General features: G+C 41.3%; 1 protein-coding gene across 1 annotated transcript; it reads left to right on the forward strand.

The window, feature by feature from the left end:
* The first annotated feature begins 1,716 nt into the window (after nt 1-1,716).
* On the forward strand, nt 1,717-45,623 carry lrp12 (low density lipoprotein receptor-related protein 12). The gene is made up of 10 exons (XM_020505737.2): nt 1,717-3,232; nt 16,332-16,388; nt 26,719-26,854; nt 33,673-33,875; nt 36,450-36,628; nt 40,434-40,664; nt 40,887-41,108; nt 41,800-42,269; nt 42,607-42,739; nt 43,621-45,623. Exons 1-10 carry the CDS (start codon nt 3,151-3,153, stop codon nt 44,566-44,568), a joined length of 2,661 nt encoding a protein of 886 aa, XP_020361326.2. The 5' UTR covers nt 1,717-3,150; the 3' UTR covers nt 44,569-45,623.
* Nucleotides 45,624-70,295: the final 24,672 nt, after the last annotated feature.

The following is a 70,295-nucleotide window of genomic DNA, read 5'->3' on the forward strand; positions in this document are numbered from 1 at the left end:
TATTCACTGGCTTAATAAGTCTACCTAGTCTAGTCCGAACACCCTCATCCAAAAACCAAGCAGGAATGTCACAGACAGCACTAACCGTGCTCAGAGGTCTAATTTCAGGATGGGGAGTACTTCAGATTGGCATATCCGGAGCCAGCACTTGGTGCATAATCTAGGGGAACAATGCTACATGTGCAGAACTGAAAAGGCATGTGCAAGCACGGAGGCCAACAAACCTGACTCAGTTACACCAGCTCTGTCAGGAGGAAAGGGCAAAAGTTCACCCAAAATATTGTAGGAAGGAAGCTTGTGGAAGGCTACCCAAAACATGTGACCCAAGTTAAACAATTTAAAGGCAATGCTACCAAATACTAATTGAGTGTATGTAAACTTCTGACCCACTGGGAATGTGATGAAAGAAATAAAAGTTGAAATAAGTCATTCTCTTTACTATTATCCTGACATTTCACATTCTTAAAATAAAGTGGTGATCCTAACTGACCTAAAACAGGGATTTTGTACTCGGATTAAACGTTTGTTACATAATAATTAATATAATTGTGAAAAACTGAGTTTAAATGTATTTGGCTAAGGTGTATGTCAACTTCCGACTTCCAACTGTATGTGACCAACAAGATTTGATTTAGATATTTCGAGTATTTTACTGTTTGATCCGATCCAAAGCGCAGTTTACTGGTAGAACGGACGGTTTACCTTTTCCATTGACGTTTGTAGGCTACTGCGGCTGAATACGGTAATGTCCAATTTCTCGAGGAGACATTATTTCATATATAAACATAATACACTATTATAACCATTGCAGAATAAATTCCTCACCTTTTCTGGCCATTTTTAATTAATATTCCTGTAGCAGCCATACAACAAATTACCATGTTTATCTATCATTGTGCTCTTTAGATATTATAATTTCAATGTTGCTTTTTTTAAGCGAATAAACAGTTTAAGTGTGTAGGCTACCACTGTAAGTAGGCCTACTGTAAATCAGTTTTCTTTTCGTTCCGAGTGTACAATGTTTCAGAATTCACAGGCAGTGCAGCATATTGGCACGACCCTGGGTTTATAAACTCTGATATCGATTCTGCCGCACGAGCATGCTTTTGCGACACAGTCGATCGCGCGCTCGACTGGCTAGACGGTCGAGGGTTCGAGACCTGCTTCCTCCCTGTTTCATTACAATATTTATGTTCGGAAAAAGTAAAAATAAAACACAAATATAAAACATTCAACAATATGCAATTGTTTTTGTCTTTCAGATACAGCAAATGTCACAAAAGCTAAATTCTGCCAACCGCTCCAAAGACACTTGACCAGCTTCGTCATATATTGAGATTTCCTTAGATACAATCTTGGCCTAATTCCAATACTTCCAAAGTATACGGAGTGTTATTGCCAGCATGAAAGGTGATTGATGGTCGCTTTTCAGGCGTAGAGCGCGACCGCACTGTTTCACGACAGGTCTGATTATAATGGAAAACATGCGTATGTATGGCGTGCACCAAATTCATAAATCTCAATATTTGTGTACATGCGCAATCGTTTCAGAAATGACGCATGCAGATATTTTGTATTACATTTACGCAACGGTTATAATTGGTAGTGAAAGGAGGGATGGGGTTCTGTCCATGAGGTTGAGGTTGGGTCATTGGGTAGTGGGGAAACACCGATGGGAAATGTGAGGATTGTGGGGAGGTAGAGACTGTGAAGCATGTCCTGTTATATTGCAGTTGGTATGCTGAGCATAGGAAGACATTTTCTGTGAGCTGGCTGAGTCGGGTGTAACCACATTTAAGCTTGTAACAATTGTTGACTCAAAACGACATGCAGAGAAAAATGGCAAGGAAGCTGTAGTCGTTTCCCTAATCCACCGGCCTGCACCTACGGGTGACGTTTTTTAAAATATATATTTAAATGTGTAATTCGCACTCCGACCTGAGAAAGGCAGCAATACAGCACAAGAAGACGAAGCAGAAGGGGACGATGATGATACTGATACCACCGATACCCCGGCTGTAACAACATTCAGCCGATTCATAGCTAGTTGTGGCTACAACGGGGTGCACTGTTACACACAGTTTAGGGCCCGGAGTTTTAGGGGGCTTGTGCTTTATAACATTTTCAATGATGGTGAAACTCTAAATAAACATTTTAGACACCACTAGAAGAAGACAGTGAAGTGACATTTCAAGGATACCTCTCAGAAATATTTTCGTTCCGTTCTGCCATTGCTTTGGAAACTAGCTTACGTTAGCGTGCTAGCTTGTAGCTAGCATTTGTGAGGTTGTGGAGGCGTAAACGAGAGAAGGGGGATTGCAACGCTCTTTTGTTTTTTAGTTCACAGTTATCTTTCGGTTATATTGTACTTATTTTTCTAGTTTACATTCAGTGACATATTTATGTGCGATTTCAATGTTGGTAATGAAACGTCGTTGTGCTAACCCAGCTAGCTATCTTTGTTAACGATAGCTAACGTTTGCGTTGAACACTAACATTAGCTAGCTAGCTAACACAAAGGGGAATTCTAGTAGCTAACGTGAGCTAGTTAACGGTGGAGTTGACTGTATTGCTAGCAATGCCTTTGTATTTTCCTCTGTTCTGGAACAATGCATAACACAAAGGTTAATATCATACTAGGATATGGGGTGGCACGTATATCTACACATGTAATGTGACGATGGATTAATATTGGCTAGGAATAGATAGATAGTTTACATTAGAGTAATCGTTAGCTAGCAATTAGCTAAAAATTCAATGTCGCTATTTTGTTGTTATGCTAGCTAACTAACTAGCCAGCCAGTTACAACGCACTGTTGCGTTCAACGGTTTGATTGCAGTATTTTGTCAAGACGGCTATATTATTGTTTCTTCATTGTCATCTAGCTAGCAAGATAACTTTATAAGATCTGTATTGGCTGTATAATTGATTGTCAATCACTGTCGGTTGTCTGGCCAGACAGGAATTGGCAAACGTTAGTTAAAATAACTTTAAATCCGTAGCAATCTCATTGGTTGCTTTTGTTTTTGTCACTGCCTAAATGTTTTTGGGACACCAAAGAAGAGAGCTTGCCTAGTTACATTTTTGAGAACATTGTAACAAGTAATAAAATAGTAACAAATATAATTAGGCCTAGTTCATTAGCTATAATGGCCTACTACACTTTGAGCTCAAATGGGATTTCATCTTCATCATGGATCTCTCTATACATGGTCCTCCTCATATTCACTGGTAAGTATTTAATAACTAAATATTTGTTACCACTCTCATACAATCTATACCACAGCAACTCAAGCACACAGCAGGATATGGTCATTTCCATCTAAAAGGACCCATGAGCACTGACGTAGGCCTGTGTATCTCAGTTGGTAGAGATAAGCCAGGGTTGTGGGTTTGATTCCCACGGTGAACCAGAATGAAAATGTATGCTCTAAGCCGCGTGTGCTAAATGACTAAAATGTAACATGAAGTTTTTAGGAGCATATAACATTTGGTGTCAAATAGAATCTAAGAGTCTATAATTTTGGGAGATTCTCACAATGCTATATGTATTTTGATTCGATACTGGGATTTTCTTGTGATTTGATGTTCCAATCATATTGCTCACTACAGTGCATTTGGAAAGTATTCAGACCCCTTGACTTTTTCCACAATTTTTAACTTTACAGCCTTATTCTAAAATTGATTAAATATTTTTTCCCATCACCAATCTTCACAGAATACCACATAATGACAAAGCAAAAACAGGTTTTTAGACATTTTTGCAAATGTATGAAAATTAATAACAGAAATGTCATATTTGCATAAGTATTCAGACCCTTTGCTATGAGACTCAAAATTGAGCTCAGGTGCATCATGTTTCCATTGATCATCCTTGAGATGTTTCTACAACTTGATTGGATTCCCCCTGTGGTAAATTCAATTCGTTGGACATGATTTGGAAAGGCACACACCTGTCTATATACGGTCCCACAGTTGACAGTGCATGTCAGAGCAAAAACCAACCCATGGGTTCGAAGGAATTGTCCGTAGAGCTCAGAGACAGAATTGTATCAATGCACAAATCTGGGGAAGGGTACCAAAACATGTCTGCAGCATTGACGGTCCCCAAGAACACAGTGGCCTCCATCATTCTTGAATGGAAGAAGTTAGGAACCACCAAGACTCTTCCTAGAGCTGGCTGCCTGGCCAAACTGAGCAATCGGTGGAGAAGGGCCTTAGTAAGGGAGGTGACCAAGAACCAGATAGTCACTCTGACAGAGCTCCAGCGTTCCTCTGTGGAGATGGGAGAAGCTCCCAGAAGGACGCAGCACTCCATCAATCAGGCATTTGTTGTAGAGTGCCCAGACAGAAGCCACTCCTCAGTAAAAGGCACATGACAGCCCGCTTGGAGTTTGCTGAAAGGGCACCTAAAGGATTCAGACAGTGTTAAACAAGATTCTCTATTCTGATGAAACCAAGATTGAACTCTTTGACATGAATGGTAATCGTCATGTCTGGAGGAAACCTGGCACCATCCCTACGGTGAAGCATGGTGGAGGCAGCATCATGCTGTCGGGATGTTTTTCAGCGGCTGGAACTGAGAGACTAGTCAGGATCGAGACAAAGATGAACAGAGCAAAGTTCAGAGAGATCCTTGATGAAAACCTGCTCCAGAGCGCTCAGGACCTCAGACTGGGGCAAAGGTTCACCTTCCAACAGGACAACAACCCTAAGAACACAGCCAAGACAACACAGGTGTGGCTTTGGGACAAGTCTCTGAATGTCCTTGAGTGGCTCAACCAGAGCCTGGACTTGAATCCGATCAAACATCTCTGGAGAGACCTGAAAGTAGCTGTGCACCAATTCTCCCCATCCAACCTGACAGAGCTTGAGAGAATCTGCAGAGAAGAATGGGAGAAACTCCCCAAATACAGGTGTGCCAAGATTGTAGTGTCATATCCAATAAGACTCAAGGCTGTAATCACTGCAAAAGGTACTGAGTAAAGGGTCTGAATACTTATGTAAATGTGATATTTCAGTTTTTTTTATAGATTTGCAAAAATGTCTAAACCTGTTTTTGCTTTGTCGTTATGGGGTATTGTGTGTAGATTAATGGAAAAAATAACATTTAATACATTTTAGAATAAGGCTGTAACGTAACAAAATGTGGAAAGTCAAGGGGTCTGAATAATTTCCGAATGCACTGTATATGTCTGCTGCAGAGACACAAGAAAATGAGTTTTGATCAGTCATGGAAATAAGTGCTGAAAACATGTTGGCACACTATTTAAAAAAACTGTAGAATAAGTTATAGGATGAAAAATACCTGAATTTCGGCGCAGGTACAGTCGACTAGTGCTACCTGGCATTTTCTTTTTTTACAAATCGATATTTGAGTCTTGGTATCGGTAAAATCTTGTCCAAATTATATCGCCGTTTGTAACTGCCGATTTCCCCCCACCACCATCACTTTCCAAATCCCCACATATCTTTATGACATTTTCTTATTTCACTCCGGCATGAGGGAGAATTATGAAAGTTCACAGAAGTAATAAGTATAGGTAGACCTACTGGTTAGTTTGTGTTTTTACTGATAACAATGTTGTCTATGAATCGGTAACAGTGACTGAAAAATCTGCAACAAAATTATTGCAATTGAATTGGCCACAATGGGGAAATCATAGTAATCCCAAACCACAGTTGCAGTAGAGTATGGCACAGTAGAGCACAAATAAGTAGGATACAGTATAATGTAATATACTGTACTGAACTCTACTTTTCTGTACTCTACTGTAACAGGGGTCGCATTAACACAGAATTCTGCGTATTTAAAATTAAAGATACAGATAAAACACTAAATAAATATCTTTCTGTGTTGTGTAAGCACAAATCTAAAATGCTTCTTATTGTAATATCTGCTCGACTTTAAAGAAATGTTCTGCTTCAGTTGCACTTTTCCGCTCGGATGAGAAATCTGTGCTCTCGTTGTCAGACTAAGCAAATTCACGTATTCACGAACTGACATTCTATCAGCAGACAGCACTCCGATGTGCTAATTTTCTCTGTGTACTTTTATCCGGTAAAATGCAAGATTAACTTCAAGCAAAGCATGAGGATATGTAGATGGTTACAATCATTCTATGATAAACATTATAAATGTGATGCACATGCTTCGTTTTGCAAAAAATACCTTGCTTTTTCATTGTAAGCTCATTTATTTGTGTGGCTCCTAGCCAAATAGCATTACACTTCTAACTGATGAAAATGAAGCTATTTTCTGCCAAATGTTTGGCATAAATTTATTTTGTGTGATGAAAATCCTTAGTTGCATGCCCATGATCACGGTTGACTTTTAATATAAAACACAGATTTATTTTGATGGTCTGCTATGCTAATGAGGTCGGCCCCCAAACAAGATCAAATTTGGTTGGTTCAGAACGGACTTAATATCTACCAATCTTAGACATGACTATGTTCAACAAGTTTGGACATCACAGTAGGGCACATTAGAATACAGCAGCCTATGGACATCACAGTATAGCACAGTAGAATACAGCAGACTATGGACATCACAGTATAGCACAGTAGAATACAGCAGTATTCTACTGTGATGTCCAAACGTGTTTAACATAGTCACGTCTAAGATTGGTAGATATTAAGTCCGTTCTGAACCAACCAGATTTGATTCTGTTTGGGGTCCGACCTCATTAGAATAATAGCCTGTGTGTAGAATAATACCCAAACATGCAATGGAGGATATTACATTTTTCTACCTTTGTACATCACCATGAAGAGAATGACATTCATGGGTCTTTCTATAAATAATAGGGCCAATGTGTCACATTGGGATCAACATTTTAAATGGGGGGAAAAAAAGATTTTCATGCAGTTCCACATGTGTACTTAGAAGAATAAAAGTGAATATGCAAATTGTCCCATAAGTCCACCTATATAACAACATAGGGCTAGGATTTCAATGTTATACAATGGTATAATTCATATAATTGTACACATAGGGCCTAATATAGAACTCCCCCATCTCTCCCAGCATACAAAAAAGTAGCCATTACCAGAATAATGCATTTTTTAGGCCTTACGAATGCATTGATAGACTGGTTGACGCAGGGACACATCATAAAGTCATGAATAGCGGTAGCATTAATCGCACCATTGCTGTTTTTATGATGAGAAAGTTAACAAAAAACAGGTTCCTTTTTTAATGGAACGATTTGTATTGAAATCCAAGTTGAAGGCAATAGATATTTTTGTCCTCATAATAACTGCATTTGGTTTTACCGCAACACCCTTCAATTGAAGCGTGGGAAACAAACAAAAGTGGTCACATCTCTCACAAAAACGTATCAAAAATGAAATCACAGATAATTGTAAGGGAGTAGGAGAACTTAAAATTGGCAAAAAAATAATAATTATAAGGACTTTTCAAGAACTAAATTGAGGAAATGGCAGATTTTCAAGATCTGCCTATTCAGGGTAACGAATGAGACACCAAAATGATCTTGACATTCCTTGCAAATGCCTTTTTTCCAGTACTTAGTGCCTGCGATGCAACAACAGCCCATCACAACAGCTGTGTGTCACTTGTGTCATTCTGAAAATTCCTTCCTGGATCAGATGATGTGTGAAAATGTCACGGTGTAACTATTTTGCATAATTAAGAAAGAACCACCTTAATGAAAATATAGATTTAAGTTTTAAGTATCAAGGTAAGGTGACTCGGTTAGAAGCATTACATTTTGCAATTTCATACATCATTTGGAATTTGTGTGCCCATGAAAACTTTTTCACCTGTAACAACACAAGAGACACAAAATGTTACGTAGTTACACTGCATTTATGGGATCTCTATACAAAAAAACTGTCCACCAGCTGTATCCAGGATTCTTACAGGGTTCAACTTCAATGTCAAATTGAACTGCTTAAAATGTATGACAACAATTTACACTGTCATAAATGCAAGGACAGAAAAATAATGTTTTATGTCACATGATTTTGGACAATCCGTCAAGACAACCATGATAAAGGGTTAAACAGGTTTTAAATCAACTCTTGAACTTGGTTGAATATAGCTATGATCCCCCTTATATCTTCATGTAATGACGTGGGGGAAAAAACGGCACATTGACTTGTCAACAGCTGCAACAAGTTGTCCAGTGTAGGAAATCCTCACTGGTACCCTAGTTTATAGAAAGGCCCTCATAATTATGCATATCTGTATAGTACAGATCAAGGACCCATGATGTCATTATTTTACCGTAAATATGTTACCGGATGTTGATCCACTTCACTTTACTGAAGTTCAATAGCCAAAAATGTCCTAAACAAAATATAAACGCAAAATGAAACAATTTAAAAGATTTCACTTGAGTTACTGTTCATATAAGGAAATCAGTCAATTGAAATAAATAAATTAGGCCCTAATCTATGTATTTCACCTAACTGGGAATACAGATATGCATCTTTTGATGCGGATATAAAAAAAGTAAGGTCATGATTTAAAAAAAACTGTATCTGGTGTGACCACCATTTGTCTAATGCAGCGCGACACATCTCCTTCGCATAAAGTTGATCAGGCTGTTGATTGTGGCCTGTGGAATGTTGTCCCACTCCTCTTCAATGGCTCTGTGAAATTGCTGGATATTGTCGGGAACACAACTGTACACGTCAATCCAGAGCATCCCAAACATGCTCAGTGGGTGACGTCTGCAGAGTATGCCGGCCATAATAGAACTGGGAAATGTTCAGCTTCCAGAAATAGTGTACATTATCATACTGAAACAAGAGTTGATGGTAGTGGATAAATGGCACGACAATGAGCCTAAGGATCTCGTGTTTGTTGCCCGTAGCTTATGCCGGCCCATACCATAACCAAACAGCCACCATGGGGCTCTCTGTTCACAACGTTGGCATCAGCAAACCGCTCACCCACGCAACGCCATACACGTGGTCAGCAATTGTGTGGCCGGTTGGACGTACTGCCACATTCTCTAAAACGACATTGGATGCCGCGTACGGTAAATAAATGAACATTACATTCTCTGGGAACAGCTCTGGTGGACTTTCCTGTAGTCAGCTTGCCAATTGCACGCTCCCTCAACTTCAAATCAAATCAAATTTTATTTGTCACATACACATGGTTAGCAGATGTTAATGCGAGTGTAGCAAAATGCTTGTGCTTCTAGTTCCGACAATGCAGTAATAACCAACAAGTAATCTAACTAACAATTCCAAAACTACTGTCTTATACACAGTGTAAGGGGATAAAGAATATGTACATAAGGATATATGAATGAGTGATGGTACAGAGCAGCATAGGCAAGATACAGTAGATGGTATCGAGTACAGTATATACATATGAGATGAGTATGTAAACAAAGTGGCTAGTTATACATGTATTACATAAGGATGCAGTCGATGATATAGAGTACAGTATATACGTATGCATATGAGATGAATAATTTAGGGTAAGTAACATTATATAAGGTAGCATTGTTTAAAGTGGCTAGTGATATATTTACATCATTTCCCATCAATTCACATTATTAAAGTGGCTGGAGTTGAGTCAGTGTCAGTGTGTTGGCAGCAGCCACTCAATGTTAGTGGTGGCTGTTTAACAGTCTGGTGGCCTTGAGATAGAAGCTGTTTTTCAGTCTCTCGGTCCCAGCTTTGATGCACCTGTACGGACCTCGCCTTCTGGATGATAGCAGGGTGAACAGGCAGTGGCTCGGGTGGTTGATGTCCTTGATGATCTTTATGGCCTTCCTGTAACATCGGGTGGTGTAGGTGTCCTGGAGGGCAGGTAGTTTGCCCCCGGTGATGCGTTGTGCAGACCTCACTACTACTTTTGGTGACAAGCTGAATTTCTTCAGCCTCCTGAAGTTGAAGAGGCGCTGCTGCGCCTTCTTCACGATGCTGTCTGTGTGAGTGGACCAATTCAGTTTGTCTGTGATGTGTATGCCGAGGAACTTAAAACTTGCTACCCTCTCCACTACTGTTCCATCGATGTGGATAGGGGGGTGTTCCCTCTGCTGTTTCCTGAAGTCCACAATCATCTCCTTAGTTTTGTTGACGTTGAGTGTGAGGTTATTTTCCTGACACCACACTCCGAGGGCCCTCACCTCCTCCCTGTAGGCCGTCTCGTCGTTGTTGGTAATCAAGCCTACCACTGTTGTGTCGTCCGCAAACTTGATGATTGAGTTGGAGGCGTGCGTGGCCACGCAGTCGTGGGTGAACAGGGAGTACAGGAGAGGGCTCAGAACGCACCCTTGTGGGGCCCCAGTGTTGAGGATCAGCGGGGTGGAGATGTTGTTGCCTACCCTCACCACCTGGGGTCGGCCCGTCAGGAAGTCAAGTACCCAGTTGCACAGGGCGGGGTCGAGACCCAGGGTATAGGGTATTCCTCTTGTCCAGATGGGTTAGGGCAGTGTGCAGTGTGGTTGAGATTGCATCGTCTGTGGACCTATTTGGGCGGTAAGCAAATTGGAGTGGGTCTAAGGTGTCAGGTAGGGTGGAGGTGATATGGTCCTTGACTAGTCTCTCAAAGCACTTCATGATGACGGAAGTGAGTGCTACGGGGCGGTAGTCGTTTAGCTCCGTTACCTTAGCTTTCTTGGGAACAGGAACAATGGTGGCCCTCTTGAAGCATGTGGGAACAGCAGACTGGTATAGGGATTGATTGAATATGTCCGTAAACACACCGGCCAGCTGGTCTGCGCATGCTCTGAGGGCGCGGCTGGGGATGCCGTCTGGGCCTGCAGCCTTGCGAGGGTTAACACGTTTAAATGTCTTACTCACCTCGGCTGCAGTGAAGGAGAGTCCGCATGTTTTCGTTGCAGGCCGTGTCAGTGGCACTGTATTGTCCTCAAAGCGGGCAAAAAAGTTATTTAGTCTGCCTGGGAGCAGGACATCCTTGTCCGTGACTGGGCTGGATTTCTTCTTGTAGTCCGTGATTGACTGTAGACCCTGCCACATGCCTCTTGTGTCTGAGCCGTTGAATTGAGATTCTACTTTGTCTCTGTACTGACGCTTAGCTTGTTTGATAGCCTTGCGGAGGGAATAGCTGCACTGTTTGTATTCGGTCATGTTACCAGTCACCTTGCCCTGATTAAAAGCAGTAGTTCGCGCTTTCAGTTTCACGCGAATGCTGCTATCAATCCACGGTTTCTGGTTAGGGAATGTTTTAATCGTTGCTATGGGAACGACATCTTCAACGCACGTTCTAATGAACTCGCACACCGAATCAGCGTATTCGTCAATATTGTTATCTGACCCAATACGAAACATATCCCAGTCCACGTGATGGAAGCAGTCTTGGAGTGTGGAGTCAGCTTGGTCGGACCAGCGTTGGACAGACCTCAGCGTTGGAGCCTCTTGTTTTAGTTTCTGTCTGTAGGCAGGGATCAACAAAATGGAGTCGTGGTCAGCTTTTCCGAAAGGAGGGCGGGGCAGGGCCTTATATGCGTCGCGGAAGTTAGAGTAACAATTGTTTTCAGATTAGCCTTGTTAAAATCCCCAGCTACAATGAATGCAGCCTCCGGATAAATGGATTCCAGTTTGCAAAGAGTCAAATAAAGTTCGTTCAGAGCCATCGATGTGTCTGCTTGGGGGGGGGGATATATACGGCTGTGATTATAATCGAAGAGAATTCTCTTGGTAGATAATGCGGTCTACATTTGATTGTGAGGAATTCTAAATCAGGTGAACAGAAGGATTTGAGTTCCTGTATGTTTCTTTCATCACACCACCACCAACTTGAGACATTGTGTGACAAAACTGCACATTTTAGTGGTCTTTTATTGTCCCCAGCACAATGTGCACCTGTGTAAGGATCATGCGGTTTAATCAGCTTCTTGATATGCCACACCTGTCAGGTGATGGTGCTCACAAACAGGGATGTAAACAAATTTGTGCACAATATTTGAAAGAAATAAGCATTTTGTGCATATAGAACATTTCTAGGATCTTTTATTTGAGCTTATGAAACATGGGACCAACACTTAACATGTTTGCGTTTTATATTTGTGTTCAGTATACCGTCAATAAGCTACAATAAAATAACAAAGGCCAATTCGTTTATTTTTTATTTACATCCCTGTTAGTGTGCATTTAATCCGTCCATCTGACAGATGTGTCATATCAAGAAGCTGATTAAACAGCATGATTTCCCTGAACAACAAAAGAAAGGGAATATGATCCATCACATCTTCCAAAAACATTTTCAACATGCATCTGTAAAATGATGGTGGTTGTCTGTAACACCTCCCTCTGCAACTGGATCCTGGACTTCCTGACGGGCCACCCCCAGGTGGTAAGGGTAGGCAACAACACATCTGCCACACTGATCCTCAACACTGGGGCCCCTCAGGGGTGTGTACTTAGTCCCGTCCCATGTAGTCCCTGTTCACCCACGACTGCATGGCCAAATACGACTCCAACATCATCATTAAGTTTGCTGACAAGACAACAATGGTAGGCCTGATCACCGACAACGATGAGACAGCATATAGGGAGGAGGTCAGAGAACTGGAAGTGTGGTGCCAGGACAACAACCTCTCCCTCAATGTGAGCAAGATAAAGGAGCTGATTGTGGACTACAGGAAAAGGCAGGCTGAACAGGCCCCAATTAACATCAACGGGGCTGTAGTGGAGCTGGTCGAGAGTTCCTTGGTGTCCACATCACCAACTAAATATCATGGTCCAAACACAACAAGACAGTCGTGAAGAGGGCACTACAACACCTTTTCCCCTTCAGGAGACTGAAAAGATTTGGCATGGGTCCCCAGATTCTCAATTTTTTACAGCTGCATCATCGAGAGCATCCTGACCGGTTGCATCACCACCTGGTATGGCAATTGCTCGGCATCTGACCATAAGGCTCTACAGAGGGTAGTGTGTATGGCCCAGTACATGACTGGTGCTAAGCGTCCTGCCATCCAGGACCTATATAATAGGCTGTGTCAGAGGAAAGCCCATCAAATTGTCAAGACTCCAGTCACCCAAGTCGTAGACTATTTTCTCTGCTACCACACGGCAGGCAGCACTGGAGCACCAAGTCTAGGACCAAAAGACTCCTTAACAACTTCTACCCCCAAGCCTTAGGACTGCTGAACAATTAATCAAAACTTGCTGTTTATCTATGCATTCACTTCACCCCTACCTACATGAACAAATTACCTTAACTAACCTGTACCCCCGCACACTGACTCGGTACCGGTACCCCCTGCATATAGCCTTGTTATTGTTATGTTATTGTGTCACTTTTTATTATTTTTTACTTTAGTTAATTTGGTAAATATTTTCTTACCTCTTCTTGAACTGCACTGTTTATTAAGGGGCTTGTAAGTAAGCATTTCATGGTAAGGTCTACACTTGTATTCGGCGCATGTGACAAAGTTTTGGATTTGATTTGAAGGCACTTGATTCTATGTATCATGCAACTCTTAGGTTTATTACCAACCAAAAGCATCTGACACATCACTGTGATCTCTGTAGTTCTGTTGGCTGGTCTTTGTAGACTCTACACTTAAACATTGGTATACTATGGTCTATAACCTTTTTGGGAAAACAGATGCTTTATCCCTCTTAATAGATAAGGCCAGAAAAACAATAGCAGTTACGGTCTTACTTAGTTTTAATGGTTCCTAAGATCAGAACGGATCATGTCAAAAATTGTTTTAGTTACTCCGCTCCTTGGGCTTGCAGTTCCCTCCAGACCTGCTTGAAACTCCAGGATCTTGGTTCTTTGGAGGAGGTTAAATGTCTGGTTCACTCACGTGACTGAGAAATGTGATTGTCATTAGGATGTTTATCTATGATGCTTCTATGTTTCTGTCATTTTAATGTACTGTATATGTTTATTTATACATTTTATAGTGTGTCTGTCTTTAAGTTATGTCTGATCTTAGTCTTAAACATTGTTCCACCCTGTTGCTGTCTTGGTTGGACCAGGTCTATCTTGAAAAATTGATTTTTATCTTAATGAGACTAACCTGGGTAACAAAAAAAACACTGCATCGTTTGGAAGGGCCCCTAAGCAAGCATTTCACGGTAAAGTCTGCACACGTTGTATTTGGGCGCATGTGACAACATTTGATTTGATTGTCATTGGATGGGTTAGCTTTAAATATTAATCAGCAGCACCAGGGCTCTGTGGGGGTTGTCACCTTTCTAATTCTGTTATTTCAGCCCATGTGAAAGGCAGCTATTACATTTAAATCCAAATTTGATAACTGGGCCGTTCCATGTCATTTCAGCAAGCCGTAACACCTGTCATCTCAGATTGTTCTGGAATCATTTCCGAATTTAGAAACATAAGATAAACATTCCAGAAACATTATTTTGTTGAAATATCATTTGATCTTATGCTGATTGATAGCACCAAAATTGGCCATTTTAATTCATAGGATTCATATAATATTCAATAATTATAGTACCTAACATCCAATTTGGACCGAACTTTTGTTTCTAACAATGAGTTAGACATGAGGAATCCAAAGGAGTGTTGAAAAGCCATCCACGGACTCCCCCACATCCCACCCCAGCAACAAGTGTATATGGTATCAGTTCTCTATGGCTGAAAAGTAGTATGAAGATACGGCTCGGAATATTGCTTCTTCATCCTATGAAATGTAATGTTTCTTCCCCCCCTGTTCAGAGAAATTAGTCATTTAAGTTGTTGGTTTTCTGCCCCATTTAAAGAATCTCCCCCATTGTTAAAGGGATAGTTCACCCAAATTACATAGCATGTGCTGCTGTCATACCAGGTCAATGGACTCTTTACAGGGTAAGAAAACCAATATGTAATTTGGGTGAATTATCACTTTTGACAAAAAGGGGGTGGGTTCTTTAATGAATCACCTAATAGGAGGAACAGCACCATTATAGTGGTCAGAACCTGGTAATATCAGGATGTAGGATGGGACATAAACCCAACATCTTAATTTACTAATTTCTCTGAACTGGGGGAAAACAACATCACCAAATTTACTGAGAACACATTACATAGGATGAAGAACCGATACTCAGAGCCGCAGCTCCATACTACTTGTGAAACATAAAGAACTGATACTATATACTTGTTGTTGGGGTGGGGATTGATGTGGAGGGTCCGTGGGTGGCTTTTGACCATTCAAATCAGATGTTAGGTACTATTATATCTGAATCCTATAAAATTGCCAAATTGGGTGCAATCAATTAGCTTAATTTCTCTGAGCCAAAATTATATTTTAACAAAATGATGTTGCAGGAATGCTAATCTTAACGGTTTCTAACAACAGAAGCGATTTCATAACAATCTGAGATGGTGGGTGTCAACCCTCTTTCTTGTGCTTTTTGAGGTGGAACTACCACACTAACAAACAAATGCAATATGCCTACTGAGGTGTCCCCCCCCCCCCCACACTACCATCCATAATGGGCATGTAGGCGTAGCGGCTAGCCTTAGTTCAAAGAGTTGATTGAGGCATGAGCGATGAAGTTTTCAGAATAATATGTCATAGGTTAGTACTTCTAAGTAGTTTGTGTAGTCAAATGATTCAGTCCTACAAAAACCTTGTCTTATTTACGTTTAGTCAGTTCCTAGGCTACCCCAGGGAAGGAGCAGTGGTTCTGTAGTCAAACTAGTCATTTAACAACATTGTTTCCTTTGTTAGGACATGTTGGAGGGTTTGTCTGAAGATTATTGATGCTCTGTTCTATTGCTCACTCACAGCACCACACACCCGACATTGCCTAAATGCCCTCAGCTCACAGCTTGGCTAATAACATAGCATAAGCCTAGGGCCAGGCAGCCAAGTACTTCAAGTCTTCCATTAGCCAAGTCTTCCATGAGCCTATATATTTCTATAGGCATGTAGAATTAATTCTTTCAGTCATATATTTTTTCTTCATTTTCTATGATACTCATAACCTGCAAGATTGTTAAGCCTAGTTAGTTTTTCACTTTCCACTATTTTCCACTCAGTTGTTGACCAATGTTTACGTGTGACACTTTGGGCAAGTGTAATCGTCCTCTCTAACTGCCAGTTGTTCCCATACACATTAGCCTACACACTGTCTCAAAGCTTATCAAATTCTCCTGCTGCAAGACTACAGATGTCATTTCAGTTGCCTGTTAATCGACGTGTTGTTTGTAGCCTATGTCTAAAGTCAGTCTTGGGTTTCATTGATTCAATAGGTCAATATTTGCATTTGCCCTAGAACCAGTGGACTTGCCTCAGAAGGGCCAGAGTTATGAATAAGCCCTGTTTACACAAAAGATGAGTCCAAAGCTTGTGATCACACAATCATTCATTAGAAAATAACCTTCTTTTTTTTTTTTCATCTTTTCTAGGAATTGCAGTTTGCTCCCAGCACAACGAGAACGTTTACGTATCGGGGATTTCTAATGGTAAGTTCATTTAGCCTAGATCACATGATTTATGATTATCTCTGAGCTTGTAGGCTGTAGGCAGTAACTTACAACTCAGCCTTTGTATTTGTCTGCGAAGAACCAAACACTACAATTGTTGCCCACAGCAGACTTTCAGAATAGCCTTTTTGCATGAACAGAACAGAACAACCAGAGTTGGACTGCAGATTGATGGAAAAGCTGCCAACAAGTCAAGTGCTCAGCATATTTGGGAATTCCTTGGACTTGGAAAAGCATTCCTCGTGAAGCTGGTTAAGAGAATGCAAAGCTCTCAAGGCAAAGGGTGGCTACTTTGAAGAATCTAAAATATATTTTGATTTGTTTAACACCTTTTTTGGTTACTTTAGGATTCCATATGTGTTATTTCATAGTTTTGATGTCTTCACTATTATTATATAAAAAATAAAGAAAAAGCCTTGAGTAGGTGTGTCCAAACTTTTGACTTGTACTGTATAGGCCCTCAGAAGCAAACTGCTTTTTCACTCACTATAAATAAGAATGTGGCCTACTTTCCTGATTCCATAGTGATATTTTGGTCTTGACAAACTCACAACGGGTATTCCAGTGATGGTAGTCTACAGTATGGCTAATCTATAATCTATTGGCTACATGACTTGCAAAGGAGTAGGTTATTTGATGCAGACATAAGTATAACATTTCCATTGTACAAAATTACATTCACTTACTGGCTCGAGGAAGTTTTGCCCTGGCTTGGAAACATCTCTTGCAAACTATTAGTAATTTAAAGTTAGGACTTTTTCTGTAGCCCAACAAAATTATATTACCCAACAAAAAATGTAACAGTGATCATAAATTGTATTTCCATAGCTGCACGCATCGATATCTATTTGGAATTAGGAATTGGAATTATTTTGATGGTGTTTAAATTGTTTTGCCCTGTCAGAAGCTCTCTGGCAGTTGAAGCATCTAGCCTAATGAAAAACGAGGTTAATACATTTTTTGAATAAATAATTTATTTTAGCTTATTTTAGCCTTTCGAAAGTATTCACACCCCTTTTTCCACATTTTGTTGTTCCAGCCTGAATTTAAAATGTATTAAATTGAGATTTTGTGTCACACAACACCCCATAATGTCAAAGTCGAATTTTGTTTCTAGAAATTAATTTTAAAAATAAAAAGCTGAAATGTCTTGAGTCCATAAGTATTCAACCTCTTTTGTTATGGCAAGCATAAGTAAGTTCAGGATTAAAACTGTGCTTAATAAATCACTGAAGTTGCTCATTATTGAACTCATTCTGTGTTCAATAATATGTGGTTAATATGATTTTTGAATTAGTACCCCATTGCTTTACCCCACACTAGAGGTCGACCGATTATGATTTTTCAACGCGATACCGATTATTGGAGGACCAAAAAAGCCGATACCGATTTAATCAGCCAATTTTTATTTATTTATTTATTTGTAATAATGACTATTACAACAATACTGAATGAACACTTATTTTAACTTAATATAATACATCAATAAAATCAATTTGGCCTCAAATAAATAATGAAACATGTTCAATTTGGTTTAAATAATGCAAAAACAAAGTTTTGGGAGAAGAAAGTAAAAGTGAAATATGTGCCATGTAAAAAAAGCTACCGTTTAAGTTCCTTGCTCAGAACATGAGAACATATGAAAGTTGGTGGTTCCTTTTAACATGAGACTTCAATATAAAGGTAAGAGGTTTTAGGTTGTAGTTAATATAGTATTTTTATGACTATTTCTCTATACCATTTGTATTTCATATACCTTTGACTATTGGATGTTCTTATAGGCACTATAGTATTGCCAGTGTAACAGTATAGCTTCCGTCCCTCTCCTCGCCCCTACCTGGGCTCGAACCAGGAACACATCTACAACAGCCACACTCGAAGCAGCGTTACCCATCGCTCCACAAAAGCCGCGGCCCTTGCAGCGCAAGGGGAATAACTACTCCAAATCTAAAAGCGAGTGACGTTTGAAACGATATTAGCGCACTCCCAGCTAACTAGCTAGCCATTTCACATTGGTTACACCAGGCATTAGGCTGATAGGCTTGATGTAATAAACAGCGCTGTGCTTGTGAAGAGCTGCTGGCAAAAAGTGCTGTTTGAATGAATGATTATGGGCCTGCTGCTGCTCAGTCAGACTGCTCTATCAAATCAGACTTAATTATAACATAATAACACACAGAAATACGAGCCGTTGGTCATTAATATGGTCGAATCCGGAAACTAACATTTCGAAAACAAAACGTTTGATTCTTTCAGTGAATTACGGAACCGTTCGGTATCTAACGGGTGGCATCCCTAAGTCTAAATATTGTTGTTACATTGCACAAACTTCAATGTTATGTCATACTTACGTAAAATTCTGGGAAATTAGTTCACAATGAGCCAGGCAGCCCAAACTGTTTGCAGTTTACAAGGGGCACCTTTTCATCCAAGCTTTTCATCCAAGCTACTAAATACTGCCCCTGCAGCCATAAGAAGTTAAACTACTAGCTCAGACACCCATCCATACCCCACAAGACATGTCACCAGAGGTCTGTTTAAACTACTAGCACACAGCTCAGACACCCATCCATACCCCACAAGACATGCCACCAGAGGTCTCTTCATGGCCCCCTAGTCCAGAACAGACTATGGGAGGCGCACAGTACTACATAGAGCCGTGACTACATGGAACTCTATTCCACATCAGGTAACTGATGAAAGCAGTAGAATCAAATTTAAAAAGCAGGTAAAAATGCACCTTAGAACAGCGGGGAACAGCGGGGACTGTGAAGTAGCACACACATGATAACGCACTATACACACACATGGATTTTGTGTTGTAGATATGTGGTTGTGGAGTATGCGCCTGAGGGCACGCACTTAGTGTGTTGTGAATTCTGTAATGTTTTTAAATGTGTATAACTGCATTAATTCTGCCGGACCCCAGGAAGAGTAGCTTCTGCCTTTACATCAGCTAATGGGGATCCATAGTAAATACAAATCACTCGGAGTTCCATTGTGGCAATTGTTTGCTTGCCGGGGATTATAGGATTGAAGTGGTTTCCTTGATCAAAGAAATTCCAAACCTACGTAAGAAACTGGGGGAAACGCAGATTGGAATGTTTACCTTTTCTACGCCGGTGGCTGGACGGTGTTCGCACTTTTTGGATGCATCTCTGCCTTGCTGTTTGTTGTTGTCCGACTGACCGGTGTTGCCCAGAGTTCGCTCTCCAGGGGAGCCATCTTCTTCCTCTCCTCCCCCATCTGATAGTGGAGTCGAAGGAGCACAGCAAGAGGAGCATGCAAATCCAATGATGGTCGCATGTTACGATCCATGGAAGCTGAAGACAGCGGCCTGCCGCAAAGCAGGCTACACTCCCTACGACAGGCCTGGAGCAGATCCAAACAACTGATAGTTTAGCCGACCTAGAGCCTGATCTTCCTGCACCTTCGTCACTGGGGGTACCTGTGTCTCTCGGCTGCCGTGCCTACTCCTACCCCTATGATTTCGATGTCGCCGTCAGCAACCTTCCATCCCTGCTCTGGATCGAGCGGGCCTGCACCAGGCACCGGGAGCAACTGACTTAAGTTATCCTGCCTCTCGCCCATCCTTAAAGGGTTCTCCGAATCCTGTGAAGCGTTGGAGTGGGAGAATTTCCTCGTCCTTCTCGCCAGCCATGGTTTTGGCAGCTCCATAAGAAATATGACTGTTCTTGGTGCAAAAAAATGTCCTATCCCGGAGCTCGAGTAAACGACATTACTAAGCTGCTCCCGAATGTACTACGTCAGGACATGGACATCGATTCTACTGTAGTCCATGTGGGTTTTAATGACATTATGAAGTCAGCTCTGAACAGTTGAAACTGGATGTCAAAGAGCTGATGGATTCTCTGCTAGACACTAATAAAATACCCATCATATCTGGCCCTGTGTCCTCTTTGAATCGTGTCATTGAATGCTTTAGCCGGATTCTTTCTCTTCACAACTGGCTACGTGATTGTTGCAGCTCATTATTGCAGCTTTTTTGTAAACAAAACACGTTTTATAAGGAAGATGGATAATAGATCATACCTTTTGATACAGTGGTAGCAATACATACATTTGACATTTTAGTCATTTAGCAGATGCTCTTATCCAGAGCCACTTACAGTAGTGAGTTCATGCATTTTCTGGTACTGGTCCCCCATGGGAGTCAAGCGCCAAGCTCTACCAACTGAGCCACATGGTTATAACATCAACAGAAAAGACAGAAATCCCAATGTATGTATTGCTACCACTGTTGCTGCTTATATTCAGAACTACATTCCTGTAAAGCTCAGAGGATCTCATGTTAAATTATGTTGGAAGTAATATGGTTACAAGTTCATCTGCCTCACCTGTCAGTATCTGGATAACGTGTGAAGTGCTTGATAAATGTATGTAATATCAACAGAGAGGTATATTTTCTGTGTGATTGTAACATTGACTGGCTTTCATCAAGCTGCCCACTTAAGAAGAAGCTTCAAACTGTAACTAGTGCCTGAAACCTGGTTCAGGTTATCAGTCAACCTACTGTACAGGGGTAGTAACAAACAGCACAGGAATGATATCATCAACATGCATACAGTTGAAGTTGTACGTTTACATACACTTAGGTTATCAGTCAACCTACCAGGGTATTAACAAACAGCACAGGAATGAAATCATCAACATTGATCACATCTTTACTAATGCTGCAGAAATGTGCTTGACAGCAGTATCCAAATCCATCGGATGTAGCGATCACAATGTAGTAATAATATCTAGGAAAACCAAAGTCACACAAGGTCATACAGTAAGTTTTGTAGTGATTCCTATGTTGATATAAACAATATTTGTATGCTTGTGGTGTGTAATGAGGAGCTACCACACTCTGCACTTGACACATTTCTGAAATTGCTTAATCCAGTTACTAATAAGCATGCACCCGTTTAAGAAAATGACGGCAAAGACTGTTAAATCCCAGTGGATTGATGAATATAAAAATTGTATGGTTGAGAGAGCTGAGGCAAATAAGTCTGGCTGCATAACTGATTGGCAAAAGTACTGCAAATTGAGAAATCGTGACTAAAACTAAGTTATACTACTGGAAATTATACTATGAAAAAAAGCTCCTGGCTTTTTACAATTGGCTCAGAACACGGCAGCACAGCTTGGCCTTGAATTTACACAGAGAGCTAAACATTTATAATATGCATGTCAATCTCTCGTGGCTCAAAGTGGAGGAGAAATTGACATCACTACTTGTTTTTTGTAAGAAGTGTTGACATGCTGAATGTACAGAGCTGTCCGTTTAAACTACCCAAATCCACATCGGGTAACAGATGCAAGCATTTGATTCAGATTTCTTCTTTTTTTTACGATAAAAATACACCCTATGGAACAGCATGGACTGTGAAGAGAACATCTGTCATTTTAGTCCCATTCAAATCTGCCATGTCAGTCATTTTTACTTGGCAGGAAGGTTATTATCCCAGCCCTAAAAACCTACTGTTTTTCAGCAAACTTCCAGCTCTTCAGATAATAATTATCCTGTGCAAATCATCACGCCTCTGTTTTTAGGGATATTACAGAGTTGAACAGGTGCTGCACCCAGTTTGGGTAAGAACATCTGGACAATTTGATGCTTGAAACAAAGTACTATGCATATAGCCTTCAGATTAGAGGTCGCCCGATTAATCGGAATGGTCGATTTAATTAGGGCCGATTTAAAGTTTTCATAACTATCAGAAATCTGTATTTCTGGAGACCATTTTGGCAGATTTTTTTATATATTTTTTTTACACCTTTATTTATCCTTTATTTAACTAGGCATGTCAGTTAAGAACCCGTTCTTATTTTCAATGACAGCCTAGGAACGGTGGGTTAACTGCCTTGTTCAGGGGAAGAATGGCAGATTTTTACCTTGTCAGCTCGGGGATTCAATCTTGCAACCTTACAGTTAACTAGTCCAACGCTCTAACCACCTGATTACATTGCACTCCACGAGGAGACTGCCTGTTAAGAAGCCAAGGTAAGTTGCTAGCTAGCATTAAACTTATCTTATAAAAAACAATCAATCAATCACAATCACTAGTTAACTACACATGGTTGATGATGCGTATTCGCGAAAAAGGACTGTCTTTCTCCAATGTGTACTGGCTCGTGAACTCTGAAGACTATTTCTTCCTAACAAAGACAGCCAACTTCGCCAAATGATGATTTAACAAAAGCGCATTTGCAAAAAAAGCACAATCGTTGCACGACTGTACCTAACCATAAACATCAATGCCTTTCTTAAAATCAATACACAGAAGTATATATTTTTAAACCTGCATATTTTGCTAAAATAAATCCAGGTTAGCAGGAAATATTAACCAGGTGAAATTGTGTCACTTCTCTTGCATTCATTGCATGCAGAGTCAGTGTATGTGCAACAGTTTGGGCTGCCCAATTTACCAGAAAGCTAATCTGTTACACTGACAATACTAAAGTGCCTATAAGAACATCCAATAGTTAAAGGTATATGAAATACAAATCGTATAGAGAGAAGTTGTCCTATAATTCCTATTTTAACTTCAACCTAAAACTTCTTACCTGGGAATATTGAACACTCCTGTTAAAAGGAACCACCAGCTTTCATATGTTCTCATGTTCTGAGCAAGGAACTTAAACTTTAGCTTTTTTACATGGCACATATTGCACTTTTACTTTCTTCTCCAACACTTTGTTTTTGCATTATTTAAACCAAATTGAACGTTTCATTTTATTTGAGGCTAAATTGATTTTATTGATGTATTATATTAAGTTAAAATAAGTGTTCATTCAGTATTGTTGTAATAGTCATTATTACAAATACATTTTCTTTCTTAAATCTGCCAATTAATCGGTATCGGCTTTTTTTGGTCCTTCAGATTAATTGTTTTGTCATATATCAACTTTCCTAGTGCCATACTTCTCTTTTAAAAGATGAAGTGGACGATATTGTGCCAATGAATTGCTACATTTCCGTACACGTCAGGTAATTAAACGTCTGGATAGGTTACAGTTCATGGTTCTTAATAATATGCATTATTATTTTGACTTTCTCTGAACTGTAGGCTAATATTAGGCTATCCTTAGATATTTGAAATATCTTCACGCAAGGAAGAGCCAATTTTGAATGAGGGAAAAAAAAGAATTGCAGTGGCAGTTTGGTAAAACCAATTCCGTCCGAATCGTCCACTGAAGAAATGGACATGCTGGGCTAATAATTACTGACATTCTATAGTAGTATTAGTCCCTATGCGAATAGGGCTTAAATCATGGAAAGGAAAGAGCAGGTGTTCCTAATGTTTTGTACATTCAGTGTAGAAAATCTATGGCAAGACTTGAAAATAGCTGTCTAGCAATTATCAACAACCAACTTGGCAGAGGTTTGAAGAATAGAAAGATAAAATAATGGGCAAATATTGTACAATCCAAGTGTGCAAAAATCTTAGCTGTTTCTAACATGACCTATCTACTAATATACTAATATATTTGTTTTTTCTGTGTTTTCTGTAGATTGTTGACCACAAATGAAAATAAAATACATTTTATTCCCACTTTTAACACAACAAAATTTGGAAGAAGTCGAGGGGTGTGAATACATTCTGAAGGTCCTCAGATGTTATTATATTTTGCCCTAGACTTTTCCGACCATGCCACAAAGTGTGATAGAAAATCAGTAGCTTACAGCAACCAAGCATGATGGACAATGTTTATTGGCAGGTGGAATCATGCCCAGTTAGGTTGCAAGGTAAAAATGTTAGGCGGGATCAGGTCAGCCCAGTATTGTCCAATGAGTTTGCATAGTGGATCCAAGCACATCTGTTTAATTTACTCTCTTTGTGCACAGTGCAGGGTTCGAGAACAATGGCATGATACACATACAGTTGAAGTCGGAAGTTTACATACACCTTAGCCAAATACATTTAAACTCAGTTTTTCACAATTCCTGACATTTAATCCAAGTAAAAATTACCTGTCTTAGGTCAGTTAGGATCACCACTTAATTTTAAGAATGTGAAATGTCAGAATAATAGTAGAGACAATGATTTATTTCAGCTTTTATTTATTTCATCACATTCCCAGTGGGTCATAAGTTTACATACACTCAGTATTTGGTAGCATTGCCTTTAAATTGTTTAACTTGTTTCTAATGTTTTGGGTAGCCTTCCAAAAGCCACAATAGGTTGGGTGAATTCTGGCCCATTCCTCATGACAAAGCTGGTGTAACTAAGTCAGGTTTGTAGGCCTCCTTGCTTGCACACACTTTTTCAGTTCTGCCCACAAATCTTCTATGGGATTGAGGTCAGTGCTTGTGATGGCCGCTCCAATATCTTGACTTTGTTGTCCTTAAGCCATTTTGCCACAACTTTGGAAGTATGCTTGGGGTCATTGTCCATTTGGAAGACCCATTTGTGACCAAGCTTTAACTTCCTGTCTGATGTCTTGAGATGTTGCTTCAATATATCCACATAATTTTCCTACCTCATGAAGCCATCTATTTTGTGAAGTGCACCAGTCCCTCCTGCAACAAAGCACCCCCACAACATGATGCTGCCACCCCTGTGCTTCACGGTTGGGATGGTGTTCTTCGGCTTGCAAGCTCCCCCTTTTTCCTCCAAACATAACGATGGTCATTATGGCCAAACAGTTCTATTTTTTTGTTTAATCAGACCAGAGGACATTTCTCCAAAAAGTACGATCCTTGTGCCCGTGTGCAGTTGCAAATCGTGGTCTGGCTTTTTTTTATGGCGGTTTTGGAGCAGTGGCTTCTTCCATGCTGAGCGACCATTCAGGTTATGTCGATATAGGACTGGTTTTACTGTGGATATAGATACTTTTTTTTAAATTTTACCTTTATTTAACCAGGCAAGTCAGTTAAGAACATATTCTTATTTTCAATGACGGCCTGGGAACAATGGGTTAACTGCCTGTTCAGGGGCAGAACGACAGATTTGTACCTTGTCAGCTGTTTCCTCCAGCATCTTCACAAGGTCCTTTGCTGTTGTTCTGGGATTGTTTTGCACTTTTCGCACCAAAGTACATTCATCTCTAGGAGACAGAACGCGTCTATTTCCAGGGCAGTATGACGGCTGCATGGTCCCATGGTGTTTATACCTGCATACTATTGTTTGTACAGATTAATGTGGTACCTTCAGGCGTTTGGAAATTGCTCCCAGGGATGAACCAGACTTGTGGAGGTCTAAAAATAATATTCTGAGGTCTTGGCTGATTTCTTTTGATTTTCCCATGATGTCAAGCAAAGAGGCACTGAGTTTGAAGGTAGGCCTTGAAATACATCCACAGATACACCTCCAATTGACTCAAATTATGTCTCACTGGTCAATGGTCACCCTCCTTCCAGTTCTCTGCTGCCAATGACTGAAACAAACTGCAAAAATCTCTGAAGCTGGAGACTCATATCTCCCTCACTAGCTTTAAGCACCAGCTGTCAGAGCAGCTCACAGATCACTGCACCTGTACAATGCCCATCTGTAAACAGCCCATCTACCTACCTCATCCCCATACTGTATTTATTTATTTGTCTTGCTCCTTTGCACCCCAGTATCTCTACTTGCACATTCATCTTCTGCACATCTACCATTCCAGTGTTTAATTGCTATATTGTAATTACTTCGCCACCATGGCCTATTTATTGCCTTAACTTACCTCATTTGCACTCACTATATATATACTTTTTGTTTTCTTTTGTTCTACTGTATTATTGATTGTGTGTTGTTGTATGTGTCGAATTGCTATGCTTTATCTTGGCCAGGTCGCAGTTGCAAATGAGAACTTGTTCTCAACTAGCCTACCTGGTTAAATAAAGGTGAAATAAAATAAATAAATGAGCCTATCAGAAGCTTCTAAAACCATGACATCATTTTCAAGCTGTTTAAAGGCACAGTCAACTTAGTGTATGTAAACTTCTGACCCACTGGAATTGTGATACAGTGATTTATAAGTGAAATAATCTGTCTGTAAACAATTGTTGGAAAGATTACTTGTGTCATGCAAAAATTAGATATCCTAACTGACTAGCCAAAACTATAGTTTGTTAACAAGAAATGTGTGGAGTGGTTGAAAAATGAGTTTTATTGACTCCAACCTAAGTGTATGTAAACCTCCGACTTCAACTGTATGTAAGATGGAACACAATCTTTGGTGAACCGTTTTGGCTTGAGAGCACTACTTTCAAAACTACCGGCCTTAAATTATCACTTTAAATGCTCATTTGTGTGTCTGCGTGGGTGTGCATGTGTGTGCGCACGCCTGTCTGTGTTTGTGTGTGTGTGTCCAGCCTGTGGAGATGTTGCAGAGCAGATCAGGGCATCCAGTGGAGTGATCACCAGCCCTGGCTGGCCCTTCCAGTACCCCTCCAGGATCAACTGCAGCTGGAACATCAGGGCTAACCCTGGGGAAATCATCACCATCAGGTAGAGCTCTACACCATCTCCTCTCCACAATCTATACCGCTTCTCTCCCTCTGCACTTCGAAACATTTCTCCCTCTCCTCCCTCAGTAGCTCCCTGCCTCAGTCTGTACCCTCCTCAGCCTAGCTGGATGCATACATTGCCCACGCGATAAGAGGGCCTGATTAATGCAGGGGCTGATTCCTCCTGGCCCAAGCTCGTAGGGGGCACTTGAGGTGGGGAAAATGCAGAGATGTTTTTTTCTGCAACCGCCAACTACAGAAACCTGCACTCAATCAGAAGATGGGGAAGAGAGTAGGTAGGGGGCCCATATGGGGGTTGGGTAACTGGGGGCCCTAAGCAAGGTGCAGAACACTTTAGTTGACCCTCTCAACCCGTTCCTAACATCCTTTCTATTAGCCAACGTGCAATCACTGGATAATAAACTGGATGAGCTCATTTCAAGACTGTCCTACCAACGGGACATTAAAAACTGTAGTATCTTATGTTTCACCGAGTCGTGGCTAATCGACGACACAGATAATATACAGTTGGCTGGGTTTTCCATGCATCGGCAGGGCAGAACAGCTACATCCGGTAAGACATGGGGAAGGGGGTGTGTGTCTTTGTCAATAACAGCTGGTGTGCAATTTCTAATATTAAGGCAATCTTGAGGTATTGCTCGCCTGAGGTAGAGTACCTCATGATAAGCTGTAGGCCACAATATCTACCAAGAGAGTTATCATCTATATTTTTCATAGCCATCTATCTACCACAAAAAAAAACGATGCTAGCAATAAGACCACACTCAACGAGCTATATAAGGCCATAAGCAAACAAGAAAATGCTCATCCAGAAGCGCCATACCTAGAGGCTAGGGACATTTATGCAGGCCAACTTAAATTAAATCAGTTTTACCAAATTTCTACCAGCATGTAACATGTGCAACCAGAGGGGAAAACCTCAAAACAACCTTTACTTCACACACACAAAGATGTGTACAAAGCTGTCCCTCGCCCTCCATTTGGAAAATCTGACCATAATTCTATCCTCCTGTTTCCTGCTTACAAGCAAAAACTAAAGCAGGAAGTACCAGTGACTCGCTCAATATGGAAGTGGTTGGATGCTACGCTACAGGACTGTTTTGCTAGCACAGACTGGAATATGTTCTGTGATTATTCCAATGGCATTGAGGAGTTTACCACCTCAGTCACCGTATTCATCAATACAGTCATGGCCAAAAATATTGTCACCCTTGCTCTTTTTTCAAGTAACTCACAATTTTCCCTAAAAAGTTGAAATTGAACAAAGTATTTGGTCTCCACAATTCTTTATTTCACTGTTAATATTACAGAACCTTAGTTTTTTTCAGAACTTAATATATCCATTTAAATTGACAAAAGTATTGACACTCTAGACTCAATATTTGGTACCACAGCCTTTGGTCAGAATAACTGCGATCAAACGCTTCCTATAACCATTGATGAGCTTCCTGCACCTCTGTACAGTCAGTTTGGCCCACTCCTCTTGGGCAAACTGTTCCAGTTCTCCCAGATTAGAAGGGTGCCTTCTCCTATCTGCTGTTTTCAGATCTCTCCACAAGATTTAGATCTGGACACATTGATGACCACTTCAGAACAGTCCAGCATTTTGTCTTGAACCATTCCTTTGTGCTTGTTGAAGTGTGTTTGGGGTCATTGTCCAGCTGGAAGACCCATCACCTTCGACGGAGACCCAGCTTTCTGACACTGGGTCCGACATTGCGCTCCAAAATACCTTGGTATTCACCTGACTTCATGATGCCATGCACACGTTCAAGGCACCAAAGCAACCCCTAAACATCACTCAACCTCCATGTTTGACTGTAGGGAAGGTGTTCTTTTCTTTGAAAGCTTCATTTTGTTTTCTGTAAACATAGAGATGGTGTGCTTTACCAAAAACCTCTAATTTGGTCTCATCGTTCTACAGAACATTCTCCCAGTAGGATTTTGGCATGTTCAGATGTGTTTTGGCACATTACAATCAGACTTTCTTATGTCTTTCTCTCAGCAGTGGGGTCCTCCTGGGTCTCCTACCATATAACCCCCTTCATTGAGTTGATGACGGATGGTGCGAGTTGAAACTCGTAACTTGTGTCTGAAGGTCAGCTTGAATCTGTGTGGCAGTTGATCGAGGTGCTTTCTCCACCATTCGAACAATCCTTCGCTGCAATCTTCCATTAAGTTTTCTCTTGTGGCCACATTCAGTGAGGTTGGCAACAGTGGCAAGGGCCTTAAACTTCTTGATAACATTACGTACAGGAGAAACCAGAACATCAAGGTCTCTGGAGATGAACTTGAGATTGTAGCCAAGCATGGACAATCTTGTGTCTGACCTACTTCAGATAATTCTCTGGTTTTCTTTTTGTCCATGCTCAGTGTGGTACACACAGTGACACAAAACAGGACAATTAGTCTTTTTCTCTATTCAAACATGATAAATAGAATATTTTTTTACTGCAGGCACCTTCCATTCACCACAGGTGAGTTCAATTCCAAAGTAAATGAGAATCACCTGTTTGAAATCTAATTATTTCTAACTACTTCTAGAAGGTGCCAATAATATTGTCAGGGCCGTTTTAGGATTTCTTTGTGGAATTATCTATTTTTTTCGTTTTGTTCAACTGCACACCAAAGACATGCATATGTGATACCAAAATATGTTTTAATTTCAACCGTTTTCTGGAAGAAATGGTGCAATATTTGAAAAAAGTGCAAGGGTGCCAATATTTTTTCCCGCGACTGGTCGTGCATCGATGACGTCATCCCCACAATGACTGTGCGTAGATACAGTGGGGCAAAAAAGTATTTAGTCAGCCACCAATTGTGCAAGTTCTCCCACTTAAAAAGATGAGAGAGGCCTGTCATTTTCATCATAGGTACACTACACTATGACAGACATAATGAGAGAAAAAAATCTATTTGTAGGATTTTTAATGAATTTATTTGCAAATTACGGTGGAAAATAAGTATTTGTTCAATAACAAAAGTTAATCTCAATACTTTGTTATATACCCTTTGTTGGCAATGACAGAGGTCAAATGTTTTCTGTAAGTCTTCACAAGGTTTCCACACACTGTTGCTGGTATTTTGGCCCATTCCTCCATGCAGATCAACTCTAGAGCAGTGATGTTTTGGGGCTGTTGCTGGGAAACACAGACTTTCAACTCCCTCCAAAGATTTTCTATGGGGTTGAGATCTGGAGACTGGCTAGGCCACTCCAGGACCTTGAAATGCTTCTTACGAAGCCACTCCTTCGTTGCCCGGGCGGTGTGTTTGGGATCATTGTCATGCTGAAAGACCCAGCCACGTTTCATCTTCTATGCCCTTGCTGATGGAAGGAGGCAAACTTCAGAGGGGCCTGGACATGTACTAGCTTAAGCAGGGGGACACGTCTGGCACTGCAGGATTTGAGTCCCTGGCGGCATAGTGTGTTACTGATGGTAGGCTTTGTTACTTTGGTCCCAGCTCTCTGCAGGTAATTCACTAGGTCCCCCCATGTGGTTCTGGGATTTTTGCTCGCCGTTCCTGTGATCATTTTGACCCCACGGGGTGAGATCTTGCCTGGAGCCCCAGATCGAGGGAGATTATCAGTGGTCTTGTATGTCTTCCATTTCCTAATAATTGCTCCCACAGTTGATTTCTTCAAACCAAGCTGCTTACCTATTGCAGATTCAGTCTTCCCAGCCTGGTGTAGGTCTACAATTTTGTATCTGGTGTCCTTTGACAGCTCTTTGGTCTTGGCCATAGTGGAGTTTGGAGTGTGACTGTTTGAGGTTGTGGACAGGTGTCTTTTATACTGATAACAAATTCAAACAGGTGCCATTAATACAGGTAACGAGTGGAGGACAGAGGAGCCTCTTAAAGAAGAAGTTACAGGTCTGTGAGAGCCAGAAATCTTGCTTGTTTGTAGGTGACCAAATACTTATTTTCCACCATAATTTGCAAATTAATTAATTAAAAATCCTAAAATGTGTTTCCTGGATTGTTTTTCTTCTCATTTTGTCTGTCATAGTTGAAGTGTACCTATGATGAAAATTACAGGCCTCTCATATTTTTAAGTGGGAGAACTTGCACAATTGGTGGCTGACTAAATACTTTTTTGCCCCACTGTATATCCTAACCAGAAGCCATGGATTACAGCCAACATCCGCACCTAGCTAAAGGCTAAAGCTGCCGATTTCAAGGAGCGGGACACTAATCCGGACGCTTATAAGAAATCCTGCTATACCCTCAGACGAACCATCAAACAGGCAAAGCATCAATACAGGACTAAGATTGAATCCTACTACACCGGCTCTGTCGCTCATCGGATGTGTCAGGGCTTGCAAACTATTATGGACTACAAAGGGAAACCCAGCCGCGAGTTGCCCAGTGACGTAAGCCTACCCAACTGGCTAAATCAATTTTATGCTCGCTTCGAGGCAAGCAATGCTTTTTCAGTTCTGCCCACAAATGTTCTATAGGATTGAGGTCAGGGCTTTGTGATGGCCACTCCAATATCTTGACTTTGTTGTCCTTAAGCCATTTTGCCACAACTTTGGAAGTATGCTTGGGGTCATTGTCCATTTAGAGCACCCATTTCCGACAAAGCTTTAACTTCCTGACTGATGTCTTGAGATGTTGCTTCAACATATCCACATAATTTCCCTTTTCATGATGCCATCTATTTTGTGAAGTGCACCAGTCCCTCTTGCAGCAAAGCACCCCCACAGCATGATACTGCCACCCCTGTGCTTCACGGTTGGGATGTGTTCTTCGGCTTGCAAGCCTCCTCCTTTTTCCTCCAAACATAACGATGGTCATAATGGCCGAACAGTTCTATTTTTGTTTCATCAGACCAGAGGACATTTCTCCAAAAAGTATGTTCTTTAACCCCATGTGCAGTTGCAAACCGTATTCTGTTTTTTTATGGCGGTTTTGGAACAGTGGCTTCTTCCTTGCTGAGCGGCCTTTCAGATTATGTCGATATTGGACTCGTTTTACTTTTGCACCTTTTTTTGCACTTTTGCGTGGTTACATGGTGTTAATACTTGCGTACTATTGTTTGTACAGATGAACGTGGTAGCTTCAGGCGTTTGGAAATTGCTCCCAAGGATAAATCCGACTTGTGGAGGTCTACCATTTTTTCTTCTGAGGTCTTGGCTGATTTCATTTGATTTTCCCATGATGTCAAGTAAAGAGTTTGAAGGTAGGCCTTGAAATATATCCACAGGTGCACCTCCATTGACTCCGATGATGTCAATCAGAAGCTTCTAAAGCCATGACATAATTTTCTGGAATTTTCCATGCTGTTTAAAGGCACAGTCGACTTAGTGTATGTAAACTTCTGACCCACTGGAATTGTGATACAAGGAATGATAAGTGAAATAATCTGTCTGTAAACAATTGTTGGAAAAATGTTTTGTGTCATGCACAAAGTAGATGTCCTAACCGACTAGCCAAAACTATTGTTTGTTAACAAGATTTTTGTGGAGTGGTTGAAAAACGAGTTTTATTGACTCCAACTTAAGTGTATGTAAACTTCCGACTTCAACTGTACCTACTGTGGAGACAACGTTATCAATGCACTTATTGATGAAGCCAGTGACGGTTGTGGTGTACTCCTCAATGCTATCGGAAGAGTCCTGGAACATATTCCAGTCTCTCCTAGCAAAACAGTCCTGTAGTAAAACAGTCCTGTAGCTTAGTATCTGCATCATCTGACCACTTCCGTATTGAGCGAGTCACTGGTACATCCTGCTTCAGGACGATAGCGTTATGGTCAGATTTGCCAAATGGAGGGCGAGGGACAGATTTGTACACATCTTTGTGTGTGTGAAGTAAAGGTTGTCCAGAGGTTTTTTCCCTCTGGTTGCACATGTTGCACATGCTGGTAGAAATGAGGTAAAACGTATTTAAGTTTCCCTGGCCACTAGGAACGCCACCTCTGGATGAGCACCGATCAGAGTGCTGACAGTAACTTGCCTTTTCTTTATGGCAGTGCTGTGTCCATGGTTACCTGCACAGAAATAGACCCTGTTTAGTGGTTAAGAACAAACAGAAAATGCAATCTATCAATGACCATTAATGGGCAACAGGGCTTGCATGCAAAAAACACTTGATAAATCCACTAAATTAGCGAATGTGTTAATAATAGGTTAGTAGTGTTTATACTTAAGTCATGGTTCTACACATGAGTAATATAAGTGGTTTACTCTCTTTTTTATTTTTTATGAAAGCAGTTCAGTTATTCGTTATGTCTCATCCATTGTATTCTAACCCTGGAGGAAAGTCAACTAGTCATATCAGGGAAATACATTGATCATCTTTATTGTTGGGAAACTTCTTTCAGCTGTTTGCTTTTTTCCAGCATGTACCCTATGAAAGTCGCTCATATCGGTGACATCCAATTTACAGACTTCGACAAGATATGTGGTTTTCTTACCTACTTCAGTTGAATGCACTTATTGTAATTCGCTCTGGATAAGAGTGTCTCTAAAGCTAGAGTCCTTAATTAGTGGACCTGCCACGTCCTTTTGGGATATTTCAACAAGTTACGGCAAACAACGAACACTCGATCATCAATGCACGCACAATAGAACAGCCGAATATGTACTGCGCATTTTATTTTACCACGCTGCTTGACACCCCTCTCCATTGTTTCATCAACAAAACAATAACAAAGACGATGGGGCGAACAGTGGTGCTATTTCCCAAAATGCGGATTCGATCTTTAACTTACTAAATTGTGAAATGTACAGTACATGAATGGTTTTTACTCTCGGGAAACCTCTTTTAACCCTTTGCCATTTCTCCCCGCAGTTTCCAGGACTTTGAGATCCAGAGCTCCCACCGTTGCGGCCTGGACTGGATCTCCATTAGCACCTACAAGAACCTGGACGGCTACCGGGCATGTGGCTCATCCATCCCAGCCCCTTACATTTCCTCCCAGGACCACGTATGGATTAAGTTCCACTCAGACGACATCATGACTGGCAAGGGCTTCAGGCTGTCTTATATAACAGGTAGCACCACTCGCAGAGTCATGCTATTTATATCTGTATCAAGGGCTACTGTACGTACGGTCAGATCAGAGATGACATGTGGACAGATGTCTACTGGTGGTGAGGATGTTCCTACCCCCAAGAGAAAAGAGAGAAAGCAGCTTTTATTTTTTTTGTCCTCTTTCTATGCTTTTCTCTCTTGTCTCCAAGCATTGGATTTTCGAATGTGTAAAAAGACAGAGGGTCAGAGGCTCACGAACTGTGCACGTCTATAAATGAACGTATGAAGAAATTGATTCTGCTGATATAATGTTGATGGTGCACAGCTTGATCAATAAACACTATCATTGTACGTAATTTAACTAAATGATACCACAATCACTTGATTGTCACTAATGGTAAAACATTTTTAAATGGTCTGACACTGCATTAAATGGTGGTATTTCCCCTAGGGCTGTTGTGGTGACCAGATTTCTGCTACAGCAGCGGTCGCGAGTCATGAAGGCAGTCAAATTCCATGTGACCATTTAGTCACGGTAATTAGGCTTCTCCAAGCTCTGATGCGGCTGCTGGTCATATAGTAGCCTACCAAACTTGCTACCTACCTGGTAGTCAGCACTATATTGTTTCTCTAATCACTCTGACATCAATGCAAATGTTTCAGAAAATTGAACCAAACACTTCATGAGAGCCCATGAGCTCATGTTGCGTAACATTTCTATAGGCTATGCAATTGCGTGAGAAAACAGAGTGATGGCCTCTACTAAAGAGGAGGATCCCATCAGCTTTCTAAAGGCTAGGCCTACTATATTTATTTCTCAACTTTCCTAATATTAAGCACATTGTTTATCTTTACAACAGGAGTATAGCCTACCTGACTGGCATGAAAATAAACCACGGGGAAAAGCGTTCTCCATTCACTATTTAAGTCCATAGATGACATGGATTTTTTCCCGCTGTCCCTGTTTCGATACAGGTGCATGATAATGGTCCACTCTAAATCCAAAACAAATTTCACACATATATTATTTAGTATATGTAAAGACAAGATTAAATCAAGAATAGTCTGATGGGTGACAATATTAGCCTAGCACTTGTGAATTATATAATATCACTTGTGAATGATGCCCAGCATAAGAAACTGCATTTTTTTGCAACTTTTTCAAATCATAATTGCACACCTCTTGTAGCCTAGCCCAAAGCCCTATATGTTTTAATAAGGTTAGTATCACATCTCATGTAGTCTAGCCCAAAGCCCTATATGTTTTAATAAGGTTAGTATCACACCTCATGTAGCCTAGCCCATAGTCCTATAAGGTTAGTATCACACCTCATGTAGCCTAGCCCATAGTCCTATATGTTTTAATAAGGTTAGTATCACACCTCATGTAGCCTAGCCCATAGTCCTATATGTTTCAATAAGGTTAGTATCACACCCATGTAGCCTAGCCCATAGTCCTATATATTTTGATAAGGTTTGGATGGGCAAATAAGGTTTAAGTGGCCAAATAACTTCTTAAAATTAAGCCGCTCTACAAGGGGTGTAGAGCCTAACTGGCAGACCCAAGCAAGCAGTGTGTGAGTTTCAAGTTTTTTTTTACCTTTATTTAACTAGGCAAGTCAGTTAAGAACAAATTCTTATTTTAAATGACAGCCTAGGAACAGTGGGTTAACTGCCTGTTCAGGGGCAGAACGACAGATTTGTACCTTGTCAGCTCAGGGATTTGAACATGAAACATTTCGGTTACTAGTCCAACGCTCTAACCACTAGGCTACCCTGCCATTTTAACCACTGGGCTACCCTTCGCATCCCACAACTGTACCAGACTGTTTGGAATATTTATTGCCGACGTGAAATTGTAAGCATTATCAAGTGCTTGTCAAATTGTGAATGAGGGACTGATGTAATGTGTATGCAGCCTGCTCAAGAAACAAAGCAGAGCTCATGCCTTTCAAGCTACTTTTTTCAAATCATCATTAGAGTCGCATCATGCAGCCTTACAATGTATTAAAAGTCAAAACATATATCCCAACATTTGTAGAATTGAAGTTACGCTAATAACTCTAAATTAAGCATATAGGAATAGGTATTTCTTTGTTAACCCCTCAACACAGAATAACCGCGCACGCGTGCACTCCCTCAAATTGTTTGGAGAAAATGTCCTTTCTATTTTATTCAGCTTTGTTCAATTGTATTCTTCATACACTATAAAATAATGCCACGGAATCCTAAGCAAATCTTGTCTGCTAAATGAACTAGTGTAGCCCACAGCCATTTGGCATAGCCAGATCAGGACCTAAATAAGGACATTTTCTTCATATCATGCTTCTTTAGACCCATTTTAAAATGAATAATGGATTTATTGTGAAGATGTAGGCCATATTACATGTATTTATGAGACTTTTTAAAAATGTACATGTTCCAAAGGTCTGCGTCAGTGGCAGGGATGTGTGGAAGCCAGGAGATGCAAAACGTGTTCATGTTAATTAACGGTCAATTACCTTGAGACCGACAGATATTTGCTTGACAATCACCGGCTGACGAACTTTCCTGACCACCACAGTCCTAGTATTTCCTAATATTCCTAATTTCAGGAAAATCGGAGATGATCAGCTGCGACTTGGACCAGTTCCACTGCTCCAACGGAAAGTGCATCCCGGAGTCGTGGAAGTGCAACACCATGGACGAGTGTGGTGACAACTCTGACGAGGAGCTGTGTGTCCAGCCCAACCCCTCGGCAGCATTCTCCTTCCAGCCCTGTGCCTTCAACCAGGTATCTCATTTACATACAGTACCAGTCAAAAGTTTGGACACCTACTCATTCAAGGTTTTTTCTTTATATTTATTATTTGCTACATTGTAGAATAATAGTGAAGACATCAACTGTGAAATAACACATATGGAATCATTTAGTAACCAAAAAAGTGTTAAACAAATCTAAATATATTTTAGATTTTAGTTTCTACAAAGTAGCCACCTTTTGCCTTGATGAAAGCTTTGCACACTCTTAGCATTCTCTCAACCAGCTTCACGAGGAATACTTTTCCAACAGTCTTGAAGGAGTTCCCACATATGCTGAACACTTGTTGGCTGCTTTTCCTTCACTCTGCGGTCCAACTCACCCCAAACGATCTCAATTAAAATCAAATTTATTTATATAGCCCTTCGTACATCAGCTGATATCTCAAAGTGCTGTACAGAAACCTAGCCTAAAACCCCAAACAGCAAGCAATGCTGGTGTAGAAGCACGGTGGCTAGGAAAAACTCCCTAGAAAGGCCAAAACCTAGGACGAAACCTAAAGAGGAACCAGGCTATGTGGGGTGGCCAGTCCTCTTCTGGCTGTGCCGGGTGGAGATTATAACAGAACATGGCCAAGATGTTCAAATGTTCATAAATGACCAGCATGGTCCAATAATAATAAGGCAGAACTGGAGCAGCAGCACGGCCAGGTGGACTGGGGACAGCAAGGAGTCATCATGTCAGGTAGTCCTGAGGCATGGTCCTAGGGCTCAGGTCCTCTGAGAGAAAGAGAGAATTAGAGAGAGCACACTTAACCCCACCCACTTTGCCAAAGCACAGCCCCCACACCACTAGAGGGATATCTTCAACCACCAACTTACCATCCTGAGACAAGGCTGAGTATAGCCCACAAAGATCTTCGCAACGGCACAACCCAAGGGGGGGGCGCCAACCAATTGGGTTGAGGTCGGGGGATTGTGGAGGCCAGGTCATCTGATGCAGCACTCCATCGCTCTCCTTGGTCAAATAGCCGTTACACAGCCTGGAGGTGTGTTTTTGGTCATTGTCCTGTTGAAATTATAGTCCCAAACCAGATGGGATGGCATATCGCTGCAGAATGCTGTGGTTGCCATGCTTTTCAAGTGTGCCTTGAATTCTAAATAAATCACAGACAGTGTCACCAGCAAGCACCATCACACCTCCTCCTCCAAGCTTCACGGTGGGAACCACACATGCGGAGATCATTCATTCACCTACTTTGTGTCTCAGAAAGACACTACGGTTGGAACCAAAACTCTCAAATTTGAACTCATCAGTCCAAAGGACAGATTTCCACCGGTCTAATGTCCGTTGCTCATGTTTCTTGGCTCAAGCAAGTCTCTTCTTCTTATTGGTGTTCTGTAGTAGTGGTTTCTTTGTAGCAATTTGACCATGATTCACGCAGTGTCTGAACAGTTTATGTTGAGATGTGTCTGTTACTTGAACTCTGAAACATATATTTGAGCTGCAATTTCTGAGGCTGGTAACTCGAATGAACTTATCCTCTGCAGCAGAGGTAAATCTGGGTCTTCCTTTCCTGTGGCGTACCTCATGAGAGCCAGTTTAATCATAACACTTGATGGTTTTTGCGACTGCACTTGAAGAAACTCTGGATTGACTGACCTTCATGTTTTAAAGTAATGATAGGCTATCATTTCTCTTTGCTTATTTGAGTTGTTCTTGCCATAATATGGACTTGGTCTTTTACCAAACTTTTAACAAGCCACACCTGTTAATTGAAATGCAATCCAGGTGACTACCTCTTGAAGGGAATGCCAAGAGTGTGCAAAGCTGTCATCAAGGGTAAGGGTAGCTACTTTGAAGAATCTATCATCTGAAATATATTTTGATTTAGCACTTTTTTTGGTTACTACATGATTCCATATGTGTTATTTTATAGTTTTGATGTCTTCACTATTATTCTACAATGTAGAAAATAGTCAAAATAAAGAAAAACCCTGGAATGAGTAGGAGTGTCCAAACATTTGACTGGTACTGTAAGTATTCACACCCCTAAGTCAATACATGTTAGAATAATCTTCGGCAGCGATTACAGCTGCGACTCTTTCTGGGTAAGTCTCTAAGAGCTTTGTACACCTGGATTGTATAAATCTTCAAGCTCTGTCAAATTGGTTATTGGTCATTGCTAGACAGCCATTTTACAGTCTTTAATTATTTATTTATTGCCCTTTTACTTCCCAATTTTTTTGTCAAGTCGCACTGCTTCTTGACAAAATGCTTGCTTAACCTGGAAGCCAACCGCACCAATGTGTCGGAGGAAACTGGTGACCTTGTCAGCATGCATTGCGCCCAGCCCGCCACAGGAGTTGATAGAGCGCAATGAGACAAGGACAACCCAGCCGGCCAAACCCTCCCCTAATCTGGATGATGCTGGGCCAATTGTGCGCAGCCTCATGGGTCTCCCGGTCGCGGCCGGCTGCGACACAGCCCTGGGATCGAACCAGGATCTGTAGTGACGCAGCTAGCACTTCGATACAGTGCCTTAGACCGCTGAGCCATGCGGGAGGCCCCCATGGCTCAGTGGAGGTAAGCAACTCCTGTATATTTGGCCTGCTGAAAGGTGATTTGTCTCCCAGTGTCTGTTGGAAAGCAGACTGAACCAGGTTTTCCTATAGGATTTTGTCTGTGCTTAACTCTATTCCATTTATTTTTATCCCCCCCAAAACTCCCTAGTCCTTGCCGATGACAAGCATACCCATAACATGATGCAGCCACCACCACCCTTAAAAATATGAAGAGTTGTACTCAGTGATGTGTTGTACTGGATTTGCCCCAAACATAACACTTTGTATTCCGGACAAAAGTGTATTTCTTTCACACATTTTTTGCATTTTTATTTTAATGGATGCATATCATGGAATATTTTTTATTTGGTATAGGCTTCCTTCCTTTCACTCAGCCATTTAGGTTAGTATTGTGGAGTAACTAAATTTGACATTTTTAACATTTAGCAGACACTCTTCTCAAGATTGACTTACAGGAGTGAGTGCATACATTTTTCATACTATTTTGTACTGGTCCCTTGTGGGAATCGAACCCATTACACTGGCATTGCAAGCGCCATGCTCTACGAACTGAGCCACATGGGACTTCTCCTATCACTGCCATTGAGCTCTGTAACCATGGCCTCATGGTGAAATCCCTGAGTTTCTGAAGAGGTAGGAAACCTCAGTTAGGAAGGACGCCTGTATCTTTGTAGTGACTGGGTGTATTTAAAGGGTAATTAATAACTTTACCATGTTAAAAATGATATTCAATGTCAGTATTTTTACTCATCTACCAATAGGTGATCTCCATGCAAATGTAATTTGTTAGGCACGTTTGTACTCCTGAACTTATTTAGGCTTGCTATAACAGAAGAGTTTAATACTAATTGACTCAAGCATTTTCAGCTTTTCATTTTAAATTAGTTTGTAGAAAATGTTTTTCCACATAATTCCACTTGACACAAAATCTAAGTTTAGGCGATTTTAAATAAAGGCTGTAACACAACAAAATGTGGAAAAAGTCCAGGGGTGTGAATACTTTCTGTATGTATTATCCAATTTAATTGAATATAAAATGAGTATGGGGTGTCTAGTGTACAGCCAATCTTGCGCAAGCTGTCCATTATTTTGCCCACTTGATAAAAGCAAGGACCACAATTATAAGTTTATAGACTTTGTTTTCAATCCTCTACAATTTTTGTTGTACTCCCATGGCCGAGACAACTATATGTATTTTACATTTGTCAAATCAAATAATATTAATATTATTAATTAATACAATTATCATTCAGTTTCCCTGCCTTTCCCGCTACACCCGTGTCTACACCTGCCTGCACGAGTCGCTCAAATGCGATGGCAGCATCGACTGCCAGGACCTTGGTGACGAGATTGACTGTGACGTGCCTACCTGCGGCGAGTGGCTGCGGAACTTCTACGGCACCTTCAGCTCACCCAACTACCCTGACTTCTACCCACCAGGCAGCAACTGCACCTGGCTTATCGACACAGGCGACCACCGCAAGGTTGGATGTAGCTAGGACTGTTGATTTAAAAAAAAATGTTATCCTCAATGATTTTTTTGCATGTGTGTATTATTGTACGGTATTCACATGGCTGAGACAACTATGGGTTTGTCTGAAATGACACGCTATCCTTATATGGTAAACTATTTTTGACAAAGGCTCACCAGACGCAGACTATGTATTTAAAAATCATTAATTCATTCTTTAATGGACTGATTCCAGGTGATCCTGCGTTTCATGGACTTCAAGCTGGACGGGACGGGCTATGGGGACTACGTCAAGGTGTACGATGGCTTGGAAGAGAACCCTCGCCGTCTACTCCGTGTCCTCACAGCCTTCGACTCCCGTGCCCCCATGGCCGTGGTCTCGTCCTCGGGCCAGCTGCGCGTTCACTTCTACGCTGACAAGATCAATGCGGCAAGGGGCTTCAATGTCACCTACCAGGTAGGCGCATGAGTTCAACCCAAGTTTCTCCAAATCGATTAGTTGCTATTGGTTTGGTTGCTAGGGCCGATTGATTCAATTAATTGTTTTTCATAAACATAAAAAATCTCCTCGGCACAAGCTAGAACAAGCTCATTTTCATTTCACTGGTAGAATTAGGAAGATTCAACTTCCTGTCTATTTCTCTGCTCATAGTGTACCACAAGATCCAGCATTCATACCGAATGCACGACGGGACCAGAGCAGGAAGCACTGGCCCACACAGAGCTGTAGTATTTCTGATGTGTCATCGTGTGTATATATCGTAATGAATCCGCTGAAAGACATCCAATGGCTCTATCGAAGAAGTACAACAATATCTACACGCACACAAATATATAGTGCGATTGGTATATCAGAGGCTTTGCGAAATGCCACAAAGCAGGACTTACTTTCATTTTCTGATCTCGTCCGTATTGTTGTCAATGGGTGTATTGTGTATCGTTCAGGGCACGTGTATCGTTAAACGCACGAAACCCAGGCGCACTTTCTTCGAGGCCAAATATGTGTAAAACGCATCTCACTGACCTAGAAGTGCTTCTGATATTTCCCTTTAAACTCTCCCTTGAAAGGTCTCGATTTCATTATTTTGGAATCATTACGGATGCCCTCGAATCAACTAATTAATTAAATCTACCTCATCTCCTGCCAGGTGGACGGTTTCTGTCTGCCCTGGGAGATCCCGTGTGGGGGCAACTGGGGCTGCTACACGGAGCAGCAGCGCTGCGACGGTTACTGGCACTGCCCCAATGGCCGCGACGAAGTCAACTGCAGCACCTGCCAGGAGGATGAGTTCCCCTGCTCCAGGAACGGCGCCTGCTACCCGCGCTCGGACCGCTGCAACTACCAGAACCGCTGCCCCAACGGCTCGGACGAGAAGAACTGCTTCTTCTGCCAGCCTGGCAACTTCCACTGCAAGAACAACCGCTGTGTGTTCGAGAGCTGGGTGTGCGACGCGCAGGACGACTGCGGCGACGGGAGCGACGAGGAGAGTTGTCCGGTCATCGTGCCCACACGGGTCATCACGGCGGCGGTTATAGGAAGTCTCATCTGTGGCCTGCTGCTGGTCATCGCTCTGGGCTGCACCTGCAAACTCTACTCCCTCCGGATGTTTGAGCGCAGGTAATAAACTCAGACCCCATGCTATTACTCTTGTTATTGCACAGGTGTTAAACAGTTATACAGTGCCCACATAAGTCATAAGCCTTTGTTTCTGTCTGTGTGGTTTGCTATGACAGCTTTAGTATGTTTTACACCTACTACGATAGATGATTGGTAATCCAGACTAGTTTTTAGGCTTTGTAAATGCTTTCTTTGGATTCATATAGCTAGTTAGCTCTCTGTTTCTGTCTTTGATCTTCATCAAAGGACACTGAATGAACTTTTTTTTTGTACATCTAACTGATATGGTTGTGTTTGTTGCCTCCATTCCTTTGAATCCCTCTAACTGTTTCCCCAGGTCATTTGAGACCCAGCTGTCTAGAGTTGAGGCTGAGCTCCTGAGGAGGGAGGCTCCTCCGTCGTATGGCCAGCTGATCGCCCAGGGCCTTATACCCCCGGTGGAGGACTTCCCTGTCTGCTCCGGCAACCAGGTAAGTCTACATCTAGATCACACTGCCCTCTCTTGTTCTCCTCAGAAGATGTGATCCTCTTGTCCGTACACGACTTAAGCTTACGTCTGTGTTAAGAGTGCACATTTCAAGTCCGGGCGTGAATGCCTATCGTTGTCATAGGATTGGAGACACCAAGAATCAACTGCATAATGTCTAACAACCTGACTTCAGTAACCAAAGTTGAAGCGGTTTAACTGTGATTTATTAAGTGGAAGTTGACCGGGATTGTTTAGTTAAACAGTAACTGCTGTATGGAGAACATTATGGCTGTTTACAGTATATGGTCGTTTATATATAGTAAGGTTTATTTGAGCATGTACACATTCACAGCTGAAAGCTGAATTACAGTGTACAGACAAAAAAGGGGGGAAAAATATATTATTCGGGTGAAATTAAATAATTGATTTAAAGCCGTTTGGAACTGGAGTGGAGGGAGGAAGCATCGTTTGTGATCGCGGTAGCAGCCAGGAGGGTCACAGTTAGTCAGCCAAACACGGACAGGTCCGGAGCCACGAATCAAGCTGTCCTGCCTGCTTCTCCGTATGGCCACTCCTCCAACAAGTTTGTTCAGCACCAACTTTTCTCTCCTCATAAAGCCTTTGTCATGGAAATCCAAACAAACAGTCCCGTTTGCCGCCAGCTTACAACTATGTGGGATAAACTGTCGTCTTTCCTGGTTTCTGTTGGGAGACACATTTCCCAATGACCTTCAGATTCACATCTCAGGAGTTTATTATAGATGTTTATTGTCATCTATAATAGATTGGGTTACTTACTGTGAAAACTGTTGATTTAAAAAGGGCTTTATTATTTGATTGATGATACTAAGAGTCTTGCTGTTCTCCCTGTGTGTTGTCCAGGCGTCTGTGTTGGAGAACCTGAGGTTGGCTGTTCGCTCCCAGTTGGGTTTCACCTCCATCCACCTGCCCACCTCCGGTCGCCACAGCAACATCTGGCAACGCCTCTTCAACTTCACACGCTCACGGCGCTCCGGCTCACTGGCCCTGGTGTCTGCTGACGGCGAGGACAACAGCACCAGCAGCGGTAACGGTGGCTGCTCGGCCCACGAACCCGACAGGGCTGGACCCCACCGTGGGTTGCTGCCCCTCGACTCGGACGACACAGATACAGAGAGCGAGCGCCGGGATGTCCCTGGGGCCGTGGGGGGGCTTGTAGCCCCCCTCCCTGTAAAGACCCCTCCGGCAACTGCAGTGGAGGCCATCGTCTCGGTGTCGACAAACTCCACCACTCCCGCCCCTCTGCCCAGCCGTAGGGACAGCCACCGGGCTAGGGCCAACCCGGCAGTGGTGGAGGCACACACCATGGAGACCCCAGGGGGAGAGGCAGCAGAGCCTCAGTGTACTGCGACCGGGAGGAGCCAGCTGAGCAGTGCCCTGAGCCGGGTCACCCGCAGCCTGCACTGGGTACGTTTCTCCCTGGGCCGTTCCGGAGGCTCCTCGGGTGGGGGAACCCAGAACCACAGCCCTCTGAGGCACCTAGAGCACGGAGCAGGGACCAGGGAGGACGAAGACGACGTGGAGCTGCTTATCCCTGTATCGGATGCTGCCTCGGACACTGACTCCACCAGCGAGACCTCCAGGCTTCTCAGCTTGGAGGTAGGTCTAGATCAGGCTGCCCCCCGCCTATCATCCCCAGCCTCTCTCAGGTCAGGCCGGGTGTCCCTGGGCCGGAACGGGCCCTGTGAACACTGTAGCATGGTTCACACCGCACAGATCCCAGACGCCTGTCTGGAGGCCACAGGCAAGACGGAGACCAATAGTGATGACGAGTTACTTCTGCTCTGCTAATAGCTCTAACCTAAATGACGTTACAGTTTGACTCAACTGACTGTCAAAATGGACCATCCCTGTAAAACTTTGCCATTTATTTTCTCTGGAAGAGGGCGGGGGTAAATGTCATTTTTATGCCCCGTTTTTGAAACGTCTGTAGTTCGTACTGTATTGCAGTCTTCTTGGTGTATTCATCAGATGGTACAATCTCTGCCCAACCTCCCCCTCTTCCCCTCCAAGTTCCACCTTTCCCTCGGGAGTTCCAACTCAGCCTGGGAACTGGGGAGTAGAACTACTGAACCTTGACTTTGTCTAGCCGAGCAGAAGTTGAATTGCCTCCATAGCAACAAGACACGTGCACCTGTGAGTGTGAGTTAGGCTTAGCTCAAGGCAAGCAGAGTGGGACTGAGGTGTATAACAATGCAGCCACAGTACCTCTTCTTCTCACACTAATTTGGGATGAAGCAGAATAAACAAGCTGTCTTTTTATGTTCAAGAATAATGGTACGAGAGAGACCAAGTATAGAGTACGGACAATTAACAAACTAGAGCCTGTGAAAAGCTAGACGAGATTTAAAAATAGCTGTCAGCTTTATTTGATGTCAGTTGTTTCTTCTTCTTCGGTACAGGGAATGTGAGGGTGAGGGCTCTGAGTATCTGTGGCTTACCATGTGATGGTATGTTTGTTTCATTTCAGTTCAATGGGAGGCTGTGTAACTCCTTTTCTATTGAAAGGTACTGATGTGTTCTCATGCGTGATCTTAGCAAGAGCAGTTTATTTATGAAAAGTAAATTGCAGAGAACCTCTTTCTGAAGACGAAACGTTGTATAACATCCACAGATGTTTGTTGTATTTATTGTTTTGTTACTGTTTTGGTAACTTCTGTGTTTTGGTACTGAGAATACTTGTGCCACTGTGTATTTATTTCATTTTCAGTAGTTATTACTTGAGAAGATGCATGTCAAATTGTCTTGTGCTATTGTTTTGTTAAAGTGATACATTGAAAAACAAGTATATAAGCATAACTGTTTTCTGCATGTAGAAAATCAGAATAAAGCATTCATCCTGCTAACTTGTTTGTTTCTTTGTTGGGATATGAGGTGAAATTTGTAATACTCAAAGTCAATAGTAAATTCAGGACTAATGTTTGTACCTGTATTGCTGTCAATATTTGTTTTCTTTACTGAATCACCTGATGGTCGACAATATCACTTGACAACTAGCCTGCAGCTAGACACAAATGCGTCAGGTAGCCTAGTGGTTAGAGCGTTGGGCCAGTAACCGAAAAGTTGCTAGATCGAATCGCCGATCTGACAAGGTACAAATCTCATTCTGCCCCTGAACAAGGCAGTTAACCCACTGTTCCTAGGTTGTCATTGTAAGAATTTGTTCTTCTTTGGCTGGCCTAGTTAAATACAGGTTTAATAAAGAATGCGCATCCAAGTATACTGAACAAAAAGATTTAAACAAAATCAGTCAATTCAAATAAATTCATTCGGCCCTAATTTATGGATTTCACATTACTGGGAATACAGATATGCATCTGTTGGCCACGGACACCTTACAAAAAAAGGTAGGGGCGTGGATCAGAAAACCAGTCAGTATCTGGTCTGACCACCATTTGCCTTATGCAGTGCGACTCATCTACTTTGCATAAAGTTGGGTAGGGTGTCTCTGGCAAAAGCTCTGGTGGACATTCCTGCAGTCAGCATGCCAATTGCACGCTACTGTGCCTCAACTTGAGACATCTGTGGCAGTGTTGTGTGACAAAACTGCACATTTTAGAGTGTTCTTTTATGGTCCCAAGGACAAGGTGCACCTGCGTAATGATCATGCTGTTTAATCAGCTTCTTGATATGCCACACCTGTCAGGTGGATGGATTATCTTGGCAAAGGAGAAATGCTCACTAACAGGGATGTAAAACTACTTTGTTCACAACATTTTAGAGAAATAAGCTTTTTGTGCGTTTGGAACATTTCTGGGACACTTTACATGTTGCGTTTATATTTTTGTTCAGTGTACAGTATATGTTAATGACAGCAGGCCTATAGTTAACTATTTTGGTTAGAGGCATTCGATTTTGAATTAGCATATGCCTACAATATGTTGGATTTGTGTGAGATCTGTTTTCACGGCGAAACATAATGAAATGTTACGTAGGTATAGTTACACTTATGGTACATTTTCTGAGATCTCCATGATTCGTACAGGGTTTAAGTTCAAAGTTCTAATTTAATTGTTAAATGCTACATAACACTAATGTAAGGAAAGAAATTTAGTGTTTTATATCACATGATCTGTGAAGACTCCAAAGCATTAACTCGTGAATTATGGACAATTCATGAACTAGGGTGCAAAACATGTATTATATTACATGTAGTCTATTATGTGCATGTTCAAGTGTTTAACATTGCCTTGGCTGAGAGGGTAGGCTACCGGCAGTGGTGTAGGCCAAGTCGAGGGTAAAAGCTGAAAAAGTTGAAGTTATTTCTTGGACAATCAGATGAAGATATCCTGACTGGTTGAGTTCATGCCACGTTAAAATGTACAGTTTATTATTAGGCCCTTAAGAAAAATCATGCACAATACTGAGACCTTCCCAAATGTCATAGAGTAATTCACATTCTGGTACAACCCTTATATTGTACGACAACAGGCTTGGGCAGTTGCCATGGTAATACCTGGCATTGGAATATTCTGTAAATTAGCGTTTTGATGGTCATGATGCATGCAAACTGTGAGAAGATATCCCTTCTTTCCATTCCATGTCCACTTTCATAAGCAATATAAACAACAAAGTACATCACTGAAGGAACACGTTTATTTGGGCCTGTTCAATGTGAATTGTTCAATAGCAGAACTAGTTTGATGCGTCTTTTATTGGAAACATGCTGTTGTGGTGATGTTAGGCCAATCTATCTTAAAGCCAATTTATGCTTGATCCGAAAATGTGGTCGGAGGTGCCGTATTGGATGGTATTACACAATTGCAGAGCCTATGTTAGCATGCAGAAGCGCCGTACGGGAGATCCAGTATAAGCACAAACTCGCTTCCTTGACAACTTCCTTCACAACAGCTCTGCTCAGCTAAGTGCAAGAAGTACAGTTGAAGTCAGAAGTTTACATACATCTTTGCCAAATATATTTAAACTCAGTTTTTCACAATTCCTGACATTTAATCCTAGTAGAAACTCAGTTTCAGGTCAGTTAGGATCACCATTTTATTTTAAGATTGTGAAATGTCAGAATAATAGTAGAGAGAATTATTTATTTAGGCTTTTATTTCTTTCATCACATTCCCAGTGGGTCAGAAGTTTACATACACTCAATTAGTATTTGGTAGCATTACCTTTAAATTTCGGGTAGCTTTCCACAAGCTTCCCACAACAAGTTGGGTGAATTTTGGCCCATTCCTCCTGACAGAGCTGGTTTAACCGAGTCAGGTTTGTAGGCCTCCTCGCACACACTTTTTCAGTTCTGAACCCCTCGACAACATCCACTGAAAAGGAAGAGCGTGAAATTCAAAAATATTTTTTGAAAATATTTTACTTTCATACATTCACAAGTGCAATACACCAAATTAAATTTTAACTTGTTAATCTACCCATCGTGTCCAATTTCAAAATGGCTTTACAGCGAAAGCACACCATATGATTATGTTAGGTCAGAGCCTAGTCACAAAAAACATAGAGCCATTTTCCAGGCAAAGAGAAGGAGTCACAAAATGCAGAAATAGAGATGAAATTAATCACTAACCTTTGATGATCTTCATCAGATGGCACTCATAGGACTTCATCTTACACAATACATGTATGTTTTGTTCAATAAAATTCATATTTATATCCCAAAATCTCATATTACATTGGTGCGTTATGTTCAGTAATGTTGTGCCTTGAAAACATCCGGTGAATTTGCAGAGAGCCACATCAATTTACAGAAATACTCATCATAAACTTTGATAAAAGATACAAGTGTTATGCACAGAATTAAAGATATACTTCTCTTTAATGCAACTACTGTGTCAGATTTCAAAAAAGCTTTACGGAAAAAGCACGCCATGCAATAATCTGAGTACAGCGCTGTTAGCTCGCTCTCACGGCCCGCGCGCATGATTTAGCTCACGGCCTTCTGCCAGACCCCTTAGTCAAAAAGCTCTTATTCGCTCCCCCTTCACAGTAGAAGCCTGAAACAAGGTTCTAAAGACTGATGACATATAGTGGAAGCCTTAGGAAGTGCAATATAACCCCATTTACACTATCTTGGAAAGGCAATGAGTTGAAAAACTACAAACCTCAGATTTCCCACTTCCTGGTTGGATGTGTCTCAGGTTTTTGCCTGCCATGTGAGTTCTGTTATAGTCACAGACTCCAAATCTAATCATATGCATGTCCTATCATCTGGGCCTGAGTAGCAGGCAGTTTACTCTTGGCACGCTTTTCATCCGGACGTGAAAATACTGCCCCCTACCCCAAAGAAGATAACACATCTTCATTGCTTTAAAAGAGAACTACTTTTCTCTGTTACTTAACATGTCAAATTTCACATTTGTGTACTCAACCTGCGTAACATGCAATTTTCAATAACCACACATTTCTTTCCCCTTTATTTTTTTGATTCGCTCTCATCACTTGAGGCAATAAACATATTTTGAGTGTGTATTTATTTGTTTTTACTAAATGCAGTCTCTGTCCAACAATTCTCTATTGTGGCTCTATTTGTTTTCAGATAGAAAAACATTCAGTCCAGGTTCCTGTAGTGATGTCTCGGAGTCGTACATAATCTCCAGGTTTCAGTTAAGTGTCTTGCACTTTAGTCGTGTCGCTGTTTTTGTTTGTCTTTGTTTTTCCTTTGCGTGTTTGACTTTTGAGCACCTCTAGGTGTTAGCAAGTCCTGATGGGTAGGTTGGTTCTGATGTGACGTTCCATCAACATTGTGCAGGTGTTCTGCTGCAGTAGATTATCAGACATTTTAGGAAATTCTCCTTTCCATTTGCCTTTTTCATCAGACCTTTGACAATTTTGACTGACCTCTCTGCTAAGCCATTGGACCTTGGATAGTTGGGGCAGGAGGTGTTGTGTAGGAATCCCCAGTCGTTAGTGAACGATCAGAATTCGGAACTTGAGAACTGCGGGCCATTGTCTGAGTACAGTTCAGACGTAACCCCATGTCTTGCGAAGACTGATTTCAGGTAAGTGATTACATCTCTGCTGGAGGTAGTTGACAGTGTTGTTACTTCAGGGTAGTTTGAGAAGTAGTCGGTAACAACAATGTGAATACACGGACGTAAACCACCATCTTTTTTCTTCACAAAAAAGAAACTCGAAGAGACAGGTGACATGGAGGGCCGAATGTACCCCTGTCCCAGAGCTTCGGTGATATAAGTTTCCATAGCCACCGTCTCCTCCTGGGACAAAGGATACACATGACTCCTGGTGAGTGCAGCGTCACCCTGGAGGTTTATCACGCAATCCCCCTGCCTATGGGGTGGTAATTGGGTCGCCTTCTTTTTACTGAAAACGATAGCCAAATCGTTATACTCAGCTGGAATGCGCACGGTGGAAACCTGGTCTGGACTCTCCACCGTTGTCGCACCGATGGAAACCCCTACACACCTGCCTGAACACTCATCAGACCACCCCTGTAGAGTTCCCTGTTTCCACGAAATCGTAGGATTATGAATAGCTAGCCAGGGAATCCCCAGTACCACTGGAAACGCAGGTGAATCGATAAGGAACAAACTAATTCGCTCCTTGTGATTCCCCTGCGTAATCATCTCCAATGAAACTGTGGCTTTCCTCACCAGCCCTGACCCTAATGGTCGACTATCTAAAGAGTGCACGGCAAAAGGGGGGTCTACTTTAACTAACGGAATCCTCAACCTCTGAGCGAGTCCGCGATCTATAAAGTTTCCAGCTGCGCCTGAATCTACCAGTGCCTTATGCTGGAGAGAAGGAGAATAATTAAGGAAACAAATTAATAGGAACATGTGACCAACAGGAAACTCTGGGAGAGTGTGGTGCTTACTCACCTGGGGTGACCGAGGAGTGTTCTGCCTGCCCTCTCGATTCCCAGATGAATTCCTCCAGCACCGACCAGACGTGTGCCCTCTCCGGCCACAACTGGTACAGGAGGAGCTTCCTCCTCCGATCTCCCTAGACGCGGTCCCTCCTAGCTCCATCGGGATAGGAGCAGGAGGGTCAGGAGGTAGAACTGACAGGACCCTTTCAGAACGTCCGCGAGCAGCTAGCAGATGGTCCAACTGGATCGACAGGTCTATCAGTCCATCCAGGCTAAGTGTAGTATCCCGACAGGACAGCTCCCTACGGACGTCCTCTCTCAGGCTACATCTGTAATGGTCTATCAGGGCCCTGTAGTTCCACCCTGCTCCAGCGGCCAAGGTCCGGAACTCCAGCGCGAAGTCCTGCGCGCTCCTCGTCCCCTGTCTGAGATGGAACAATCTCTCACCCACCGCTCGACCTTCTGGAGGGTGATCGAACACGGCCCTGAAACGGCGGGTGAACTCCGGGTAATTGTCCATCGCTGAGTCGGGCCCGTTCCAGACCGCATTAGCCCACTCCAGGGCTCTACCGGTAAGGCATGTGATGAGAACCCACACTCTCTCCTCTTCCGAGGGAGCCAGCCGAACGTTGGCCAGGTAGAGGTCTAGTTGAAGCAGGAATCCCTGGCACCCCCTCGCTGCTCCATCGTACTCCCTCGGAGGCGTAATGCACAGAGCGCTGGAACCGGATCCAGTTGGGGGAGATGTTAGAGTTGCTGGTGGGAGGGTCGGTGGGGTAGTAGGGAGACCATTCCTCTCCCAACGATCCATCCTCTCCATCATCTGATCCATGGCTGATCCTAGGCGATGGAGGATAGACGTGTGATGAAGGACTCTCTCCTCCATTGTAGGAAGAGGAGTGGTCGCTGCTCCTGCTGACTCCATATCGGGGTGCGGGCTTCTGTTACGAGAAATGAGTGAGGAGGTGTGGAGTCAGGCACAGAGAGCAAAAGATGTGGGAAAAAACACGCTTTAATGTCCCGGAAACATAACATGAACCAAAAGTAGAAAAACAAATGATCAGAAATATAAACGGACAGCGTGAAACCCAAATACAAACAAAATACACTCAAACAACAAAACAGACTAACAAGCCCGCACGAAACAGAAGCGGGCTGAACAAACTATATATAACCATCCCCTAACAACCAAACAAGAAACAGGTGATACCAATCAGACAAAACCAAAGGAACACAGAACAACGGATCGGCGATAGCTAGTAGACCGGCGACGACGACCGCCGAGCGCCACCCGAACAAGAAGGGGAGTCACCTTCGGTAATATTCGTGACACTTTGCTCCAGCAAACTGCTACATTATCTCTTCTCTGGTAGGCAACTTGAAATGCTCTTGCTTGATAGTATTGTTGAGATCTCTCGGGTCTAGACATATCCTGAGCTCGCCGTTCTTTTTCACCACAATAACCAGTGAGCTTACCCAATCTGTCAGTTCATCCATTTTTGTGATGAAGTCCATCTTTTCCATGAGTCCGAGTTCCTCCTTGAGCTTTTTCCTCAGTGCAAATGGTACTTTTCTGCTTGCACAACTGGAGTAATTTTGTCATCAGTACATATTTTGCATTCTTCAGGTAAAGATCTGAGACTCTCAAACACGTCCTCATACTCAGCCAGTAGTGATTCTTGGTCATTTTCAGTCTGTCACTACATACCCTCTTCACAAAATTTGCACACAATGCAAATAGTCTGGGTAACCATTTGGTTACCTGTTCAGGAGTCTTATGGCTTGGGTGTAAAAACTGTTGAGAAGCCTTTTTGTCCTAGACTTGGCACTCCGGTACCGCTTGCCATGCCGTAGTAGAAAGAACAGTCTATGACTGGAGTGGCTGGGGTCTTTGACAATTTTTAGGGCCATTTTTTTCGACACCTTCACTGCTTTATCCTAAGTTAAATCTTGCTCATGCAGCAGTACATTTATCGAGTATGCCACAGACTGTCCTGTCTTTCACGAGTGAGTCTTTCAGATTTTCAAATTCACATGTTTTGCTCAGTGTGTTCAGCTCAGTGAAGTACTGGTCAAAACTGATCATGAAAGAAAAACTTGTATCTCTTAAACTTGATGTTCTGGTTTGGTACAAACTACTCCTCAAATTTAGCCATGAGCACAGTCAATGTCCAATGCATCCTCTTCAATAACATACAGAAAAAATGGAAGCTTTCAATTTGTCATATCTCCCCTGCTCCACTGGCTGCTAAGTAGATATTGAATTTATACTTGAAATGTTTGCAATTGTTGGCTAAATTGCCTGTTAACTGCATAGGAGTAGAATAACTAAGCCTATCCATGACGGGAAACACTCGGGTACAGGTACAGTTTCAATTTCTCTTACTTCGGTAAGTTGGTCATCAACTTTCTCGTAAACAGATTCCAATGCAGCCTCGTTCTCACTGCTGTCACTCTCGCTGCTGCTCAGTGCTATCACTATTGCTAGCTAGTATCTTCGACTACTCACGTCACTTGACTTGCCGTAGAATGTTACATTTTTGTAGCGGAAATTTGCGGAGATCATCCTTTTCTCTGTCTCTTCATAGCGACTATCAATATGACACCATGTTATGTTTGTTCCTTGTTAAATGACAAACCGGACATAGGTTTAACTACTTTTTAATAAACAGATACTTCAGCTAGCAATATCCTTGTAGCCATGCAAGGCATACTTCAACTACCCCACCCTTGCATAGCATGCTGGGTAATGTAGTCGTAATGTTAACACAGTGTACATTTTTAAAAATCCAAGTGAGCCTATAATTAAATCTTAAATATTAGTGCATTAAAGTCAGGTGAAACTACTTTATTTAATAGAGAGAATATCAAAATGTTGGTTGAATTATTTTCTTCAAAAATATACCTTTTATTTTTTCGGCGATTATTGCCTCATTTCAGGGCTTTGTCTAGCTAAGATTCTTCAATCCTTGGTAAATGTACAACTCTGCAACATTTTTTCTCAGAAATGCATTTTGAATGTAAACCAATCAGGGTTTAGGCCTGGGCATAGCACTATTAAAGGAACCTTTTAGTTTATTAACCTGTTGCGTCGAGCCATCCCGGATCCGGGATCGTGAATACAGCCTCAAGTTCATTACCATAACGCAACGTTAACTATTCATGAAAATCGCAAATGAAATGAAATTAATATGCTAGCTCTCAAGCTTAGCCTTTTGTTAACAACACTGTCATCTCAGATTTTCAAAATATGCTTCTCAACCATTGCAAAATAAGCATTTGTGTAACAGCTAGTGCACCTAGCGTAGCATTTAGCGTTAGCATTAGCAGGCAACATTTTCACAAAAACCAGAAAATCATTCAAATAAAATCATTACCTTTGAAGAACTTCAGAGGTTTTCAATGAGGAGACTCTCAGTTAGATAGCAAATGCTCAGTTTTTCCTGAAAGATTATTTGTATAGGAGAAATCGCTCTGTTTCGTGCGTCACGTTTAGCTACGAAAAAAACCTGTATCCAGGAGTGTAATTATCCCCGCAGCTCATTATAGATGATTTGTTTAGGAGAAATTGCTCCGTTTGGTGCGTCACGTTTGGCTACCAAAATTTTTTTTTAGTCTTCAAAACGCCAAACTTTTTTCCAAATTAACTCCATAATATCGACTGAAACATGGCAAACGTTGTTTAGAACCAATCCTCAAGGTGTTTTTCACCTATCTCTTCGATGATATATCGTTCGTGGAAGTGTGCTTTCCCCTCTGAATCCCAGGAGAAAATGCCTGCAGCTGAAGATTACGCACCAATTTACACAAAGGACACCGGGCGGACCCGTGGTAAATGTAGTCTCTTATGGCCAATCTTCCAATGATATGCCTACAACAGACACCTTGGACAAACGGCACAAAGCTTAAGCTCGTTCATGGCACATTCACAGCCATATAAGGAGACAATGGAAAACAGAGCCTCAGAAATTCTGCTGATTTCCTGTTTGAGGTTTCATCTTGGTTTTGCCTGTAGCATGAGTTCTGTGGCACTCACAGATAATATCTTTGCAGTTTTGGAAACCTTAGAGTGTTTTCTTTCTAACACCTTAGAGTGTTTTCTTTATATGCATAGTCGAGCATCTTTTCGTGACAAAATATTGCGCTTAAAACGGGCACGTTTTTTATCCATAAATTAAAAGAGCGCCCCCTATATCCAAGAAGTTAATTTGACCATTTAAAATAAAACAAGCACACAACTTAAAACCATTCATGCACATTAATAAAATCATTGAGGATGACAAAGTCTAAGACTTATTTCCATTGTGGTCCTGTTGAGACTAGATCTAACACAGTATGGCAGTGATCACTTTAGTTATTAATGATGTTGTCAATGCTTTAGACACAAAATTAAATGTGTTGATATGTTTGGACCTGTCAAAAGCTTTTGACTGTTGACCATGCTATTTTGTTGAATAAGATGTCCTCAATTTGCCTGTGCTCTGACGCCTGTTCATGGTTTCATGATTCGTGACAATTTCTTGAAGTACATAAAGATGTTCACAGGGTGAGTTCTTTGGTGTCTAGAGAGTTGGGTAGATCAGCCTTTGGTTTCCTTGCGCCTTTGTTGTGGAATGATCTACAATGCAGTTTAAAATTGGAGGAATTTGTGCCTCTATGGCAGGTATTCCCAAACTGGGATGCGCGTCATGGCACAGCTGCTCGATTTGGATAGACAGTGAGAATTCCCTGCATAATTGTTTTTCTTATCAGAAATATGCTGTCCCGAAAACCATGGTAATAGAGGTGCTGATATGGCCATTCTGCGTATAATGTGTATATAAAGGGTGTAGAATTTTTTTAATAGTATATTTCCGAGGTTCTCAAGGTTCCAATGTCAATATAAAACTGTTTTTATATATATATATATACATACATACATATATAAAACCATCCATTTTATCAAGCCATGTCTGGTCATGGAATAACCAACATTTTATTTTCAGTTTCGGGTAGCTCAGACGTGTTATTCTGCAATTACTGCATCCAAAATACCAGTCGACTGCAGTTACAAAACTGCAATCTTTTCTTGTACGGGAGGTCTCAACGTTACAGAACGGTCACTCAATGGCACAATCAAACTATAACAACACTTCAGAATTGACCAGAAACATACCGATTTTAAGTGTAACTTTTATTGCCAGCTAATGAATGTATGGCTTATACATATTGTAGCCACAGGAGGTTGGTGGCACCTTAATGCAATACTCCTTAGTCAGCCCACAAGAATGGAATGGTCTACCACCCAGGGGTACGTGCAATGTCGGGGGTACGCCAAATAAAAATGTGATTCACATTGACATATATACTGTATATATGTCAAATACAGGTAGCCTAGGCAAATAATTAACATCCAATCACATTAACTGTTACTCTCTCGCAGGAATTCCAATATCGTTCCTTATGTAGCCAAATGCAGCTTCTGCTCATGTTGGTATCTATACTAATGGGGCAAAAACCATGACAGGGAGACATAGTGGAGTGGTAACGCGTGTGTAAGCAGTTGCTCCCGATGCCACTTGGGTACACTGCAGCATCCACCGAGAGGCACTTGCTGCCAAGGGAATGCCTGACAGCTTGAAAGACGTTTTGGACACGACAGTGAAAATGGTTGACTTTGTTAAGCAAAGCCCCTGAACTCTCGTGTTTTCTGCACTATGCAATGATATGGGCAGTGACCATGTAACACTTTTACAACATACAGAAGTGCGCTGGTTATCAAAGGGCAAAGTATTTACACGTTTTTTTAAAATTGAGAGACGAGCTTAGTTTCCTTTACTGACCATCATTTTCACTTGTCTGACCGCTTCCATGATGAGTTGCTCACACGACTGTTCTATCTGGGTGATGTTTTTTCTCGCCTGATTGATCTGAATCTACGATTACAGGGACTCTCTGCAACTATATTCAATGTGTGGGACAAAATTGAGGCTATGATTAAGAAGTTGGAGCTCTTCTGTCTGCATTAACAAGGACAACACACAGGTTTTTCCATTATATGATTTTATTTTTGTTGTGTGTGCAAATGAACTCAAGCTGACAGACAATGTCAGATATGATATAGCGAAGCACCTGGGTGAGTTGGGTGCGTAATTATGCAGGTACTTTCTGAAACAGACACAAGCAACTGGATTCATTATCCCTTTTATGCCTTGCCTCATGTCCACCTACCGATAGCTGAACAAGAGAGCCTCATCGAAATTGCAACAAGCGGTTCTTTGAAAATGGAATTTAGCGTCGGTCCTTAAAACATGGTACTTTTTTGTAAAGGAATTCACTTTCTTTCTCTTTCCCTCTCCCATGCAATATGGGCCAAGGAACAAGTCATGGTCTCTTTCGCTCTCTGATCATGCTTAGAATAATGCTTTGTTAATGTCAGTATTGCCTTGTAACTTATGCTTTATGCCTTGTAGAATCCATTCATTTTACAAAGTAATTAAATACACTTAAAATTCCATTCTCTGACATTTCTTGATTTCCTTTCACTGTAACTCAACTAGTGTTCTTGTGTATTGCTATTTATCTTATGGAGTCAGATAATTAATTTAATTGGCTAATTGCTTAGTCTTATTACGAGTCGTATGTGAGGTAAATATAATTATTACCTCTACACATTAGGAAAGGAGTTGGCGCTTAAAAACCCTAAAAAGGCACAGCGCCTCAAAGTACAAAGAAGTACTTTGCTTTATGTTTTTGTATGTTCTCTGTTAGTGTTTGCTCAGCCTACATGTTCACACATTCTATATATGTATACAATTACTATGTATTCATACTATGACTCTCCCATTTCCATGGAATGTCCACCACGCTCCTATGACATGTCTGCTAAAATGTTTTATTTGGTTCTGAAATTATAGACGGAACAGACAAGGTTCACTTTGAATCTATACAAGTAAAAGCCAACAAAATCCAACTTATTACATGGAATGTACCCGGGCTCCACGATGGCAAGAAAAAGCATAAGGTTCTTGAACATTTAATGTTATATTAATGTTATATTTAATGATGTGGTCTTCCTGCAAGATGTACATTTAAAAAAAGGAGAAATGTTATATTTAAAGAGGAGCTGGGTTGGAGAGGCCTATGCTGCACCTACTGCAGAAACATCAGAGATGTAGGCATCCTGCTTAACAATAATACACCACTTTCCCTTATATCCCAGCACATGGAACAAGAAGGCTGTTTTCAAATTTTGCACTATATATTATATAGTGAAAAATACATTTATCTCATTGTATATCCCAGCAGGGACAAATCAGATAAAAAAAAAAAATAGAATTCAAGCTATATTAGATCAAATCCATACAGGAACTATTATCTTCGGCAAGTTAGAAAGACAAAACAATAAAAAGGGCAAATTCAAGGAAACAGGACACCTAGAGATTATTCCAAATTAATATAGGCAAATCCTTTTTTTCTCAAAGAAAAGCTATTCAAGAATTGACTACATTTATATTCACAAAAATGAACAACAATTTATTGGTTTAAAAAAATCCATGAATGTGATATCGGATCATTCTCCTGTATCATGCTTAATTACACAAAAATAAAATACACTCAGTGACAGAATATGGAGAATGAACAGAGCACATCTTCAAGACCTGTATTAAATACGTAAATAAAAAATTCAAACCTTTACTTTTACAAATGCAGACATAAAGGACAGAGAAAAGCAGACCCATTACATAATTTGGGATGCTTTTAACCTCTAGGGTACGCTTGCGTTCCACCTCGTCAACAGCCAGTGAAACTGCAGGGCGCCAAATTCAAAACATCATAAATCCCATTCCTCAAACATACATGTATTTTACACCATTTTTAAATATACACTTGTTGTTAATCCCACCACAGTGTCCGATTTCAAAAAGGCTTTATGACAAAAGCACACCCAAACGATTGTTAGGTCAGAGCCAAGTCACAGAAAAACACAGCCATTTTTCGAGCCAAAGAGAGGAGTCACAAAAAGCAGAAATAGAGGAATGAATCACTAACCTTTGATGATCTTCATCAGATGACACTCATAGGACTTCATGTTACACAATACATGTATGGTTTGTTCGGTAAGGTTCATATTTATATCCAAAAATCTGAGTTTACATTGGTTCAGTAGTTCAAAAACATCCAGTGATTTTGCAGAGAGCCACATCAATTGACAGAAATACTCATAATAAACATTACTAAAAGATACAACTGTTATGCATGGAATTTTAGATCCACTTCTCGTTAATGCAACCTCTGTGTCAGATTTTTTTTTTACTTTAAGGAAAAAGCAAACCATGCAATAACCTGAGTACGGAGTTGGAGTCAACAGAAGTCAGAAAGAGCATTATAAATATTCACTTACCTTTTGATATTTATCAGAATGCACTCCCAGGAATCCCAGTTCTACAATAAATGTTTGTTTTGTTCGATAATGTTCATTTTATGTCCAAATACCTCCTTGTTGTTCGCATTTAGCCCAGTATTCCAAATTCATGACGTGTGATCACTAGGAGCAGATAAAGTCAAAAAGTTCCGTTATAGTCCGTAGAAACATGTGAAACGAAGTATAGAATCAATCTTTAGGATGTTTTTAACATAAATCTTCAATAATGTTCCAACCAGAAAATCCCTTTGTCTTCAGAAATACAATGGAACTCAAGCTAACTCTCACGTGAATGCGTGTCACCAGCTCGTGGCTCTCTGGCAGACCTCTGACTCATTCCCTTCTCATTCACCCCCAATTCACAGTAGAAGCATCAAACAAGGTTTTAAAGACTGACATCTAGTGGAAGCCGTAGGAAGTGCAACATGACCCCAGAGACGCTGTGCATTCGATAGGCCAAGAGTTGAAAAACTACAAACCTCAGATTTCCCACTTCCTGGTTGGATTTTCTTCTCAGGTTTTTGCCTGCCATGTGAGTTCTGTTATACTCAGACATCATTCAAACAGTTAAAGAAACTTCAGAGTTTTCTATCCAAATCTACTAATTATATGCATATTCTAGCTTTTATGGCTGAGTAGCAGGCAGTTTAATTTGGACACGCTTTTCATCCAAAATTCCCAATGCTGCCCCCTACCCTAGAGAAGTTAAAGGCATGGATTACGGCATTGGTCACCAACCTTTTCTGGGTCAAGATCACTTTCCGAGTGAAAATGCAAGCCGAGATCTACCACTCAGGCATGAATCTGAGCAAGTTTGATGTGATGAATGTTTGTTGAAATGTATGTACAGTGGCAAGAAAACATATTTGCCAAAGCAGCAGCTACTTTTCCTGGGGTCCAGCAAAATTAAGGCAGTTTATACAATTTTTTAAACATTACAATACATTTACAGATTTCACAACGCACTGTTTTCCCTCAGGCCCCTACTCCACCACTACCACATCGTGTGTGTGTATACATGTGTCTGTGTCAATGTTTGTTGCTTCACAGTCCCCGCTGTTCCGTAAGGGTTTTTTTAATCTGTTTTTTAAGTCTCTCATTTTACTGCTTGTGTCAGTTACTTGATGTGGAATAGAGTTCCATGTAGTCATGGATCTGTGTAGTACTATGCACCTCCCATAGTCTTTTCTGGACTTGGACTGTGAAGAGACCTCTGGTGGCATGTCTTGTGGGGTATGCATGGGTGTTCGAGCTGTGTGCCAGTAGTCAGGCAGACAGCTCGGTGCATTCAACATGTCAATACCTCTTATAAATAAAAGTAGTGATGAAGTCAATCTCTCCTCCACTATCAGATTGACATATGCATTATTAAAATTAGCTCTCTGTGTACATCCAAGGGCCAACTGCGCTGCCCTGTTCAATTTTTCAAAGTCCTTTTTGTGGCACCTGACCACAAGACTGCACAGTAGTCAAGGTGTGACAACTAGGGCCTGTAGGACCTGCCTTGTTTATAATGTTGTTTAGAAGGCAGTGCATTGCTTTATTATGGAAATAGACTAGATTCCCACATTACGAGATGTTGTTGAGGTTTAGGGTTTAGTGAATGATTTGTCCCATTTACAAAGCTTTTTTTGGTCCGATATACTTGGCTGTGTAGTATTGGCGTTTGTTGCTGGAATGTCATCCCTAAATTTAGTTTATCTTGTCAATAAAAAAGGCATTAAAGTAGTTGACAATATCAGTGGGTTTTGTGATAAATGAGCCATCTGATTCAAGGAATGATGGAGCAGAGTTGGCTTTTTTCCACTATTTAATTGAAGGTACTCCAAAGCTTTTTATGATCATTTTTATTTTTTTCATAGTAATAGTTTCTTTTTATTTAGCTTAGTCACATGATTTTCTTAAATTTGCAGTATGTTTGCCAATCAGTTGGGCTGCCAGTGTAACGGTTCTCTTGTGGTGAAGGAGAGTCGGACCAAAATGTGGCGTGTAGATTGCGATCCATGTTTAATAAACAAACGTAAAACACGAATCAATACAAACACTACAAAAACGTAATGAAAACCGAAACAGCCCTATCTGGTGAAAACACAGAGACAGGAACAATCACCCACAAAAACACAGTGAAACTCAGGCTACCTAAATATGGTTCCCAATCAGAGACAATGACTAACACCTGCCACTGATTGAGAACCATATCAGGCCAGACATAGAAATAGACAAACTAGACATGAAACATAGAATGCCCACTCAGCTCACACCCTGACCAACCAAAACATAGAAATATACAAAGTAAACTATGGTCAGGGTGTGACAGCCAGACTTATTTGCCATACTTTTTGCCTCATCCCTCTCAACCATACAATCTTTCAATTCCTCATCCACAGGGATTTAACTGTTTTTAGTAATTTTCTTAATGGCTGAATTCTTATTAGTAACTGGGATAAGCAGTTTCATAAAGGTGTCAAGTGGGATGTCTGTTTGCTGCTCATTACACACCACGGTCCAACACATATTTACATCAACAACATAGGAATCACTACAAAATATATTGTATGACCTCTTATACTCTATATTTGGCCAAGCTATCGGAACTTTGTTTTCCTAGATATGGCTACTATATTGTGATCACTAAATCCGATGGATCTGGATACAGCTAATTTCTGCAGCATTAGTAAAGATGTGATCAATACACGTTGACGATTTAATTCCTATGCTGTTCGTACTCTACCCTGGCAGGTTGACTGGTAACCAGAACCAGGTTACAGGCACTGGTTACAGTTAGAAGCGTTTTATTGAGTGGGCAGCTTGATGAAAGCCAGTCAATATTTAAATCACACAGAAAATATACCTCTATCACATACATTATCAAGCATTTCACACATGTTATCCAGATACTGACTGGTAGCACTTGGTGGTCTATAGCAGCTTCCCAAGAGAATGGGCTTTAGGTGAGGCAGATGAACTTGTAGCCATATTACTTCAACAGCATTTAACATGAGATCCTTTCTAATCTAATAAAAACAGCAACACCTCCACCACTGGAATTTCTGTCTTTCCTGTAAATGTTATAACCTTGTATCATCAAAAGGTATTGTCTACACGAGTTTCAGAGATGGTCAGAATATGAATGTCTTCTGTTACTTGCAAGTTATTCATTTCATGAACCTTGTTTCTTAAAGCACTTAAAGCACTTTTCTGGGATGCTTGCTTGTTTTCACTGCTTTACTAAGAAGCTTAGCAGAAGTATATATGCTCATGTTATTTGTGTTAGTGCAGGGTGAGCTGCACACAGTGGACTTCCTACTAGGGCACACCGCCTCAGTGCTAACACATACATCTGGTTCATGCTATAACCACTAGGCTACCTGTAAAGTAATGAGACACAGTCTATGGTTGCATGCTATTTTATGTCAGTCATACTGCTGCTATAGCCTATACATGATGCTTTGTGATCTTATGCTGCCATCTATTGATTATATTTAGTTCAGTTAATCTGGGCTTGGGTCATTGATAAATTATTGTCTCAACGCAGCCTTATAATCCAGTGAAAGGATCCAGAAACTCAAATGATTTGGGTGGATCCCATCCTCCTTATGAAACGTGTTGTTTGCAAAAGCTATCGAAATTGTCAACAAAAGTTACACCCATTGAGCTGCAATAATCATGTAGCCAGTTGTGAATCCTCCTAAAGCATTCAATGCCACAATTCAGAGGGCACAGGGCCAGATAAGATGGGTATTTTATTAGTGTCTAGCAGAGAATCCATCAGCTCTTTGACATTCAGTTTCAACTGTTCAGAGCTGACTTCATGTCATTAAAACCCACATAGACTACAGTAGAATCAATGTCTATGTCCTGACGTAGTACATTCGGGAGCAGCTTAGTAATGTCATTTACTTGAGCTCCGGGATAGGACATTGTTTTTGCACCAGGAACAGTCACATTTCTTACCATGGAGCTGCCCAAAATCACGGCTGGCAAGGACGAGGAAATCCGCCTACTCCCACGCTTCACAGGATGGTGCAAGCCTCCGACAGATGGAGAAGCCCCGCTCGATCCAGAGCAGGGATGGAAGGTTGCCGAAGTCAAAATCATAGGGGTAGGAGTAGGCACAGCGGCCGAAAGACACAGGTACCCCCAGCGACGAAGGAAGGTCAGGCTCTAGGACGGCTAAACTATTAGTTGTTTGGATCTGCTCCGAACTCTGGGCAACACTGGCCAGTCAGATAACGAGAAACGACAAGACAGCTATGCATCCAACATGCGTGAACGCCGTCCAGCCACCGGCGTAGAAAAGGTAAACATTCCACTCTGCGTTTCCCCCAGTTTTTTAAAAATAGGCTGACCAAGGAAACCACCTCAAGCCTAAAATTCTCGGCAAGCAAACAATTGCCACATTGGAACTTTGGGTGATCCAGTTTGTCCTCCGATAACAAAGCGTAGTAGATACAGCTCCTACAGTCCTGGAACCATTAATTTACTTCTCCAGACAGAGGGCTCCATTGGAAAACTCATGGGACTAACTTCGTGAGCGTGATGGCTAACGTTAGCAGCTTAGCGGCTCTTTCAAGCAGACTTTAACATGTTATGGTTGCATCCCTTTGTTCTCAATTTCCGCCTGAAGACATACCCTAATCTAACTGCCTGTAGCTCAGCCCCAGAGGCAAGGATATGCATATTCTTGGTATCATTTGAATGGAAACATTCTGAAGTTTGTGGAAATGTTAATTGAATGGAGGAGAATATAACACAGTAGATCTGGTGGAAGAAAAGAGAAAGAGCATACGTTTTCTGTTTTTTATTGTTGTAGTATCATCTTTCACATGTACTAGAATAGCCACACCGTCAGATAGGATGCTTGAGATAATTTTGATGGATAACACACGAGGGCAACTGTAGGTGTGCAAAGTTTCAGACTGATAACTTCAGGAATGGGTGAGCTACATGACATTTAGCATGAAGTCACCCAGGTGTCCCACACAAGTTGCCCAAATGTACCCAAGTGGCCGAATTGGTGAAATGACCTATAACTATATACAGCTGTGCAAATAACTATATACAACATATCAAAAAGCAATTCTAACACACACACAATTTTTTATATATTTTTATATTAGAAAATAAATATTTAAAAAAAAACAGTACACCCCTTGGTGTACCATAGCAGTCTCTTTCTGATGTAAAGCAGAGGCAAACTTAACAAGTGGTGCATTTCATGCGACACAGAACACAACGACGCATCCATGCTGTGCCCTTTTGGCCCTGAGGCACAGTCATGCCTGCAGTAATGAACTGTGGCATATGAACACCACTGGGGGCAGAGGTAGAGCGGGCAGCTTGGCACCGGGGGCTCCCAGTCGGAGTCGCTATCACTGTGAAAGAAAACATTTAAAAAATATTTGTATTGTATGAGCCTTTTATCATCACATAAAATAAACAGATATGTATTGTATAGAGCAGAGGGAACAGTCACTAAGGTGAAGTGTTGTTCCATTCAACCACGGCCATTGTTGATATATATATATATATATATTTATTTTTTATTTATATTTCATAAAACGGCATTAGCACTTACCCGTCCAGAATTACGTCCTGTCCTTGCAGAAACAGCTCCTCAGTTCGTTTGAATCATAACACTCCAAGATTCCTCAAACAAAAAATCTGTCTCACTTTCACTTTTTCACTTTAGACTTTGACTTCGCTTTACCTGATTTATTCGCCATGATATCTTCAATTAAATCGTTGAAACTACAACTTTCCGAAATACAGCTGCGCGTAAAAAGCCTTACAGCAACTCCTCTGATCGTCTAGGCGAGAATGGAGTTCCCTGCGCGTGCGATTACAAACAAGGAATTGTGGTCCAACTCCAAACCATTACATACTGGCGTTTACCTCAGCTCATTGGCTATCTACCCAGCTAGATTTCAAGAAGATCAGTGGTCATTGGGCAGAAATATAGTCAATCAATGAAGCTTCGCTAAAATGATTGGTGCATAAGGTAGTCATTGTTCTTTGTCTTCAAATCAGTTCACTTCGGTCAATACTCCCCGCAAAAAAAACAATTATTTGGCTGTGTTGCAAACATCCAGAGGAATGCACTGAAACCAACCATGACTATATAAACGATTGTTTATGGGGGGTAATCACTTCGAATGCTCCGTAAAAAAATGATAGAGATGGAATTCACGGCACAAACAGTTTACAAAATGTTTCGATTTAGGCTATAAAAATGGATTTTATCAAAGAAAACGGCACTTCATTTGATCACTGGGACCCTCTGGAAGAGAAATAAGAGCAAGATATCAGAATGTAAGTTATAATTTTACCTTAAATGGTAAATAAGAATTTGTTCTGAACTGACTTGCCTAGTTAAATAAAGCTGAAAATAAAATATCGTATTAAGCCTAGGAACAGCTTGTGGATTCGATCTAGCAACCTTTCTGTTACTGGCCCAATGCTATAACCACTAGGCTACCTGTAAAGTAATGAGACACAGTCTATGGTTGCATGCTATTTTATGTCAGTCATACTGCTGCTATAGCCTATACATGATGCTTTGTGATCTTATGCTGCCATCTATTGATTATATTTAGCAATAAAAGTTAATTCACATAAAGACATTGGTGAAGCAGCTGAGAAATAAAGAGTATTTTTCTTATTCATTCCTGAGATCAGTCTCAAACCTGCCCCACCTATCCAAGAAAATTGCTTGACTTTTACATATAGGTTACTAAGTCACACCCAGTTCAAACCACATTTGAAAAATAAAATGTGGTTTGTTTAACAAGTGTTCTGCCTTGCAATAACAACAACAAAAAATGTGAAATGCTTGCATAGGTTTTGATTAAAAAACATCAATGCTATTTAGTACTATAATGGTATTTACTAACAATTATTTTTGTTAGTTATATTAAGTGTTCTAGGCTACCCTACCCAAGAATTAGGGTTAAGGATAAAATAGTTTATACCTATTGTTAGGGCTACAATAGGTTATACCTATGATTAAGGCTAAAATAGGTTATACCAATGGTTAGGGTTTTTAAAGCAAAAAACAGTATGGGTTTATGGGTACTACATAACTCATTCGTGACACTTGCTAGGCTCATAATCTGAGGTAGCAACTGCGTCAGATCTACAAATCAATGAGCTAGACCTATTCATTTGGTTTGCAACTCTGTGAACCTGCGCACCATTCGCTCCATTCGATGCCAACTAACAAACAGATTTTGATGCATATCAAATTACCAATTTGTTTAGATTAACCATATTTTCTTTCAGAAAATGTGTAAACTATGACCAGAAAATGTTTAATGTTCGATGGCTATGCGCCAGCCATCATTAGCACTGTGGGTCACAATACCAGTGAACAGTGTGTGTGTTCACCAAGTAGCACTGTTGATGTTAATAATAAATTACTTGAGGTAAGCCTATGATTTCAACGTGGGCATGTCTCAATGCCAACAATAGCAAAGCAGGCATTGTGACGTAGAACAATGGGCTGGGAATAGAATGTTCGGGTGGTGAGTAGGTGCCACTGTGCTCAATAGAACTAATAAGAGCTGGCAAGGTGAAAAATGCCCTATAATAAGGACAGATTTTTTTGTGATTACTTCAAAACTACGGAAAGCAGTTGGAACAGATGGTAATATTATGAAACTGGGCTCCACGGCGGATGCAATGAACTCATTTTAATCCGAAAAAAGCGCTGTTTAAAATGTCGTGTCCAGCCTCGATTTATTGCGCACAGTAACGCTAGCTAACGTTAGCAGAGAAATATATAATAGTGTGAAATTATAACATGAAAAGTAACGGGTTAATCTCACTCAATTATATTTTACCAATAGTCTCCCGTATTGATTCGCAAAATGACAACTGTTAACTAGTCGTCAGCTAGTTTCTTGCATGTGCAGAGCCCAGCTAACTGTTAGCTAACTTACCGTTACTGCTCCTCAGCATGTTTTAACAGAAAATAGCTAGCCAAACAGTTAACACCCACTACAAAATGTTTTAATATCTCATTTATAAAATGTATAACATTAATCTATATATTTGTAACTTTTCTATCTTGGTGGCGTTTATAAAGTCTCAACAACGAATAGTTACTTAAAGTTAGCTACATCAAATCTTTAACGAAGGTTGGCATCCAATTTGTTGCATTACCGCCACCTACTAGACTGGAGTACAACTCCCTCATACTTTGCATGAAAAAAGTACAACGATTACAAAATAAATACCCTACTATCTAACAATATACTCACTAATTTCAAAATTATATAAAATTAACACCCCCCTTCTCCACTAATTAAATGTATTTATTCCTACCTCATGCCATCATCCTGAAAGGATGGGACATCACCACTTAACACACCTTGTAGCTCTTCTGATGTCAAATCTCGCACTTCCGTTCCATCCCTGCAGTACAATTGATAACCATTGCTATAAATGTTAAAAATCCAATCATACTGACACATTTTTGGTTTATCCCTCTGTACTGGTACAGATCTACTACTCACAACTCTTCAGGATAACTCCCCCTTGACCCATCTTCCTCTACTTTCTTCACTGCCTCCGCACATGACAACTTCTGCACTACTCTAACCCTGGAAACCTCAACCAACCTCTCTCGCACGGGAGATTTCTGATCCCCAGCTCCATGGGCAGCCCTACAATTAACACATTCCAATACTTTCCCCAATATATGTTCTTTTGTCTCATGCCCTTCTGCACACTTCTCACACCTTGGACACTCCCTCATACACACTGCTGCCACATGCCCATTAGCTCGACACCTGTAACATTGTCATGTACTCGGTACATACCTTCGTACAGGATAACTTATATATCCTGTACTTTGTTGGGCAAAGACTCACTTTGTCAGGGAAAGAGTCATCTTCAAAAATCAAAAGAACGGACAATGTGTCTTATGTTTCCCCACTCTCGCCACCCTGTCTGCATCCCATCAAACGACAAGTATCACATACACTAGGAATATTTCCCCTTAGCTGGTCAACGTTTATATTTACTGCTACCCCAGTTATCACATTCGTTTTACGCAGAGCACATTCTCCCTCTGACCAACAGAAACAATCACAAGACCACTTCTGGTTACCCTCAACGATTCCACATTACCCAATGTTACATTCCCCAGTTTCTGTGTTGTGGTTTTGTTGGTATGTGTGTGTTTCAGGATGGCTTTCTGAAATTCCCCCAAGCAGCTGATTGGTTGGCCATTGCTAATTGGAGCTGACCCCGCCCTCTCGTCAGAGGATACAGCTGTATATAAGCCAGTGTTCCTTTATTAGGAAAGAGCTGAGGGTGATAGCCTGTTTTGGTTGTTTCTTAGAAAGAGCTCAGGGTTATCATATGTTGGTGGTTTTTCATATGGTACATGCCAGATCTCTATGTTAGTTGTTGCTGAGAGAGACCTGATGGTTATGTTCTGTGTTAATTTGTTGCTCAGTCAGAGCTTATTTAATGTCCTGTGTTGAGTTTTTTTTTGTGTGAAATTGTAATATTCTGTTTAATTTGTTCCCAGGGGGGAAGGCACCTAGGTATTGCTTAGGCAAGAGGCCTGGGGGCATACATAACCCGTAGTATTTACTGTCTATACACACTATGTAAGACCTGGGTGGACCACCCCCTGTATTTTGGTTAGTGCACCGCGTGGTGGGTAGGCAGGTAAGGTAGGAGAGGGGGCTTTGGCATTTACGTTCTTTGCTTTGGTTCCGTTCAGCCCCCTTTCCCCAAATTTACCATGTGAAGGAATAAATTCCCTGTAAATGGAAAATTCTCTGCCTCTGTCATCCTCTGACAGCCTTGGTTTCTCAAATGATTGCCTCGCCTGGTTCACCAACTACTTCTCTGATAGAGTTCAGTGTGTCAAATCGGAGGGTCTGCTGTCCGGACCTCTGGCAGTCTCTATGGGGGTGCCACAGGGTTCAATTCTTGGACCGACTCTCTTCTCTGTATACATCAATGAGGTCGCTCTTGCTGCTGGTGAGTCCCTGATCCACCTCTACGCAGACGACACCATTCTGTATACTTCCGGCCCTTCTTTGGACACTGTGTTAACAACCCTCCAGGCAAGCTTCAATGCCATACAACTCTCCTTCCGTGGCCTCCAATTGCTCTTAAATACAAGTAAAACTAAATGCATGCTCTTCAACCGATCGCTACCTGCACCTACCCGCCTGTCCAACATCACTACTCTGGACGGCTCTGACTTAGAATACGTGGACAACTACAAATACTTAGGTGTCTGGTTAGACTGTAAACTCTCCTTCCAGACCCATATCAAACATCTCCAATCCAAAGTTAAATCTAGAATTGGCTTCCTATTTCGCAACAAAGCATCCTTCACTCATGCTGCCAAACATACCCTTGTAAAACTGACCATCCTACCAATCCTCGACTTTGGCGATGTCATTTACAAAATAGCCTCCAATACCCTACTCAACAAATTGGATGCAGTCTATCACAGTGCAATCCGTTTTATCACCAAAGCCCCATATACTACCCACCATTGCGACCTGTACGCTCTCGTTGGCTGGCCCTCGCTTCATACTCGTCGCCAAACCCACTGGCTCCATGTCATCTACAAGACCCTGCTAGGTAAAGTCCCCCCTTATCTCAGCTCGCTGGTCACCATAGCATCTCCCACCTGTAGCACACGCTCCAGCAGGTATATCTCTCTAGTCACCCCCAAAACCAATTCTTTCTTTGGCCGCCTCTCCTTCCAGTTCTCTGCTGCCAATGACTGGAACGAACTACAAAAATCTCTGAAACTGGAAACACTTATCTCCCTCACTAGCTTTAAGCACCAACTGTCAGAGCAGCTCACAGATTACTGCACCTGTACATAGCCCACCTATAATTTAGCCCAAACAACTACCTCTTTCCCAACTGTATTTATTTTTTATTTATTTATTTATTTTGCTGCTTTGCACCCCATTATTTTTTATTTCTACTTTGCACATTCTTCCATTGCAAAACTACCATTCCAGTATTTTACTTGCTATATTGTACTTACTTTGCCATCATGGCCTTTTTTGCCTTTACCTCCCTTCTCACCTCATTTGCTCACATTGTATATAGACTTGTTTATACTGCATTATTGACTGTATGTTTGTTTTTACTCCATGTGTAACTCTGTGTCGTTTTATCTGTCGAACTGCTTTGCTTTATCTTGGCCAGGTCGCAATTGTAAATGAGAACTTGTTCTCAACTTGCCTACCTGGTTAAATAAAGGTAAAATAAAATAAAAATAAATAAAAATCCTTACTTGCACCTACAATCCCATACCTCTTTCACACCATGGGG

The sequence above is a fragment of the Oncorhynchus kisutch genome, linkage group LG17 (genome assembly GCF_002021735.2).
Source record: "Oncorhynchus kisutch isolate 150728-3 linkage group LG17, Okis_V2, whole genome shotgun sequence".
In the NCBI taxonomy this organism is placed as follows: domain Eukaryota; kingdom Metazoa; phylum Chordata; class Actinopteri; order Salmoniformes; family Salmonidae; genus Oncorhynchus; species Oncorhynchus kisutch.

Coding starts and splice junctions, on each gene's coding strand:
- lrp12 (XM_020505737.2), top strand. CDS start 3,151: ATGGCCTACTACACTTTGAGCTCAAATGGGATTTCATCTTCATCATGG. Junction 41,109..41,799: donor GCTTCAATGTCACCTACCAG/GTAGGCGCATGA, acceptor ATCTCCTGCCAG/GTGGACGGTTTCTGTCTGCC. Junction 42,270..42,606: donor CTCCGGATGTTTGAGCGCAG/GTAATAAACTCA, acceptor CTGTTTCCCCAG/GTCATTTGAGACCCAGCTGT.